A 72,089-nucleotide genomic window follows, 5' to 3' on the forward strand; every position below is an offset into this window, starting at 1 on the left:
GGTAATATAATATGCTGGGTGCAAGGACGGTGTTGTGGTTTTTCAAATTTTCGTTAATTTTTACACACTTTAAACCGGCCGCTCCGGTTTTCTTAGGTTTTAGGTCGTGATTCCGTGATGAACACATATGTGCCTTTTTGAAGCTGTAGATCTTTTACTGATATTTCCATTTAGTTCGTTCTTGTATTTTGCTTTTTGCTTCCTTACACAAATTTGATGTATTAGTTCAGACTGAAACGTAATAACGTATGACACCGTCAATGTGTCAAGCTACTTCACACTGTTTGTCAGTTACACTGTTTTTCATCTCGATGATTCTGGATGTTGATTCTGTATGAATGTTCCTCTAGCTTCTTGTCCTGTCTTGCAGTCAATTTCTAGCTTGGGTTCGGTTCAACCGTCCTTTAGGTATGTTCGTGGCCACCTGTTTTCTATACTGACGCTCAGATTGCGTGCATTGCGTGCATGGGCGCCTAAGCGGTCTAGCGTGGAGTCGTGAAGCTGGCACCCAACTATCGATAAATATACAATTTTTAGGGTTCCTGATAAATAGGCTATAGTTATAGAGTTCTCTGTACAAAATTTGAATAGTTCTGAAGAATTTTACGAAGACAGCAACAGTACTCGGAAAAATTTTAATCTTGTAAAGAATGATTTGCCAATTTGCGAAAAAAAATTAGAACAAAAGCTTGCCAAGAGTTCTTCAGGAAACCCTGTTGACATTTTTTTTTTACAGATAATATTTTATGAGGTAATTTCAACAGTGAGGGACCCACTTTCACCATTAGAGAAGTTTTAGACCAACTGTCCAGAATATACATTTTTTTCACAGTTCTTGGCAGATATGCTACAGTAATAGAGCTCTCTGCACAAAATTTGAATAGTTCTGTAGAATTTCCCGAAAAAAATTATGATCACAACTGTGAATATCTGAGTAGCTGTAAAGTCGGTATCCAAATTTGGAGAAAAATACCTTTTTTTCTGAAGAATTGATAGATACACAACAGCTCTGGAGTACTCCGTACAAAGCTGAGCAACTCTGCAGAACTTAACGAAAAAAGTCATCACAATTCTGAATTACCGAGTGGCTGTTAGGCAAATCGTTCATCTTTGGGAACACAGTTCCAGAAAATATCAAGTACGCATGAGTACTACTTCTGAGTGATAAATTCATTTATAACCTAAAATAGACAAGTTGTTTACTTCGATGTCCTTAGCTCAGAAATCATCGTATTAGTTGGGTGATGCGACAGACCAATGCTCACAAGTCAGGCAGAGAGAGGCCAGGACAACCTGAAAAGAAGTACGGGTTACGGAAACTGTTTACTACCCAGAGCGGACAACTCCAATCGTCGTTCACTTTCGAGGGAAGCTCGTGGTCCTAGAAAGGACGATGTCTTGGTTTCTAGTTCGTTTACAAAAAATTGTATCTATTTGTGTGGGCATCACTAGCATGAAATAACTTATAGCAAACCCTTATCTCTCGAACCAACGTCGGAAGTGAAAATTTATTTGGAAAATTATCCACACAGGAGTTAAGAAACTACATGTACGTGTGTATTGAACTGGTGACCTAGAAACGACGGAGAGGCTTCGTCCCGCCGTAGCCCTCAGTGGTTCACAACCCCACAACAGGCCACAGCAGTCCACCCACCTCACCACCACCCCATACCCAACCCAGGGTTATTGTGCAGTTCAGTTCGGCCCACAGTGGACCCCCCCCCCCCCCCACCACCACCACCAGACGAGTGTAGCACCAAATGTTTGTGTGGTAAAGAAATTATGGTGTAGGCGTACGTGGAGGCAGTGTTTGCGCAGCAGTCGCCGACATAGTGTAACTGAGGCGGAATAAGGGGAACCAACCCGCATTCGCCGAGGCAGATGGAAAACTGCCTTAAAAACCATCCACAGGCTGGCTGGCACACCCGACCCCGACACTAACCCGCCGGGCGGATTTGTTCCGTGGACCGGCACGCCTTCCCGCTCGGGAAGCAGAGCGTTACACCGCGCGGCTAGTCGGTCGTGCAAGAAACTGCGTCGTCTACTTAAGTTCGAAGATTTGTATCAGCAACGGCGGCAACCACATAAATAGACTGGGAGATCCACGAAACTCAGCAAGTGAAAAGAAAGAAGACCTTTTTTTCAAAACTTTGACTACATAGCACAAATCATTGCTTTGAAGGTCTTTACAATCGAAAAAGATAACCAGTTTGTGATCAGTCAGTAGATGAAAAGCGGCCCAAGGTAAATGCATGGAATCAACCATCAGTTACCTGAGAAAGAGAACTTCTCAGTCAGCCATTAACAACCCAAACCGAAACGAATATAAAAATCAATAAATCAGTAAATTATGTATTAATGTACTTAGAAGGTAAATTTTACACACAATTGTATTTGAAAATAGAAGAAAAGAAAGATCCACTACTGGTTCAATGCTGATAATTTTACGTATATTTCGGAAGTTTAAGTTACTACGGAAAGGGCATGAAAAAATTGTCCATGAACTCGAACTGAATGGCCTTTCTATCACAACCGCATAAAATACAGCCACATTTCTTGGTGGAGATGGATGTAATTTGATTGAAAACAATGTAGAAATTATCTTGCACACATAAGATACATGAGATGATAATGTTAGCAGTTTCTGATTTAACTGCGAACTCTCTTGAAGAACATTTCCTGGAGTGCTGCAAAGGAAGGTGGATGGCGAAATCCATTTATATATTGAAAAAGTTTATGTTCGTTGGTGAATTTGAATTGCGACCTCAAGAACAGACTGCAGTTTGTTCTGTTCGTATATTCCTTAGCGCTATGTATGCGCACGCATGATCCTGTACCGCTTGAGAAGTTATTTCAAAACTTCATATGTAAATATGATCGTCGATAGTGACATCTCGTGTGCGGCTTTCAAAATCTGAAATATCTTTTATGGTGCCTGTCTCTTGTTCTTTCGCTCTCATCTTCGGAATCAAATCTTAAAACAGTTACTACACTGAATCGACGAACCAACAGACGAACACACATAAGGATTCAAGTAGTAATCAATCAAATCCCAAAAATTACGACGAAAAAGATTGAACTGCTCGTTTCCAAACAAACAAAAAAGACTATATTTAAACAATTTGATCTGAGTGACAAATTACTTGTGACAGACTCTTCACATTAGTCAATAAATCGAGATGTCAACGCTCTATACCTAGTTGCTAAACTAAACGTTGTACATAAATTATATGATTGAGATAGGCATCAAATTTATGTAACACTGTAATGAACAAAAAACAAAACAAAAAAAACCAGGAACAGGAGCTGTATATACTTCATGTTATGTTTCGTCATATTTACCTTACAAGTATAGTAAATAGTAGGTTCATTCGTTGTACTATTAACGTTAATGTAGCAAAATAGCATTAATTATTGACTTGAAAGCAATAAAGTTTTCCTCTGAAAAGGTGCTTCTGATCGTTATATTTTGAGATAAAAAGTAAATTCTAAAATTTTTCAAATAAAGAGGCACCCTTTCAACCTTTCCTATTGGGTCGAAAACACGAACAACCCATTCTTTTGTGCAAGTAAACCAAACTAGGGGATAGCGCAAGAAAATAACCAAACTTGAAAAATGACTCCTTAAGTGCCATGTTTCAGTTTTGGAACAAATGCGAAAATCTCAAGATTTGTGTAAACTTTCTGACACTACAATAAAAAAGATTAAAAGTTAGCTTAAAAACAACTCGTTAAATCAAACAGAAGAAGCCTAAAAAATTTCTGCAGAAAAAAGAAAAAAATCTTGCCTTGCGCTGAGTATGTATTTTACAGCTGATCAAAACGAAGAAGAGATAAGTAGATGTTTTGGTCTGCTGCCTGAAACAAAATGTGTATTTTACATTTTACATGTAACTTAATTTTTGTGGAAGTGATATAATTATAAAAGAGTGGGAATGGAACGTGGAACGAGAGACAACCCCAAAAAGAACGAGACCGAAGCGAGAACGAGAACGCCCGCGACCAAAATGAATGGTGAACAGCCGTCGTTCCTCAGTGCTGTTCACTTCAATGAACCGTTCGTTTGGACCTTGTTCGTGAACAACCCACCTCTGAACGAACGTAACCATGCTGTTCAAACGAGCGTGGGCAGTATTGCTGCTATACTCCTTGCATCCTTATAACAACGCTGTTTGTCTTCACCGCAGTATTTTATTGAGTTCGACACCTTAGGCGTTTCGGGGTTTCGACTAATCAGTTGGGGGTTGAACCGTCCTGCTTCTGAGTTCCAATAAGGGTTTAACCGACCACCTTCTGTAGAACTCTTGAGATGCAGTCCACAACTGTGATCAAAACTGTTGTACGAATTTGTTTTCTTGTTGTGAAAATGTGTCCCGCGTTATTTCAATCATCTCATGAAGAATTATCTGCACAAAACATGTCATTAGAGTTTTATTTTTTTCCGAAATTCTGCAGAACTATTCAAATTTTGTACTCTATAACTACACAAAATCTATCAATAACTTTGAAAAGAATGTATATTTTTCCAAAGTCTGGTGTCGGCTTCACCAAACTCTACGTGGACATGACCTGTACACTCTGTACGTTTTGTGCTTATCTCCTGGCCGTTTCTCCTGTGGTTTGCTCACACCACTTACTGGTAAGCTGCATCTGCTGGGAGGTTTTGTCCATTTCTTTGGAATCGATTCTTGCCATCATTTTCTTTCCAGGATTTCATCTTGCCTCGTGTCCTCTGTCATTCTATGTAATACGGGTGCACGTTCGATATGCTGCTTTTAAATAGAAAGATAGGGAGCGTCTGTTATTTACCCGCATGGAAATCTAATCACAATTTAAGGTCTTAGTCCTATTCTGGTAACTGACTCTGCAGCACTTTGATATAATCAAGCTAAGGTTAGTTCTAAGTATAGCCTTTGTATATTCTTTAGGTTCACGAGTTTTTCACCTGAAGATGTGTCTTTATCATGGTGAAACTACTTGTGATTCAATGATTAACAAATCAATATCTGGCTGTTGTTACGTTTTTATCTGTTAAACCGTATTAATACAGTTGTGGTTGCCCCACATACCAAGTGATTAGAAACAGAGATGTGTTCCAATTTGCACCCTGTAGCACCCCGTCAGGTGTTGGGCCAGTATTGTGACGACGAATGAAATCTGCTGATAGATTCGTTTTCGCCTAGGCCTCCACACAAGGCTGTGTGCAGGACCGGAACTCGTCTGTTGTCGAAGAGGTGCCACACATGTGTGGCTGGAAGCACCAGGAAAGGCCCATCAATGGTCGCTGTGCTGACAATCCGTCGGTCTCCGGAGGTCGTCGCAGTGTCCACTTGGATACCTGAGTCTCTGGTTGTTGTCTGACCACGCTGGGTTTGTTATTGCCACGGAAGGTACGGGATCAAGTTAATTTTGGCCCGCTGCATACGATTCTGTTCATTGGGCATGAAAACGGTTGTGGATGGCAGGTTATGTTTGGGTCCTGAAAATGACACCATTTGGTGTTGATATTTGTAGCGTGTTTTAAAAGGAAGAAAATTCGTTTGATTCAAATGCAGTCACTGGTTTTGGTATCATTATTCAAGTACTTGGATACTTGTCTTCTTACAAACAAACCCATTTCCTGATTAAGGTAAGTGACGTCGATACAAAACTCTACACGGCCGAGCGAACAAGAGGTCTGCCTGTTTTGCCGCTGGTCTAGGGGAGGAGGGGGGGGGGGGGGACTACTGAGATCCTGCATGACGTTGAGTATGGCCCTTATATTCCGTGCTAGCTGACAATCCCGACGTTCATTTTGTCAGTTTTCTATTATAAACGGAAACTAAAAAAATGAACTGCTTTCGTAGTGTAATATCGAAAAAAAATCATCTCCATCCTTGACCCCTTGAAATTATCAAAAAACTGTACAAAGAAATCTGCATAATGTGGCAATGAATACGTACAGCATCCCGGAAAGTTTCTGTACACTGGCTGCAGCTGCTTCATACTTGTCTGTGGCAATGCCTCTTCATAGCCCTAAAGAAGAATATTGTTTTAGATTACAGCTGTTTGCGCTTCACAGATGAAAGTTATAAAAAGCGCTTCGAGTTGACTCGACAGGACTATCTCAGTAGTAAAGAATAAACACATTAAAACTTCATGCATAACGCGGTATTTTTTAACGTATCTCACTGTTTATGACGCCATATCTCTTGAATTATGTGATATGTTTCTGCAGTTATATTTAGCGGCATATGTGGCTACTGTGTGCGAAATATGTTGGAACTAGAATTGGATTCAAAGAAGTGATAAATTAGAACGTCATGCATGATTCGGCAATTTTTTCACGTATCTCTGCGTTTATGACGTTATATCTCTAGAATTATGTGTCGTACAATGATATACTTGTGTAGGTACATTCAGCAGCATATGTGAATACTGTCTGCAAAGTGTTTTGCGAATAGATTTAGTAGTAAAGAAGTAATAAATTTAAAAGACACACATGATGCGGTAGTTTTTCACCCATCTCATTGTTTATAACGCCATATCTCCTGAATTATGACGAGCAGGTGGCAATTACCCCCAGAGCGGTTGTCCAGTACAGTTGTTTAATATATACATCCATTTTTATAATATGCATGGATTCACACAATGGTCTTTGATCCCTACTAACGTGAGCAGCATTATCATCGGTAAACAACAGTCTTGGTAGACCACGGTTCTGCCACAGTCGCATGTCGATATGGGCCGGTGTACGTCTACATTAATTGTTTCAGAATAGGGTGTTTCCCTATCCTCAGGTAAAGTGGTATTGGTATTGTTCAGTTTTTCTGTCTTTCACTCCACGCAAGGATTTTTGCTCAAAAATGTATCTACCTTTGTTTGATTTCTCTGCTTCTTTCCTCTTTTATCGATACGATACAGATAAATCTGACAATAATCGCTCAATCATCTTAACGACTCATTCGTCCACTACTGACAAAAATATTTACAGAGCAGAATGGTTAAAAAAGGAGGGAGCTTTATATGACGATCACACTGACTTTAGGAAATGTAATGGCTCCAGGGAGGGAGTTCTGACATTGTAGTTCTTGATAATAGAGCAAAAGTTCAGAAAAATTATTTTCATAGAATTGGCCTATCTTAGAATCAGCGTTCGACATCGTGTACTGGATAACATTGTTTCTTTAATCAAAGTGAGGCAGAATTAAAGCATCTTTTGAATGGAATGAACAATCTGATGAGTACAGAAGATCCACCAACAGTAAAGCTAATAAAGACAAAGAAACTAGGAGCAGCAGACATGAGATTAGCGACGAACTTAACATCAAAATAAGGACCACTTGGTGGAAGAAATGGATTCCTGCTCTCTTAAAAGAACGCAATGCAGGACCCTCGAAGCAAGAAGGATAAAGAAGCAGAGTAACACACACCAGAAGTATATTCTTCCCTAAAAGAACTTTAATAGTAGCAAGGAGAGTCCTTAATTTGAGGAAGAAACAAGTGAGAATGTGCGTGTGGAACACATAATTATATTTTAGTGAATCATGGAGTCTCAAAACTCCGAAAAGCAATATCGAAACGTCTGAGATTTTTTGTAACAGAAGGATGCTTAGTATTAAGCTGACTGATGAGGTAAGAAACAAGAAATTCCTCGGAGAAAATGCGCACTTGGAAACAATAAACTTGAAGGGACAGGATGATAGGAGATTTCTTAAGACATTAGGCAGTAACTTCCACGATACTAGATTTTCACTTAGCATCTTTGGTTGACGAGTCGTGTACATTCAGAGATCTCGTGAAGTGTTTACTTCTGTAAGAGCAATCAATTAAGGCAATATTATATCATAAATAACTAAATTAATACCTACTGTAAGCTATCAATTGAAGGGTTCTCACTTATTTGCGCATTTTTCGGAAGAAGAAAACATTTCATAGGTGCGACTTTTGGACTAGGTTTTGCTTACGTTATCGTATATTGTAAGTTACATGATTGTTTTAATAAAGTACCGCTTATGTTTTTAGTGTATTCTTACACAGAATCCCTTTGATTCTCTGGTAAGTAGCCAAAGTGAAAAATTCGCAAATAAGTGAAAAATTCATTTAGTGCAGGCCTGTTCTTTGTTTACTTTTATTTCGTCACATAAACATTACAGATTTAATACTTTCTAGTTCTTCAGAAATTTGAAATTAGTATCCAAACTTTACGCCTAAACTTTCAAAGAAATTTAATATACTAATTGAGTAGTCTAGGAAGTTATTCTTGTTTAATTGAGAATAAAGCTAAAATTAGTTTGCCATGAGTGAGAAGTGTATGACTTGCGGTAGGATTGTTAGTTCCATGGAGCGGTATGAGGGTTATTGCTGTTTCTTTCATACGGGTGACTACAGCGGCGTCAGAATTGGGGAAATAAGACTCACTGGACGTATCGGATTTGCTGCAGAGATAAGAAGATAGTGGAACAGGAGGAGAAGACTGCTGCCCTTCAGGCGGAACTAGATAAGGCAAAACAAGATCTGGAAGGGTTAAAGGAAGATAAGGAAAAAGAGAGGTGGTAAGTGACAACAGGTTATAGAAGAAACAGGAATAGGATTTTCTCAGACAATTTTGCTGTCATGTGGAAAACATGTTCGATCAGTTGTCACAATTGGAAAATGATGAGCCACAAGTAGGTGTAGCAGTAGACAGGGAACAACAAACTTTCAAAAAGTGTTTGGGAAGTAAGAAGTCAGAAAAAGTTGTGAAGAAAAAGAAAATTTTGTTGTTAGGTAGTTCACGTGGTATCGGTCTTAGCCGACTGTTGCAGGATGGATTAGAGCCAGATTACTAGGTCACAAGGTTTTTTTTTTTTTTAACCTAGTTTAAATCTGGGTCAGGTGATAGAGGATTTCACTCTGCAAAGACTTCACAAAGGATGACACCGTGGTAATAGTGGGAGGGGGATGGGGCAATAGCATAGACAGGGACCCTAATTATTCAACTGAGGGTGACTTCGTAAAGATAGCTTCAGCGACGGGAGAGACTGGCGTTGAGCTTGTATCTGTTCAGAGGCACCATGACCAGCTTCACATAAACGTTTCTGTTAGAAGAGCTAATTTAGAGGTGGAAAGGCTGCTTGGATCATGTATGGGGTCTCATATCAGTGGGGTTGATATTGACTCTGCCAATAGGTGGCTATAATAGGCATGGCCTTCATGTGAACAGGAAAGGGAAGGGAAAACTGTCTGGGCTATTAGCAAATAACTTAAGGGGCGGGGGGGGGGGGGCACTATCACGAGTGGTATAGTATCAGTGGTTACAAGTGACAGAACAGCACTTTTTTATGGTAGGGAGGGCAGAAACATAAGACTTTCAGAAACAGGCTGAAAATGACATTCACACTGGTGAAAATGCACCCAGAAACCAAATTTTAATGTAAACAGTTCATGCAAACACCCCTGATTGAAACTGGAGATATTCAAAATTGAAGAAAAATTAGGTTCATCCCGTTGTAATTCAGACAGTGCACAAAATCAGTTATTCTTATTGCATCAGAATATCCGACTACTAAGGGCCAATCTTATTGAGTTGCTTGTTTATGTTGAAGAATTAGAGTTTAGCAAACTGGTTGATATAATATGTTTGTCTGAACATCATGTGACCACTGGTATAGAAGTGTTAAATGTTACAGGATTCAAATAAGCTTCTTACTTCTGTAGAGAAAATATGAGCAAAGGAGGACTTGCCAAATGTGTCAAAAACTGTTTTGATTTCCATCTTGCTTTTTACTTTTTCTTGTATGCATTAATGACCTCTCGTCTGTTACATTGCCAAATGCTAAGTTTGTTTTGTTTGCAGATGATACAAACATTGCAATAAGTAGCAAGTCAAGTACAGATTTAGAAAAAGATACTAATCAAATTTGCACTAACATTATCAAATGGTTTCAAGCTAATTCACTGTCATTAAACTTTGAAAAGATGCACTACATGTAATGCAGAATAGGTCAGAGATTTTCTTCTAGCATGTGTATAACATATGAAGACATGCAGATCAAAGACATTGACAGGATTAAATTTCTGGGATTACAACTTGATAGCAAATTCAGCTTTAGCTGAAGTGCCTAAACTGCTCTGTATTGGTAGTGAGAATTATGTCAGATGTAGGAGACATAAATATAAAAAAAACTGTATACTTCTCCCACTCTCATTCCATTATGTCATACAGGATCATATTTTGACGCATCTCATCAAACTGAGGAAAAGTTTTTAGTGTACAAAAGCAAGTAGTATAACTCATTTGTGGTTAAAATTCAAGTACATCATGTAGAAACTTGCTCAAGGAAAGTTGTATTCTAACCACTAATTCTCAGTTTATTTATTCCTTAATTAAATGTGTTGCAAGTAATGTATCACTGTTTCATATCAATAGCTCAATACTAGGAATAGGAACAAGCTACATAAAGGCTTCAAATCACTTATCTCGGTCCAAGAAAAGGGTCCAATATTCAGGAACGCTTGTTTTCAATAAATTGCTAAATTGTCAGCAACCATTAAAATTTATTTCAGATTATGTACAGTTTAAAGAGAGTTTGAAATACTTTTTGATAGGCAACTTCTTCTACTCTATAGATGAATATCTTAACAGGGCTGTCAGTCCAGCTTAAGTAAAAATATCTTTCAGATTTAAGTTTTGACGGCACTTAGTCCCAACAGTCAAGATTAGGTATTTTGTGTATGATAAATTTGCTAAAAGATCATAAGTGTATTTTATTATAACAGTGTATTAATTCTGTAAATATCAGCAGTTCCAGTTTCCTGTAATGTACGTACTTATCTTGACAATCTCCCGACAAATGGTCATGTTCTGAGTATAATATTCAAATGTTTTATGCTTTCTATGTTACGCTTCCTGACTTGTTCCACACCCACAAGAAACATCTCATTTTTGGATCTATGGAACGAAAACTGCGTCTAATCTAATTTGGTCAGATGACGCCGTGGCGGACAAAAACTGTAGTGGAACAGAGAGACTGGAATATATCGAACAAAGAATCGATAATGTTGAGTTAAATGTTACCCTGAGACAAAGAGGATGCAACAGGAGAGGCACTACTGGCGGGCCGTATGAAACTAGTCAGATGAATAATAACCATTAAGAATCTTCTAATACGAGTAATTTCAGTGACACTGCTACTTTCGCAGGTTTGACGAGAACCAGTTGGTTCCATTCTTTTGATGTATTCATAGAACTTCAGCTTGCAGTGGTTCATATCCGAATACAATTTGACACACTTTTAAATTTCAGTACCTATTCTTAGACTGCTTCATTGTGTTTTGAACTTCGAAGTTTCCTGACTATTTGCACTGTGTATTACTCATCCTCCGGCCCCGTAAAATCTGGCTTGATGACCGTATTGTAAAGGATCATTTTTGTGCATTTCGCTGTTTTTGGTTGAAACTGTCTCTTGTAAGTCTGAAGACCACACTCAATTTTGACCTCAATAGAGATAATACTTTTGTTAACTGCAATGAACACTCCCCCTCCTATGACCTCTAATCTGTCTTCCCGATATACGTTCCACGACTCGCTAAATATCTCAGAGCTTTCCATTTCGTGTTTCAGCCAGCTCTCCAGTCCTAAGAATAATTTTATGACCATTGTGTGCTGATCCATTTTTTGAACAATTTATACTGAATATATGAACAAATAAACTCACGCGATTTCTCCATATTTCATTTCCACACTTTTGGCTGCTGGAGTGTTGCTGGATGTGTGCTTTTTGAATTAAATGAGAACTCGAGGCCTACTCTTTCTGACGTTCCTTGTAAGTTTTTGTCTTTAGTTTATTTCAATATCTTGATACAGAAGCGCTGGTTCATCTACACTAGCTAAGCATTCTGTTCCAATATTATTTCTATGATTGATCGACTTTAGCTCCAATATTAGTTTTCACCACTCCCGAACTACTAAGACACACTACAAATGTGGTTTGTAGAACTCATCTCCATCACCTCCAATATTAAAATATATGTTTTCTCATAAAAACTATGTATCTCAATAAATAATAAACTATGTCGTTTTGATATAAAAGAATGTAGTATGGAAGACATTGCCATCGGCAAATGAGAAATAAGCAGTATAAAAAATACGTTTTATTTTACACATAACATACAAACATTAATGAATACATTAAATTAAATTAAATCAAAGAAATATGAATGAATGTTGGTGATGGTAATGCGATTAATGATGGATGGATATGTATATTTACACAAGCAGAGCCCTGCTTTGTCTTCGCAACATGGTTGCTACTAAGGGATAAAGGCCACTAATCGAAATTGTTTCAGTGGCGAATTCATTCCTTGCAAACGGGACACATCGTAGTGATGACCGCACGATCCTCTTCAGGTCATCTGAAACATCAGAAACATTGAGTTTATGATGATCGCTAATATTCTATGTATGAATAAAAAGTAGGGCTAGGAGTGAACATTCAACGTGTACAGACAAAAGGCAGCGTAAACGATCACAGGCTTGTATGATTTCGCGGAGAGCATGGCAGAAATCCTGGAGACCTTCAATTTGCTGGATGTCATTGAGGTGGATGTCATACCGCCATACTAACAATGTACAGTGTCAGATTTGCAACTGGTGGCCAAAATTGGAACTAACGGTTTTTTTTCTTTTTTTTTTCCAGCGTAAATCGGTTCCGCATTAACGCATTAGAATATCCACCACGTTTCCCTGTCATACGATAGTTACAGCCCACACTGCACCTCTGGGAGTAGCTACACTTAAATAGTAACTACCCGGTACTTGAAAATACTGCAGATGCATACTACCCCGCGAACACAACTTACTAAAGTTCAGTAATCAGTGTTAAGCGAAGAATCTACGAATAGGTTATAACGTGTCGTCCCCGTAAGGAACGTGAAGACAAGGTTAATTACAGCTCGCACAGAAGTATTTGGACAATAATGCTTCAAGCGCTTCGTACGTGAAAGGAAAGGTAAGAAAACTTAATGTGTGGTCAGTGTGAAATACTCTGCAAGGCAATTTACAGTTGTTTGCACAATATGAAAAGAGATGTAGATGTAGAATTCACACGTTCTACACTGCACTGGAGTATCAATTTATGTACTTTGCTTGAGTGAGTAGCTTCACACAGTACAACCGATTTTTGTCATTCTTTTTTTGAACTCATGTAACGTGAACCATTTTGCACTTGTACACTACTGGCCATTAAAATTGTTACACCACGAAGATGACGTGCTACAGACGCGAAATTTAACCGACAGGAAGAAGATGCTGTGATGTGCAAATGATTAGCTTTTCAGAGCATTCACACAAGGCTGGCGCCGGTGGCGACACCTACAACGTGCTGACATGAGGAAAGTTTCCAACCGATTTCTCATACACAAACAGCAGTTGACCGGCGTTGCCTCGTGAAACGTTGTTGTGATGCCTCGTGTAAGGAGAAGAAATGCGTACCATCACGTTTCCGACTTTGATAATGGTCCGACTGTACCCTATCGCGATTGCGGTTTATCGTATCGCGACATTGCTGCTCGCATTGGTCGAGATCCAATGACTGTTAGCAGAATATGGAATCGGTGGGTTGAGGAGGGTAATACGGAACGCCGTGATAGATCCCAACGGCCTCGTATCACTAGCAGTCGAGATGACAGGCATCTTATCCGCATGGCTGTAACGGATCGTGCAGCCACGACTCGATCCCTGAGTCAACAGACGGGGACGTTTCCAAGACAACAACCATCTGCACGTACAGTTCGACTACGTTTGCAGCAGCACGAACTATCAGCTCGGAGACCGTGGCTGCGGTTACCCATCGCTGCATCACAGACAGGAGCGCCTGCGATGGTGTACTCAACGACTAATGGTCACATCCGCGTTTGGCGACATCGCGGTGAACGCACATTGGAAGCGTGTATTCGTCATCGCCATACTGGCGTATCACCCGGCGTGATGGTATGGGGTACCATTGGTTACACGTCTCGGTCACCTCTTGTTTGCATTGACGGCACTTTGAACGGTGGACGTTACATTTCAGATGTGTTACGACTCGTGGCTCTACCCTTCATTCGATCCCTGCGAAACCCTACATTTCAGCACGATAATGCACGACCGCGTGTTGCAGGTCCTGTACCGGCCTTTATGGATACAGAAAATGTTCGACTGCTGCCCTGGCCAGCACATTCTCCAGATCTCTCACCAATTAAAAACGTCTGGTCAATGGTGGCCGAGCAACTGGCTCGTCACAGTACGCCAGTCACTACTCTTGATGAACTGAGGTGGTTGTTCTGGGTACCGATTTCTCAGGATCTATGCACCCAAATTGCGTGAAAATGTAATCACATGTCAGTTCTAGTATAATATATTTGTCCAATGAATACCCGTTTATCATCTGCATTTCTTCTTGGTGTAGCAATTTTAATGGCCAGTAGTGTATAATTCGTAAAATAAACTTTTCAAATTTGTATGAAATAGAATCTAACTCTGAGAAGTTTTGTAGTTATGTTCTCATTTCGCTACTCTCCTTTCTCGTAGTATTGCGAGAAGGCGTTTCACTGACACAAAAAATTATCAGAAACAATGATTGAGCTGTGGCTAGTAAGGTTTTCCGCAGACTCTAGCAAGAAATTTTCTGTGTTCATTAGTAACAGGTTTAAAAACAAGAGTTTGGGAACATTTTCTTTTCATAGAAAACAGACATGAGCAGAGGAATTTTAACCCATGCGCAACTGAAAATCTCATTTGTGACGCACGTTGCGCATTTTTGAAAGCACACAAAAGGAAGATTATGAAAGACATTTCAGTCACAAAAAACTTGTTTTCGTATGATGACAGTATGCCGTTAACTGCTTGGCCTACTGGAGGCAAGCAAAGAATATTCTCACCTGTACATCACGAACTGGCAGAATTCGCGTCTTCGTCGCTGGCGCCTCCAGCGCTCCTGTAGTGGCTGTAGCCCTGGTAGGCGAGATCGTGAGCGCTGCTGTAGTCGGAGCTCGGTTCGTGGAAGGAGACAGAAGAGCTGGTCTGCGGCTCAGAGTCCCGCGAATACGGCACGCCGTAGTAAGAGTCGCCCCTGCAACAGCCGGAAACCACGAGTACAAATTACTGCTGCTCAATGCATTTTTGTATAACCTGCAGATTGCGATGTTGCCAGTTTTATTTTAGCTTTTTTTTAGTCTGATTGGAATTATCCGGTGGATTACCCTAGGAACGTGCCTGTGGCACCTTCTCTATTCTTTTTTTTTCTTTTTCTTTGTGTGCTGATTAAAGGAGGTGATAATCTGAGGACAACATTTCTGATTAAATTTTTTTTTTATTCCAGTCTTTGATCACAATATCAATTCTTTTGACGATGACCAGTTTCAGTCTGTGATGACCATCCTTAGATCTACCATACACAAATATATACACCTAGTGAGCAGTGTGTCTTTCAACACAATACAGCAACAAGTATCACAATATACTATCATACAACCAGGGAAATGTACAGATAAAATACAGTAAAACGTACCTTTTCTACACCATGTCCTAAAGTGATAAGGCCATAATGGCATCGTCAAAACATATAAATATAGTCAGCACAGCATCGTCACATAGATCTAAAATAAGGTGTAGAATAGGCCACATCGTCCACACAGTCATTATTGCTACTGGCTACTGAAGTACAGTAGCTACCACAAATCTGTTTGCCTGCATCCTACCTAGATGTCGCTACTGTCGGCTTAGAAGTAGTCATCATCTACGCAAAAAACATGATCTGATAAAAACACATTAGGTAATATATATATAGCAGACTTTTAAATATTGATAAATATCATAAAAACCAATTGTGATACAGTAAAAGACGAATACAGGTACGCGTAAAAATTAATAAACGGAAATATATTAAGATAACAGGTTCGACCCTTTTATGGTGAATTTGCGGTCAAAACTAATATATGTAATACATTGCCTGTAGCAACCTATAAATTACCTATGAAAGATAAATGAGTATATGACAGCTGAAAAAAAGACAGATCAATGTTCAGCGCCCTCTGTTGAGTCGGCCGCTAGGAAGTTATGTAGGCATGCACCGATCGTAAGAACTTAGCCACTAGAGGGCTTTACATACATCGTGATATGGCTCTCACAAAAAACGTTTAAGCAACATAATAACAGTTAATGAATAAAATTATATAGTCTGGCCATACATTCCAGGAATAGATAGGACACAATCAGTTACAGGATTAGAGCGACTCATGTACGGAAGTAAGGCAAATACCTACTGTTCTCGACATACATCGTCAAGCAAGGCTAGGTACAAATACGTGTTGCTCGATTGTGTTGAAAAACACACCAATCACTAGTTGTATACAGGGTATTACAAAAAGGTACGACCAAACTTTCAGGAAACATGTTATGTGGACATGTATCCGGAATCGCTTACTTTCCATGTTAGAGCTCATTTTATTACTTCTTCAAATCACATTAATCATGGAATGGAAACACACAGCAACAGAACGTACCAGCGTGACTTCAAACACTTTGTTACAGGAAATGTTGAAAATGTCCTCCGTTAGCGAGGATACATGCATCCACCATCCGTCGCATGGAATCGCTGATGCGCTGATGCAGACCTGGAGAATGGCATATTGTATCTCAGCCGTCCACAATACGAGCACGAAGAGTCTCTACATTTGGTAACGGGATTGCGTAGACAAGAGCTTTCAAATGCCCCCATAAATGAAAGTCAAGAGGGTTGGGGTCAGGAGAGCGTGGAGGCCATGGAATTGGTCCGCCTCTACCAATCCATCTGTTGTTGAGAAGCGTACGAACTCTTCGACTGAAATGTGCAGGAGCTCCATCGCGCATGAACCACATGTTGTGTCGTACTTGTAAAGGCACATGTTCTAGCAGCACAGGTACAGTATCCCGTATGAAATCATGATAAAGTGCTCCATTGAGAGTAGGTGGAAGAAACTAAAATGAGCTCTAACATGGAAATTAAGCGTTTCCGGACACATGTCCACATAACATCTTTTCTTTATTTGTGTGTGAGGAATGTTTCCTGAAAGTTTGGCCGTACCTTTTGGTAACACCCTGTATATTTGTATATGGTAGATCTGAGGATGGTCATCACGGACTGAAACTGGTAATCGTGAAAAGAAGTGATATTGTGATCCAAGATTGGAATAAAAAACATTTGACAGTACTGGATCAATATTCGTGTATGCGACTATGTCGCAGCTGGTGAGACATTTCTGAAATTATTGATGCGTTACTTACTGACTGGTAAACATTTTATCGCTATCCTTTGAAAACTTGGATGCGGTGTAGTGTCTAACGGCAACGACAGTTGTAAAGCAGTGTTGCGACAGCAACAGGCTTACCAAATTTTTAAGGAGTACCTTTCTGTGTTTCTTTTTCCTGGATGCTTTGTCATTGCTCTCTACGTGAACGCGTTTACTTTGATTTGTACGTTGTTATCAATTTCCATATTAAGGTAATTAAAGTTGCAATAATGTTTTAAAGTTTTCAGGGATATAAACACGTGAGTTAGGATAACGAATGGCAAGTCTCTCACGCTGCTACGGACAAACATTAACACTGGAAACTGCTTTTGAAGCACTGGCTCCTAGGTCATGAACGTGCAGCGAAGCATTACACTCAACTTTGCGCGGATATCTTACCCGCTGTGATGCAGAGGCGGCGAGGGGTGCGGCACGTAGGGGTGCGGCCGCGTCTGGTAGTAGGGGCTCTGACCGTAGCCGCCCCCGAAGCCCTGAGTGAGGTTGGGCTTGCAGAACTTGAAGAACCCGATGAGGCCCGGGATGACGATGGCCAGGAAGCCGAGCAGCTTCTTGAAGGAGGCCAGGCCCAGGATGAGGGGCAGGAAGAGCAGCAGCTTCAGCTTGAACAGCTTCAGGATGATCAGCAGAGGGATGAACAGCTTCTTCAGACGCTTGCGGGCTGCAGACAGAGGGAGCGCCGTCAGTTAAGAATAAGAGCAGCAGCATCCAGTTGTGGTTTGGTTCTGCTGGTTACATCACTCTTACTTGCAAAATATTTCTATGATTTGACCACCTTACTGTGGTTATCCACTTTGTACCTCATAACCTGCTTTCAGCTGACCAGGTGCCATCTCTTTTTCAATGTCTTCAACGGTTATATTACATCACAATTCGATTCAGGTGTGATATGCATTGGGCGAGAAAAGTAATGAGATTGACAATACTGCGAGCGATCTGGCAACGCTGTGTTGTGCTACTTGTTGGGGGCTGAGGTTGTGTTGTTTGGGGGAAGAGACCAAACTGCAAGGTCATCGGTCTCATCGGATTAGAAAAGGACGGGAAGGAAGTCGGCCGTGCCCTTTCAAAGGAACCATCCCGGCATCTGCCTGGAGCGACTTAAGAAAATCACGGAAAACCTAAATCAGGATCCGAATGCGAGTCCAGTGTGCTAACCACAGCGCCACCTCGCTCAGTGTACTACTTGTGTATACACAAGTAGTACACCGGTGTGTTCACCCCTTACAGACGCTCAGGCCGAGTTTCAGCTCCGTGCACCCATCAAGCGATTTTATAGAGCGCCATCAATCAAGTTAGGTTTTTGTTGTGTATTACGAAAATGAAATTGCGGAATTTAGAGCAACGTTATACCATCAAGTTTTATGTTCAACTTGGTGAATCCGCGAGTGTAACCTTTGAGGAGTTGAAACAGGCCTATGGTGAACATTCTTCATCAAGACCACAAGTTTTCCGCTGGCACAAACCATTTTTGGGAGGCCAATAACACGTGGAGATGAACCTCTCCCAGGAATGTGTGCGTGCTCTTGTGAGATCGGACCGACGTTTAACTTGAACACTTTCACCCCACATCAAATTTTAACCGACGTTTTGCGCATGCAAAAGGTTTGTGTCAAAATGCTGCCGAAGAATCTCACAAATGAGCTAAAGGACAATCGTAGAATCTTCCGCGTTGATCCTTTCGAGAGGGCGGCCAATGACTACGAATGATTCAGTCGCGTGATCACAGGCGATGAGCCCTGGATTTTTGAGTACGATACAAACGGCAGAGTGAGGAGTGGCACGCTGTCCCCTCCTCAGCCGAGAAATGCTCGAATCAAAAAACCAAAGAGTTTTTTGACAGTAGAGGTTCGTGCATAAGGAATTTGTTCCTCCAGAACAAACTATCAATAAGTGTTGTACACAGATGTACTTGAAAGGCCCAAGAAAAAGATCAATCCAGTGAGACCGTACATAGCAGACAAATGGATGCTACTTCATGACGTTCCTTGTTACACGGCCACTTCCGGCATGTGATTTTTCACCTCAAAAAGGCATTAATGTCGTTACACGGCTCCCCTATTCACCTGATCTCAGCCCTTGTGACTTTTTTCTTTTTCAGAAATTGAAAAATGTCATAAAAGGACGTCATTTTGGGACTATGGAGAACATTGAGAAGAATGTGACCGACATTTTAAAGGCCCTAGCAGTTGAAGCCTTTCAGCGCTGCTCCCAAGACTGGGAACAACGACTCTACCGGTGCATTGCTGCCAAAGAGAACTGCTTTGAAGGGGACAATATTGTTGTTTAAAAAAATGATATTTAAAGAATCACCCTCATTACTTTTCTCATACACTTCGTTTATATCCTAACTGTGATCAGGTAATTCTCGTGAACACTATGAAAATTGATCCAAATTTTCTTTATGAAATGAAAATGATTGACAATTGAAAGTGACCTGATATCTTTGTTAGCGGAAATTCAGAAGTAGAGCCATAAATTTCAATGTTTTGGCTAAGAACTTTGGTACATTTTTTTTTTAAATTGCGATAAATCGAGCGAGGTGGCCAAGTGGCTAAAACATTGAATTTGCATTTGCAAGGTCCTGGGTTGAGTCGGCGATCTCTTAGCACATAATTAGATTTTCCTAAATTTAATCTGTACATCGAGCAAGCATTGACGGAGGAATTAAGCAGGGCATTAAGTTTCAAGGAGAAGAAATAAAAGCTTTTAGGTTTTCCAACGACGTAATTTTCTGCGAGATTGCACAAGACTAGGCTGAGCGGTTGAACGGAATGAATGAAGTCTTCAAATAAGTTTATAAGACGGACATCAACAAAAGTAAATCAAAGTTAATTGAATATAGTCGAAATAAATCAGGAAATGATGAGAGAGTTCGATTAGGAAATGAGACATTAAAAGTAATAGACGTGTTTTGCTATTTGTGCAGCAAAATAACTAACGATGGTCGAAGCAGAAATAAAATTTAGGATATAAAATGTATGCCGTCTATAGCAAGAAAATCATTTTTAAAAAGATGAATTTGTTAAAAGCAAATATAAATATAATGTTAGAACGTCTTTTATGGAGGTATTTATCTGGAGTGTAGCCTCTTACGGAATTGAAAAGTGGACGACAAGCAGTTCAGACAGTACGAGAAGCTTCTGAAATGTGGCCGTACAGAAGAACTCTGAATAACTAATCGGAAGGTGGGGGGGGGGGGGGGGCATAGAAGCGAATTGGAGATAAATGAAATTTGTGGCAAAATGAGGGAATCGGTTTTTAGGACAAATATCGAGGCATCAATGAATTTGATAATCGAAAAATTATTTATTTGTGGAGAGGTTCCGTCAGTAGAAAGCTAAATATCAAATATTGTGAGCTGTAATGCTACACCATGCATAACTGAGGATCAGCCAGAATTGTCAAAAGTTTACTTGTTCAATTTACTGATGGCTAATAAGATCGAATCGGTAACGTGGTATCTTCTGTCAAAATTTTAAGTTTTTAAATATTTTGGTATGTAATTATATAAACAGTTCATGTAAATATCAATATTTGAAGATATGCTTGTACCTGCGTCACATAAAAGATGTTTTTATGAAAGACACACAAGCTGTCATTGACAAAGATGGAGAAAAGTCACTCACTTTCAGTTTTCTTCATGGGTAGCATAGATAAATGTAAAAGACAACAGAATGCAGCAGTTCAATATGCGGTGTTTTCTTGTTTCTGAGATCTTAAGACTGACATTGGAAATAAAATGCTCCAAACCCACATAACTAGATTATGAATTGAAGGAAGGGACACTGCTCATGTAATTTAAGAATTCTCGAAATATCTCAAGATTTAACCATATATTTTTAAGGAAAACGAAAGAACCGTTAAATACTTATCTCTGACACTTTTTATGAAATATCATTATGAAGCAAATACCATATTTTGGTGTTTGTCCTAAATCTTGAATGTATTATTCGTGCCTTCCCTTGCGGATAAGTATGTACTATATATTCTTATAAATACACTCACAGAAAGGCGTGCGCTTCTTGTCCTCGATTATGTCGAGCTCTGAAGCAATCTCGTCGATAAAGCGAGGCGAATAGCGACCATTTTCAGTCACTTCGTTCGGAAACTGCACTTCGATGGCAGTCGATTTCAGAAATTTTTCCACCTGTGAAAAGAGAATTTACTTCATGTGGGCCGTCAGCACACAGTTACTTTCTGTCAGAATTGAAGAAAAAAATAATAATAAACCAAAATAATAACAAAAATCTACCGTGATTCTACTTAAAAACGATTGAATGTCTTCGTGATTACCATCATATCTACTGTAGTGATTGGCATAATGTTAGGAAGGTCCTAATGTCATCTATAAAGATATATAAATATTGTTTACTAAAACTGTCCTTAAATCTGATACTGACAATAAATCTAGAATCATCAGAATAGCTGTTCCTAACCAGGGAAACAACTCATTTCATTCTTACAAAGAAGAAGAGAGCGAGCAGATATTGTTACCACTTTCGAACCGGCAGATTCATCATCAGACGGTTGTCTCCGTTTATATTAATTTGCTGTTGTCTACATTAGTTGTTGGCTGTTACTACGAAAAAGTTATTTTTTCAAGCGAGATTTTACGTGCCCATACGATAGAGCAGTCCAAATTAGTCTAGTGCGGTGTTCGGAGGGGCTGTTATAATTGAAGTGCAGCTACTCAAGGGGTGCCAGTGTGGTCTGTTATCACTGTATGACAGCGAAACTTGGTAGCTATTCTAATGCGTTAATGTGGAACTAATGTACGATGAAACAAAATTAGTTCTATTTTGGCAACCAAGTGCACATCTGGCGCTTTGAATGCAAGAAAGAGGTATAAAAATGTTTCCATATGTAATGGATTAGCAACGGAATGTGGATAGAAAAGGTCAAACAAGTGAGAGATGCATAATGTTGATTTTATTTTCTCTACCGCGTACACAATTTGTTCAATATGAGCACCGGAGATGTCGATGAGATGCTGTACAGCGCCAAATTTGCACCTGGTGGTCAAAATTGGAACTAACTTTCTTCAGCAGAAATCAGTGTCACATTAATGCATTAGCCTGTCTATCAAGTTTCGCTCCCATACGATAATTACAGCCCTCACTGAACCTACGCGAGTAGCTGCACCACCCAGTATTTACAGGAACTTGGAAACACAACGAATAACCATTAGGCGAACAGTGACTGAACACCGTTGGTGCTTCGTGATAGCAGCCAGTACGGGGCAGGGCGGAACGTCAGTTGCTGCTGGGGTACTGGCTATTCATCATGTCCTAATGTTGCTGTTAATACATATCAGTAAAATGAATACTACACTAGACTAATTTGGGGTCCCTCTATCGAATGGGCACATAAAAGTTCGCTTTAAAGATCATTTTGTTTGTAACGGAAAACAACACGACGCTTTCCGTTGACAATGGGCGTCGTATGAAAGACGAATGAGCAGTACTTGTTTGGAATGACTCCGTCTACACATTGCAAAAACGAATTGCCACATACTGTATGAAAAACCAAAGAAAATGGGCCTGACGATCTTAGGAAAGATTTGGGAAGTTGAGGTTAAAATGCCTATTTTGTTGAATAGGTACTTGATGGCTGTGTGTTATTATCTTAGATAGTATTGTTCGTATACTCATGTAAATACGTTAGGGTTAAAGGGGATAACTCATCGAAATGCAGAACCGTTGAGTCATCATTAGACAAACACAAAAGAAGGAAAACTAGCTAGCTTTCAGAGTTATTCTTTGACGAGAAAGAGTACGCAAACAGAAACAAACATACGTACACACACACACACACACACACGCACACACTCACACATATACACAAGTCTATGCCCCTACTTGGTGCCGGCTAGCTTGTCGAAGGATAACTCCAAAAGCTAGCAAGTTATCCTTGTTTTGTGTGCGCCTGTCGACGACTCAACGCATCTGATTTCTGCAAATGGTCTCCTTTAATCCTAAGGTATTTGCATTCTTCAAAGACTTTACTACAACATTTATTTATATACTGACTCTTTCGCGTAATCAGTGCTCCATTACAATAGCACTTCGTAATGTCCTAGGTACTTGTGAGCTAAGAGTGTTCAATGAACTTAATGTGTAGTGGACATTACAGCATTTCTTAACATGACCTCAGCTGATGTTTTTCATATACCGAAGACTAGAGGAGAAGTTGACAAGCCAGGCAAATACTCCAATATGCGAAATAGATGATGGGGAATATTGTAACACTACCTAGGAAGAGATGAAACCAGTCGAAAGAACTATAATTTGTACGGAAAGAAGGGAGAGGTCTTGTGAGAGGTCGACAGGTTTTGTCGAGTTGCTGGCGTACCTTGCGCAGGGCGAACTTGACGAGCTGGTCCCACTCGGACTCGTCTGCCCTGGGGGCTGAAGAGAACTCGTAGGGCTCGTGCTGCAGGCTGCGCAGGTGCGTTTCAGCCATGCGCACGATGCGCGCGTTCTCGGTGAGCGGGTAGGCGGGCAGTTCGAGGAAGTCGAGCGAGTTGAGGGCGCGCGACTTGAAGCACTCGGCCAGGTCGCCGTTGAGGCAGGCGGCGTTGGCGCGCGCCAAGTAGGGGTCCGTGTCGGGGCCCGTGCCCAGTCCGATCCAGTCCAGCAGCACGTTCTTGCCCTCCGCCACGCCCAGGCTGCGCCCCTCGGTCTGCAACACGGGTGACGAGCTGTACAACGTACGTTAGATACACTGAAGCGCCACAGAGACTGGTATAGACATGCGTATTCAAATACAGAGGTATGTAAACAAGCAGAATACGGCGCTGCGGTCGGCACCACCTATATAAGACAAGTGCCTGGTGCAGGTGTTTGATCGGTTAGATCGGTTACTGCTACTACAATGGCAGGTTATCGAGGTTTAAATGAGTTTCAACGTGATGTTATAGCCGGCGCACGAGCGATTGAACAGCATCTCTGAGATAGCATTGAAATGGGAATTTTCCCGTACGATCATTTCACGAGTGTATCATGAATATCAGTAATCCGGTAAAATATCAAAACCCGGACATCGCTGCGGTCGGAAAAAGATCCTGCAAGAATGGGACCAACGACGACTGGAGACAATCGTTCAACATGACAGAAGTGCAACCCTTCCGAAAATTGCTGCAGATTTCACTGCTTGCCATCAACAGGTGTCAGCGTGGGAACCATTCAACGAAAGATCATCAGTATGGGCTATCGGAGCCGAAGGCTCACTCGTGTACCCTTGATGACTACACGACACAAAGCTTTAAGCCTCGTCTGGGCCCGTCGACACCGATATTAGCCTGTTTATGACTGGAATCATGTTGCCTGGTCGAACGAGACTCGTTTCAAATTGTATCGAGTGGATGGACGTGTACGGGTATGGAGACAACCTCATGAATCCATGGACCGTGCCTGCCAGCCAGAGACAGTTCAACCAGGTGGAGGCTCTGTAATGGTGTGGTGTGTGTGCAGTTCGACTGATATGGGATCCCTGATACGTCTAGATACAACTCTGTCAGGTGACATGTACGTAATCATCCTGTCTGATCACCTGCATCCATTCATGTTCATTGTGCGTTCCGACGGACTTTGGCAATTCCAGCAGGACAATGCAACACCCCGTACGTCCAGAATTGCTACAGTGTGGCTCCAGGAAAACTCCTCTGTGTTTAAACACTTCCGCTGGCCACCAAACTCACCAGACATCAACATTATAGAGCATATCTGAGATACCTTGCAACTTGCCGTTCAGAAGAGATCTCCACCCCCTCGTACTCATACGGATTTATGGACAACCCTGCAGCATTCATGGTATCAGTTCCCTCCAGCACTACTTCTGATCTTAGTCGACTCCATGCCACGTCGTACTGCGGCACTTCTGCGTGTTCGCGAAGGCCCTACACGATATTAAGTAGGTGTACCAGTTTGTTCGGCTCTTCAGTGTATAAAACGACCAGCACAAATTTTCTTCTAGATGCGGCCCACAGCCTCAATAAATTTGAAAAATGTCATGATTTCACCAGGCTGTGTTTTGAATTAGTTTATTTGTACTACTAGTTTCAAACACTGTCTTGTTTCAGGTGCAACTGTAGGACCGATATGGACAACGATTGTGAATTGGCAACAAAATCGTGAGCCAGGCTTATCTGTACATAGCACGGTCGTTGACAGTTCAAGATGAACGCTGAGAAACGCACTGGGCACAAATGTGCATGGCACACAATTTTTTAACGAACTGACAACATGTACCCGCATCGATTACACTTAAAAGGAAACAATGTCTGAAACCAGTAGTGCAAACGAAGTAATTTAAAACACAGCCTGATGGAATCGTGTCACTTTTCAAGTACCAGCTGAAAATTAACAGCGTCATGTGTGAGCAATAGCATAACTGTATTATTCCTATAATATTATTCTAGGTCTAGGAATCGAAACAGAACGTTTCCAGAGAAAAGCAAAGCGCAGCACACGTTTTCTTTCTCACAGTTTGTCTTAACAGATAATAGTTCATTATTGTGTAAAATCCCGACTGGTTTTAGATTTTAATGTGATGACAGTAGGGAGTGATTAATCACGTTTGCAACACGCAGCGTCTGGCTGTGTGCTTTGATTATGAACATTGCAGAATATAAGCTCACTGGGAACGGTGCATGTTTGAAGCGAAATTATAAGTTAGAAGGAATAAGCGGGATTCCGGATAAATATACTCGCACGCCTACGCAGCTCTGTACAACTACTCGCCAAAAATTCCGTTTTATGATGATACACCGGAGAGAAGTAACTTTAAGTGTGCGAGAATTTAGGGTTCTGAGGAATGAAAATATACATGACGTTCTCTATCAGGGTTACATGGCACTTTGCCTTCAGGAGGAATTCCCAAAGAGCGATTTAAATGCTGACGTTCTCGAGTTGCAGCTAGTCCCGCCTCACGGTCTTCATCGGCTTTTCGAGATTAATAGTCTTGAGCCAAACAATACAGGATGAAAATGTAATTGCTAAGCACCCAAATCACAAAGCAAACTTCATAGATTCGTTTTTCCTAGCTAGAGATAAAAAGAATCCGTATATCCTAGCCAACTTAACTGAATACGAATTTTGTTCGTAAAGATAAGATTTCAGTGTTTAATTCTGTCACTGACGTAACCTTCGAGAATTACATCTCTCATTGAGTTAAAAATACTAACAGCGCGATCTCTTGGTTCTTTGGTGTACTGGAAAAGTAACAGCGCCATCCGAACTGCTAAACTCAGCACACGATTTTAGATGAAAGTTTGAATCACGATATCTTTTTTATTTCTCGTGACCTGATATTGATGAAATGACGCCTGTACCTAGCCAAGCCCACGGAAATTCGTCAATATTTTTGGAGACTAGCGTGTTCAAACAGACAAAAAATGGCTCTGACCACTATGGGACTTAACTTCGGTGATCATCAGTCCCATAGAACTTAGAACTACTTTAACCTAACTAACCTAAGGACATCACACACACCCATGCCCGAGGCAGGATTCGAACCTGCGACAGTAGCGGTCGCGCGGTTCCGGATTGAAGCGCCTAGAACCGCTCGGCCACTTCGTCCGGCTCAAACAGACACACAGACATGATGTTTTCAGACAAAAGTTTAAATCGCGATGTCTTTTTTTTCCTAGATCTGGTTTGGATGAAAGAAAGCATATACTGTGACCCCTAACTTCCTTTAAGTTGCCTCTGAAACCTCATGTAAATTCGTCCATTATTTTAAGAGATTAGCGTGTTCAGACGGACACGACTGTTTTACAGTTTTAGTGCTACTACAGATGTAGAAGATTTATTATACTATCGAGTTCCATTCCTTGAAAAAAGTGAGCAAAGTCGCACAGCAATGAGTCCAAATTTCCGTACTGAGACAGTTCTCAGGGATAATGCGTTATTAGAACGTGTATCCAGTTCCAGTATATACATAGCAACTGCGAATCATTGCCGAGTTCGCTAGTGTCCTACCTTCTGTTTGCGAGTAACGACGGTACTCGACGGCGTTTACACCGCAATACCCGATTCTGGTCGCCTTATCTTCCAACAGTAGCACATTTCGCGCATACTTGAGTGAAAAGTTTCAACAGCAATACTAACGAGCTTTATATTACTTCTCAAGAGCTCTTGTATGCAGTTAAAAATATGTCATTCCGTTGAAATAGCTTACTTGCTTCAATTTCCAGATAAATAATAGAGTTAAGAATTACGTGCCCTTTTGTCTCCTATCATTTGCCCAAAAATTCGTTTCGCTATCTTGGACCATTCACGAAAACGAAAATGGTGGAAGTTCTAGGTGACAGTCCATGTACGCAATGGTGTACGTGTTTGCGTGTGTGAGTGTGTGTGTGTGTGTGTGTGTGTGTGTGTGTGTGTTTGTGTAAGTACTTCTGTTCCACTGCCATCAGCCAACGTACCCGACTTCAGAAGAAAGATTGAAATGGCTGTCGCATCAATTATTCCAGAAATTAAGCTGTAATCTATTATGGATGTGGAACACAGCGACTGTGATGATGAATAAAGGTTATTAGAAATGAGCGCAGCCACACACTGGTATTATAACACAAATTTGACGGAGGCTACATTTACTGTGAACGACGTGCGAGCTAGAGCGGAGTGGCGTGTGATTACCTGGACGGCGGCCTCCTCGGGCGCAGCGCCGGGGAAAACGACGCTCGAGTTGGAGGCTCCTCCGAGCACTTCCGACGGCGGCGCAGCCGCGCACAGCAGCACCAGCAGTGCCGCGATCCTTAGGGCCGACATCGCTATAGCTGGAAAAGCGAAGTGAGCGTTAGAGCCAGTCAACTTACTTTCAGAAAGTGGAAAAGTGAAGCTGCGTTGACTAGAGCTGATACAAGTTCAAATGGTTCAAATGGCTCTGAGCACTATGGGACTTAACATCTGTGGTCATCAGTCCCCTAGAACTCAGAACTACTTAAACCTAACTAACCTAAGGACATCACACACATCCATGTCCGAGGCAGGATTCGAACCTGCGACCGTAGCAGTCCCGCGGTTCCGGATTGAGCGCCTAGAACCGCTAGACCACCGCGGCCGGCAGCTGATACAAATAACTACAAATGTTTTACTCGACTATTATAGCTATGGCATATTGTGATGCGAGTCCAAATTGCAGCGAGGTGCTGTACTTGCCGAAACATAAAATCAGACACATTTTCATCAAGTTTTACAGCTCGCTAACACTCACCCAGAACTGATTGGTTCCATTCGACACATTATTAATTGGCAACGTGCAAAGAATTTTCTGCATTCCAAATAACATAAATTGGCACGATGTTTTGTTGGATAATATTCATATAAGCTTACTACAGGAGAACTATGGCCTTCACCACTACAACTTCTCGAATTAAGAAATAGTTTCGGGAACATCACACGCATAAGTGACATTAAGGGGCAGAAAAATCGTTACCAGAACGAGGATCTGTACATCGAATCTTCAGAGTTGCGATTTGACATATGCATGAGAAACCAACATCCACACGTACGGATACTCCTATATATGTAGTGTGTTGCATCAATGACGATATATGTCACCACGATACGCCTGTCGTTACCCAGCATAAGGCTGGAAATGGAGGAATAAGACACGTATGGTGTTATGAGTCAGTATGGAGAATTTGAGGCCCACAACCGGCGCTATAACAGAAACCTTTTCTTTCGTCCCTTAGAATAATAGACATCAGCCAATGTGCTGTTACACATCTTGTGTAGCTTTATACTTGATCCAACGATGGGGCATTCACAATGTTCAAAATGTTCGACAAAAGTCTCTCCTCCGCCTGCTAAATCTATGCTAATCTCAACATTAATTTTGGCTGGATAACCAGATACATACAACAAAGTGTTTCACCGCTACTGATTTCGTCATTTTCATTCAACAGATTTCTTTACTTTACATTTCTGCTTTCGAGAGTCAAGTAATTACTGTGTTTTCCTTCGTGGATGAATGGATAAGAATGAATTTATCTTGGTATGTTCACTTTAATCTTTGCACTACCTTTACTCTTAGATATACTAATCTCTACTCATTAATATAGACAGGTAGTAAAAAAGAGAAAACAAATATTAACCTTAGCCCTTAGGAATTTCTACTTAAATTGTATGACTGACAATGTGCCGCTAAAAGTCCACGGAGAGACTTCGCCAAATGTTTGTGACGAAAGTAAACGTCGTTTTTTGGAGCCTCACAGCATGACCTAGACCTTGCATTCATCACAAAGTAGGTATTCATCTTATTATCAGGGTACTGCCATACCACAACTACAATACTAGGGGTGAAGATGATCGACAAGTCGAACTAAAAAATTTATCACTCGTACAGAAGGGAGTAAAGTATGCTGCTATAAAGACTTTTAATTCATTGTCTAATTATATTAAATGTACAAGAGAAATGAAACGCTGTTCAAAGGTACATTAAAAATACCTGCTTGACTATCCACTGTACTCCTTACATGAGTTCTTTTCCAGAAATAATGCACTTCCTTAATAATAGATGTATTTAGTCTCTTAGTTATTAGATGGATGATATAATATTATGTTAATGTTATAGTGTTAATGTTATAGTTATAATGTTATAGTGTGGATTGCTATAGTAGTTAAATGATAGCTTGTAAATGAGAAAAAGTGATACTTATTAATATCTATATCATTGTATTATATTACTATTCTGTAGCATTAATTGTATTTTTACAGTTGTATTGACACGTTCCACATCCAGGCGAATCACTCGCATGCACGGATCCATGGAATACGCATACCAAATAAATAAAAAAAAAACATGAACTGTTGTTCCGTTGATTTTAATATCCTCACAACAATAATTCTAACTCAACTGTTTCATATTTTCACGAACACATACTCTTGTACGACAGCGAGTACTGAATGACATTTGATAACGCATCTCTGAACTGAGCGCGACGAGCACGTTTTCAACAAAAGTGACCACAGCTCGGTAGTAGTAAAAGATATACGTGTCAACAACTTACGTTCCATTATGGAGGAGATGCAAGAAGTAATTTCTGCGCTGATACCGTAAGTATGCCGGTAGGAAGGACTGGGACCATGGCGCCGTGTCAGACTCGGTCCACGTGGTGTACGCACGCACCAGGCGTCACTAAGCTTGTCAGAATGACTGCGGGCGCCGCCGCAGCACGGCGCTGGCTTCGCCCAGAACCGTTAGCTCTGCAGTGCAACGGTCCCGCGCAATGCTGCTTCGGTGCGTGAAACGTGCCTTTGCTTCTGTGGGCTGCGCTACACGCATGAGTTTGCTTTAAATACCGAGTAAGGGGGCCATTTCCGTTCATTTTCTACCTTCGTAGAACCATTAGTGTATTCATCGTATTTAGTGTTACAACCTCGTTATCGCAACACATAGCTGTAACGGTAGCTGCATCGTAACGCCTACCCGCGTATTTACCGTCCTGCTCAACTTAAATTAGCGTCCTCAGGCGTAGTCCGTGCATCCACTTAACACTAATGCCGAATGGGTTGCATAACTCATTAGGCTACCAGACACAGTTGGGAGAAACTTAGACGCCAGCGTTCTCAAACTTCGACACCCCTTAGATATGTTTGTTGAGGAGTTCCCTCTTAAAAAGACAAGATCGCCGTCCCGAGCAGCGTACTAGGTGATATTGAAGCTTTGATGATCCACCCCGTACGGAATTACCGAAGTTTTGTCCATTTTTGCAGCGATCCTTTTCACAGTGACGAAATTGCTGGGCTATGGTAATGGTCTTCCCTGTATACCATAGTAGTTTTAGTGTTACAAATGAAATTTTATACAGATTGATAGTGGCCTTGAAAAATTAACGCTCTTAACGCCTGAGGTTGGTTAGAAATTGATAGAGCTTTACTGGGCATGATTCTGTTGCAGATGATACAGGGTGACAATTATACGGAAAAAAACGTTAATTAGTTACAAACTACGGCGTGCACACTACGGATAATCGGATTTAGGTTATGACATGTTCGATATGCCAGTCGTCATTGGCGATGATGAGCGCAGACGAATAGCAAAATTCTGCATGACCTGCTGATGTATGGGAACATCGATGCTGTCGATGATCTCCTGAACGGTTGTTTTCAGCTCAGCAGTGGTTTTGGGGTTACTGCTGTACACCTTGTCTTTGATATAGCTCCACAAAAAGGAGTCGCATGCATTCAGATCCCGAAAAAGTGGCGGCCAACTGAGGCCCATGCCAGTGGCCTCCGGGTACCCCAGAGCCAGAATGCAGTCCCCAAATTGCTCCTCCAGGACGTCAAACGCTCTCCTGCTTCTATGAGGTCGGACTCCGTCTTGAATGAACCACATCTTGTCGAAATCAGGGTCACTTTGGATATGGGAATGAAATCATCTCCCAAAACCTTCACGTACCATGCCATCAACGAATATCGCACCGATTATTCCGTGACTGGACATTGCACAACAAACAGTCACCCGTTGAGGGTGAAGAGACGTCTCGATCCCGACATGCGGATTCTCTGTCCCCCAAATGTTTTGCTTATTGCGCGTGCCATGCGCATAGTATCTCCCATCACCCCCACCCCCCCGCGGCCGCCCTTTTGGTTTGAACGTCTTAAAGCAAACCGTTCAGAAGTTATGGCGATTTTATTTAATATAGTTCAATAATTGTCACCACGTATGTCCCTGTGCCACTCAGGCGTTTGATAATTGAACACGGGATCCGAACCACAATGCAACTTTATATTGTCCTAGTCTCAGAAAACTTTTTCAAAGCTGAAAGTCAGATTAATTACCAGAAAATCCAATGACCACTGTCCACTGAATAACATAACACTGTTTCTTAAATTTGCTTTTTTTAATAAAAACAAGAGCCGAGTGAGAGATAGCGTATTTGGCCAAGCTAAGCGGCGATGGACTAAAGTAGATTCTTTTAGCGCCCTCTGTGGTAACAGACACAATTGACTGGAGTCGTTCTCAGGCGTCGGCAAGGAGCTATGGCTCTGAGCACTATGGGACTCAACTGCTGAGGTCATAAGTCCCCTAGAACTTAGAACTACTTAAACCTAACTAACCTAAGGACAACACACACATCCATGCCCGAGGCAGGATTCGAACCTGCGACCGTAGCCGTCGCGCGGTTCCAGACTGTAGCGCCAGAACCGCTCGGCCACCAGCGGCCGGCGGCAAGGAGCTATAACGCTAATGTTTACCCGTTTCACTTTGTGTGGTGGGGTAGTGGGAGTCAGACGTTTTCACGAGTACGTCTTTAATCGATGATTCACATTGAGAAATAAGAACAGCGACTATTATGAACGAAGTCATTTCTTTCAAACATTACAAATCTCCAACACCCCTCAACGCATTCAATTTACATTTTGTCGGGTTGGCATCATTGCTGGAGAAGCACACTGACGAGCCGAAGACCACGCTAAATACAGGGCTATAATTATACAAAGACATTTTCACAGATTTTAAGTTAGAGGCGCCACGTCACGGATTGCGCGTCCCCTCCCGCCGGAGGTTCGAGTCCTCCCTCGGGCATAGGTGTGTGTGTTGTTCTTAGCATACGTTAGTTTAAGTAGTGTGTAAGTCTAGAGCCCGATGACCTCAGCAGTTTGGAATTCACACACACACACACACACACACACACACACGTTTTAACCCTGCTCGCTGCATCTTTCGTTGTAGCGTCCACATGTTGACTGTCAGGAGTACGTCTGATTGCTGCATGGTAAACATTTGTGCGCATGCACCATACTTCTTAGCACTCTTCATGAAATTGTGAGGATCACATCTTGGAGAGCGTCTCTATGGACTGCGTAGTTACCCAACAACATAAAAGTCTAGTTCATTGGTTATAAGCATTTGTTTGTGTATACCTCTAGCCCGGACAGCCTGTATATCTCTGTCTGCGGCCATTACTTGTCACTGCCTTTCCAGTTGGTCTAACTCCCAAAGGAGCATTTATATGGCATGTCTAATGGTTGAACAACGCTCACAAATTTGTGTTCGGTCTTGTTGAGGAAATAGTGACATGCGCAGTGCTGAACATTTTGATAATATGAACCTTTTGTTCATATAATCACCGGCCGGGCTGGCAAAGCGGTTCTAGGCGCTACAGTCTGGAACCGCGCGACCGCTACGGTCGCAGGTTCGAATCCTGCCTCGGTCATGGGTGTGTGCGATGACCTTAGGTTAGTTAGGTTTAAATAGTTCTAAGTTCTAGGGGACTGATTACCTCAGAAGTTAAGTCCCATAGTGCTCAGAGCCGTTTATATAATCTTGCTATACACCACATGCGATAATTAAGTTACCGGACAACACAGTGCTGTGAAACAGGGCACGCTGGATGTCACCAAATCACTCAGAAACAGATCATGTATTTTATCACGCAGGAAGCGAATAATCAGAGCGTTAAAATGGTTCCACACGCAAGAGGCGCCCTGCCCTACTTGGCTGCCGCTCGTAACATGTGGGAAGGAACCCGGAATGACAAACGCTTCAGCTTTGGCAGGGCTGTAACTAGACATGCGCTACTAGTGCGCTGCGATATCTTCCGTTATTTTCGGAAGCATTTAAATCGGTTGTCGTTTATAGACAAGTATTTTGAGTCTTCCCGAGCTGTTTTTTTTTTCTTTTAGTCCCCTTTCCACTCTCTTTTGTACTTCATAATTCTAACGTTTCCAAAGTGTTGTGCTATCTACGCCTTCTGCTGCCACGCGTAATGCGATGCAATTGCGACATTTATTGTTTGCAGTCCCTCTCAGACTTACTAAATATCTTGTTAAGTTCGCTTCTTCCTTCCCTTTTTTTGGACATCTTTTTTCGTAAAATTTACGAAATAGCACCCCGATTATTCTGATGAGGTCCGTAGCGTACATCTACATCCACACGGCGTAAACCACTGTGAAGTGCTTGGTGGAGCGTACTTCCCATTGTACCACGTATTAGGTTTATTGCTTTTTCATTCGCGTATGGAGCGCGGGAAGAATGATTACCTAGATGTTCCCGCGCGGTTATTGGTGTTGTCTGCACCTCCCCTGATGCAGCGATATGTAGTAGCCAGTAGCAAAACAATGGTTCAAATGGCTCTAAGCACTATGGGCCTTAAAATCTGAGGTCATTAGTCCCCTAGAACTTAGAACTACTTAAACCTAACTAACCTAAGGCAGGATTCGAACCTGCGACCGTAGCAGTCTCGCGGTTCCGGACTGAAGCGCCTAGAACCGCATGGCCACCGCGGCCGGCAGCCAGTAGCATATCCCTTGATTCCTCAGTCTATACGTAGGCTTTCGAGAGATAGCTGGTGTCTATCTTCAAGCGACTGCCAGTTCAGAATTTTCGGGATTTCCACGACGCCTTTCCGTGGGTCATTCACACCTGTGACCATTTGTGCTGGCCTTGTTTGTACATGTCCAGCACCTCCTGTCAGACCAATCTGGTATGGGTCCCACGCACTTGAACAATATTCTAGTGCTATGTAAGCAGTCTGATTCGTAGACTGACTGCATCTTCCCAGTGTCCTATCAATGAACCGACGTTTACCAACTGCTTTACCTATGACTGAGCCTACATTATCCCATTTCATATCCCCACAAATTATTACTTACAGGTATTTTCATGAGTTTACGGACTCCAACTGTGACTCACTGATGATTCAGGCACAAGTTACAACAATTCTGTTTGGTGAATTGCGCAATTATACGTTTCTGATTTAAGGTGGATTGTGAATCTTTGCACCACTTTTAAGTATTATTAGCGTCTGCCTGAATTATTGTACCTCTTTTTTTTCAGACAATTCTTAATTAATGCACCACCTGCAACAGGTATGGGGTTGCCTGCAAGGTCATTAGCATACAACTTGAACAGGGAGGATCGCAATACGCGTGCAAGTGGCATGACCGAAGTTACCTTTCCAGCTGTAGATGACTCTTCATCCAAGACAACATTCTGTGTTCTCCTTACCAAGATGTCCTCAATCCAGTCGCAAGTTTCGTCTGACCGTACTTTCGTTAATGAGCTATGGTACGGCACTGAGTCAAATAATTTTCAGAAACCAAGTAATACTATCTGATTACCATGATCCATGGCCTTCCAAATGTTTAACCCAAAGCAAATAACATTTATGAAATCGTAAATAGTGAACATTCGCCAGTAAGAATCGTGGAAGAATGACCTAAGAAAATGACGCAAGGCACATCATAGATGAGAGAGCTGATAAAATACCGAAGGGCATCTGTCTGCAGATAAAAACTTGGCTATTTGGAATGAGTAACTCACAGCGGCGAAGAGGCTGTACGACGGGTCGCTTTCGAACTGTACTAGTATCACAAAAGTTTGTATCCAAAGAATGTCATGCTACCTGTGTTACTCGTCTCCTTCGTCTGGGTTCAAGTAATTTTCGTATGTTTCTAGTAAATCGGATAGCTGACGCATAATCGTAATCCAGTTTGCGAGTACATTTCATAAAATGTCACCTTGATGCATTTGCTGGTTGTATCACAGTTCGAAAGACATACAATCTAACACACGACTGACCATAGTGGATTATGTGTAACTGCAGAATAGTTTGTACGCGAATAATTTAACTGTCACGTTGATGCTTTTGTTGATTGTAACGTAGTTCATAAAACACGTAATCTAACACACGACTGTCTTGGAAATTGTGAATGAACGAGGTACGCAGTAGGAAGCACGTTCAGGTACTTTCCGCGGTATTTGGGCACTGGAAATGATAATACCCGGCCTGTCAGCTACTTCCACTTCCGGATAAATCTGCTGCGTTTGGTGTTCAAAATATCCTGGAGAACTGTAGTAATAAAACACAAACTGGTATTTGTTGACACAATGGCACGGTATAGGCTGAAACAGCCCATAGTAGATACATCGGGTAGGCAGATGCCACCGCAGTACTCACCGCCTCTCGGTCGGCGGCTTCTCGTGGTGTACGGGTCGCAGCGGCTGTGCTCCCTCAAGCTGTCTGTGGTGCCCAGCAACGCCCCCAAGTGTATTTATACGCCGTGTGGGCTCGGCGGGTGAGGTCACCGCGGCTTGGGGGGTTACCAACCATTGAAGGTGAAAGGACTTTCCCTATTCGGATGTTCAACGGCCGAGAAAGCAAGAGTCCGCAGAGCAAGAGGCGCCTTCCACTCCCACTCCGGCCGGATGTCAGGCGTCGGGTGGGGCGTGCACACGGACGCGGGCAGCTCCTTCTTCGAAGGAAGTAGAAAGTGACGCCGAGCACCGAGCACCGAGCACCGGGGCGCTTTGTGCTTCCGTCCCACGCCAGCCCAGGATACTCCAACAGTGGCCGTGATTGTGCCGTCTTTAAAAACAAAAAAATAATTTATTAACAGTAATTGTTATATATATATATATATATATATATATATATATATATATATATATATATATATAGAGAGAGAGAGAGAGAGAGAGAGAGAGAGAGAGAGAGAGAGAGAGAGTAGCGCCCGAAATGTGTTACCATTTTGTTTTTAAATATAAACTTTATTGTCAATACAATCTGAAAGGAACATATACTACAATGAAGAGCCGCCCATGGAGATTTGTTCTAACTCAGCACATGCTCAATATGTCCACCATTTCGTTTCCTAACTTCCTTACTCTACGGCACATGTCTTCCGTAATTTCACTGCAAGCTTGAAGAATAAGTCTTCTGAGCTCCATTAAATCACGTGAACGTTTAGGGGAAAATTTTTTCCTTTAGGTATCCCCAAAGAAAAAAGTCACATGGATTGAAGTCTGGACTATTGGGGGGGGCCATTTTGTCCGTCATTGAAGCGACCTGGAAACCTGAATGAAATGATCCGCATGTCGAAATGCTCGTGTAAATACTCCAACACAGTGTTTGCAGTATGTGGCCTTGCTCCATCGTGCATGAACCACTGCGTGTTGAAGGGCAAGGCAGTAGCAAGAAGCTGTGGAATGAAGCTATTGCGAAGCATGCTCAAATAACGCTCGCTGTTCACAGTTTCTTCAAAGAAAAAGGGTCCAATAAGTCCGTGACAGGAAATTGCTGCCCACGCTGTAATCGTCGGAGAATAATGTTGTCGTTCATGAAGCACTTGTGGGTTTTCAGTGCCTGTTAACCACACCGTCTAAATGAAAACGCGCCTCGTCTGAAAACCAAACGTTGTTGAGTGTTTCTTCCCTATCCTCCGTCCACTGAGCAAACAGTAGTCTCTGCTGCTTGTGTTCTTCAGTGAGCTTCTGTGCACAGGACATCTTGTATGGGTACATATGGAGATCACTTTTAAGAATGCGTTGAACGGAGCGTCTGGATATTCCCAGTTCCACTGCTGCCTTTCTACACGATTTCCCGGGACTTTTCTGTACAGCAACTCGTACCGCTTCAATATTCTCCGACGAACAAACTGGCTTAGGCCGAGGTCGCTTCGCTTCGAATACTGTTCCTTCCTGTACAAATTTATCGTACAACCTGTGGATGGTCTTCTCGGAAGGGACCCATCGTGTGTTAAACTGTTGTCGAAAACGCCTCTGAGTCACAACAAGGCTTTTCGTTTCATGAAAAAGTAACACAATTGCCGATCGTTGCTGTGTCGTCAGTCTTCCATTGTCATCCATTGCTGCTTACTAGTCTCCTAGCGGCAGGATCCTGAATTACACGTCATTTAGTAACTAATTTGTTTTTCCAAGCTCTGCTGGTACTGCTGTAGAGATCCCAGAGGGATATCTAAGGTGCGTCGTAAATTGTGAAAGAAGCAACTGGTAACACATTTCGTGCGCCACCCTGTATATGATGTGAAAATGTCAGTGTTATGTAATAATTTCTTCTACTCGCGGCATTACAACCCTGTGTGGCTTTTAGCCTCATCACCAAGTTTCCTCCAATTTGCCCTCTCCATCGCGCTTCTCAGTCATCCTTGGACACTGAGAGATTTTATATCTTCTTCTACATCATCTATCCACCGTTTTCGTGGCCTTCCTCTCTGTCTTCTTCCGGTTGGCTTCCATTCAAAAATATTTTTAGTTTTTCTTCCAGTATCCATCCTAAAGACAAGTCCAAGCCAGGCTCTTCTTCTACTTTTTATAATTCTTACGATGTTAGCCCTTTGTACGAGCCGGTCCAGCTCAGTATTCGTCCTAGATCTCCTCCTGAACTGCCCCACAGATCTGGCGCAGCACTCTATGTTCAAATATACTGAGCTGCTGCTCGTCAACACTCGTTAGCGTCCACGTTTCGCATCCGTAGGCTACAACTGGCCTGATCATGACTTTAAATAGCTGCAGCTTCAGGTGCGTGTTTAATAAACTATAGGCCAACAATTTCTTAAATAGGTCGAAGCATCTATTACCACTTAGGATGCGCAGTTTTATTTCACTTGACACGAAATTTGTGCTGTTAATATGAGAGTCCAAATAGTCAAAGTTCTGCACATGTTCAAAACTGAAACCGTCTGCTGACAGTCTATCCAAGTTTTTATTTTCCTTCCTAATTTTCTGTGGCTTCTTTCAGGTAGCATATTGTCCTCTCTAGTGATACCCTTCTTCTATTAATAATTGCTACATCATCAGCATATCCGTATATCTGAGTCGACTTCGTGACTATGTAACCAGATATCTGAAGCTTCCGAGTGCCTGTTTCAAGAGACAGATTGAAAAGCATTACATAGAGTGCGTCCCCTTGTATGAGTCCTAAACTAATGCTAAACCAATTGCTCAATTCTCCATCCACTCGCACTGCAGCCTTGGAACCAGCCAATGTTGCTTGAGCAAGTGAGACATACTTCAATGGCATACCAAGCAGCAGCAAATCGTTTAGCATTTGTGCTCTATCGAGACAATCAAAGGCCTGCTCGAAGTCTACGTAGAGATTAAGAAGCTCAATGTTATACTCATATGCCTTTTCATGTATTTGCCTCAACATAAATATCTCGTCTGTTTTATTATATATAAAGTCTTCAGGGGTTGGCAGCCGAGTAGCGTCGTCGTCTCGTAGCAACGTTTCGATGGAATGCGTCTCCATCATCTTCATTCTTCCCCTGAAGATGATGGAGACGCATTCCATCGAAAAGTTGCTACGAGACAACGACGCTACTCGGCTGACAACCCGTGAAGCCTTCATATATGAAATTAGCCGAGAAAGCCTGCACTCACGTATATGGTCTGTTGTTCACCTGTTAGGCCGAAATCCACATTGATACTCCCCCAGAATCTCTTCTGCATATGGTGCTAACCTGTTGTAGATAATACTAGAGAAGATGTTATAGGTTACATTCAGCAGCGTAATTCCTCGGTAGTTTTAACAGCACGTCTTGTCTCCTTTCTTATGTATTGTCTGAATTACAACTAAGGTCCTTTCTCCTAGGATCCTTTCCTGATTCCATATCAACTTAGCAAGTTTGTGGATACGCTTATGAAGATCAGTTGCCTCACCTTTTAGCAGTTCTGCAGTTATAACATCAGTTCATGTTGCTTTGTAATTTTTTAGACAATACACTACCTTCCGTACTTCCTGTAATGTTCATTTCTCTACTTCTGGGTCTGCAATATAATGGAGTGGCTGCTCATTCCTGGTAGGATTGCCCTCCTAAATTTCCTTGAAGTATTTTCTCCATCTATCCAGAACATCTGGTTTATCTGTCAGAAAATTTCCCTCATTGTCCTTACAAGCTGTTATTTTCGGCCTATATTCTTGAGTTCCTTGTTTAATTTTCTTTTAGAATTTTCTGCTTTCGTTCCGTTGATAGTGCTCTTCCATCTCCTCTGTCTTTCTCTCCATGGCTTCTCCTTTTTTCCTTCTAAGTACCCTTGGTGCCTCTATTCTCCTCTCATTATATAGTGCCTGATTTGGTCTAGTATACCGCTGCAAGCTTTTCAGCCTTGCTTTCTTTTTCTGTTCCACTGCCTGTCTACATTCATCATCATACCAGTATTCATTCCGAAGTCTCCTTCTTCCCCCAGTATTTCATGTGTTGTTGTCCTAATGGTATCGTGAACAGAGTTCCATACTTTGTCTGTATCATATCCACCATATTTTGTTTGTAACTCCTGTCTCAATCTGTGCTGGCACTCCCGTGCAGTAGACCTATCTTTCGTTTGTTCTATATTCCATTTATTTACTCTGGTTCTACTTCCTGTGGCAGCCATGGCAAGTTTCTGTCTCATTTTGGCTCCTACTAGGTAATGATCAGAATCAGAATGAGCTCCTCTGAAAGTGCGCACATTTTCCATGTCGGATGCTCACCTCTTTTATATCAATGTATGGTCTATTTGGTTTGCTTTATTTGCTCTTTGTATTTTCCATGTCCCTTTACAGACATTTTTCGTTGGAAAACAGGTAGTTCTGTCTTCAACTTGTTTGCAGCAGCAAACTGAACAACCCTCATACCTTTATTATTAGTTTCATCATGCAGACTTTCCTTACCAGACACACTTCTGAACGCTTCTTCCTTTCCCAGTTTTGCATTATAGTCACCAAGAACTATTTTAGAATCATATCTGGGTATGCTGTCACAAATTTCATGTAGTTGATCGTAGAAGATGTCCACAGTATCTTCATCTGATTCTTCCGTTGGTGCACATACATTTACAAAGACCTCATTGTGAAATTTGTCTTTCATACGCAGAGTACATATTTCGTTGGTGCACATAGATTCGCAAAGGTCACATTGTGAAACTTGCCTTTCATACACAGCGTACATATTTCATTCTGTAGGGTGAAAGCAATAACGGATCTAGCATATTCTTGGAGACTATAAACCCAGCTCCATACCCCCCTTGTCTTTCGTCTTTTCCTGAATAGTACAGTGAGAATTTCCACTTATAAATCTCTCCTCTTTCCTTCCACCTGATTTCCTGCTGTGCAGCAACTCCCATTCCATACCTTAGCACATCTTCTGCAACACTATTCATCGCTCCTGTTTGCAACAGCCTACGCACATTCCATGTTCCAAATTTAACCACCGATAAATCCATATTCCTGTTTCCTAGCACAGCTTGTCTTCCTATGGCCAGTCCGGCATTCCTTGTAGAGTTATTCGTAATAATAGACTGTTTACAAGGGAAGGGTATCAAACCTGCTCTCAGCCCCCAACCTGGAGGACCGGGCTGTTATTTCGGGGTTAGCATCCCTGGAGAGAGGTTGACGACCTAGCCTATAGAGTCCGCCATACCCTTGGTGTGGGACACACTTCTGGCTTCTCAGTCGAGACCCCTCCGGCTACGCTACCGCCGGCACAGCTCTCTACCTCATCAAAGCACTCAAATCCTCCTGCTTGTCATTGATGGTGCCTACGATAAGGTGATGTCGCCTGGGAGGGATATATATATTTGCAGGCCAATCCAATTCGTCGACTGTTCACATTCAAATGGTTCAAATGTCTCTGAGCACTATGGGACTTAACATCTCAGGTCATCAGTGCCATACAACTTAGAACTACTTAAACCTAACTAACCTAAGGACATCACACACATCCATGCCCGAGGCAGGATTCGAACCGGCGACCGTAGCGGTCGCGTGGTTCCAGACTGAAGCGCCTAGAAACGCTCGGCCACCAGGGCTGTTCACATTAATTGAACACAATTGTAATTTACATAAATGTACAATTATGGAAAATTCTAAAGTCAAACCAACACAAAATTCATACAGATTCAAAGTAAACATTCCCTATAGAGATGTCGTTCCATAGTACCGTCTCTCGCCATATAACAAGAGAATAGCTGTGCGAATAGTGCACAATAGTTACAAATTAAATGCATAAGACGTTTGTAATATATTTTCACGCTGTGTGCAGGTTGACATCTGACAAGCAGTGGGACTGTTGTGAGGTAATCAACTGAATTCATCGTGTTTTGGTTAGACACCAGATGGCAGCAGTCTTTTGCAACATAAGATTAGTTCCTGAATTATAATTCCCTGTCCTTCATGTCTTTCTGAGTTGTGCTAATTCTTTCTACTCTACAAGCATACTGAACCCAATATCCTCAGTAATCCGTTTTGTATATTCTAATGTTCCGCTTCCTTAGAATTAGTCCGTTCCAGTGCTGCTTGCCGTGCACCTGTAGGCCGAGCCTATGAGGCCTGCTCGCAGTACTGAGCTACATTACATCTGTATACTTTTTATGCCCTTGGTGCGTGAGGTATGATCCCAGAAACGTAACAGTTTGAGAGAATAATAATAAACAGTTAATATTATATAGTTATTACAAAGTGATAAACATATACCAGAGGACATATACTACTTAATTATACGACAATAGGTTACATATTACGTCGTAAGTCTAGCACTGTTGTCATATACTAACAGTTTATCGTAAAACGCGTAGTTGTAGTGTACATAGTTCAAAAAAATGGCTCTGAGCACTATGGGACTTAACTTCTGAGGTCATCAGTCCCCTAGAACTTAGAACTACTTAAACTTAACTAACCTAAGGACATCAGACACATCCATGCCTGAGGCAGGATTCGAACCTGCGACCGTAGCGGTCACGCGGTTCCAAACTGAAGCGCTTAGAACCGCACGGCCACATCGGCCGGCGGTACATAGTTAATGTGTGTTAATATACCATAGCTAGACAGTATCCTCACTTCGTTGAGGATACGAGGAGTTGTCATATAGTTTTAGTCATCATCACGGAAGAATAAATTTAAGTAATTTTTCCTCGTCCGCAGATGCGCGTCAATACTCCTTCTACACATTGAACTCACCACGTCATAGTACCATATCACGCTGCAAGAGGAGCCAACGATTGATAGAGCTGAGATGGGATACGCCATTTTGTTTTGCTTACTCCAGTTGTGTGCGACGGTAGTGTGACTCAGAGATTTCGTTGTGTACAGACACTGAACATACGTACCTAAAAACAAACAAACAATTAATTACGAAATTTTAATTTTTCGAGGAGATAATTGAAACTATTTGCCTACCCATAGTACATGTACAGTCAGTTAAAAACTGTAATGAATTAACACGACCTGCTATAATACCTAAGTAACAAGTCGAAAGTCACTACCAGCAAGTAGAAATTAAAGTAAATATGAGGAACAACATGTCGTATTGGTTCGCTAATTGACCATCTGTTTTCTCTGAACAACGACCCAGTTCTTCGTTCAGACTTGTTTTCCCACATTAGAATGCATCTGCGCCATCTAAGCACTCTCTCGCACGTATGACAGTGGATTGTTGCCGTACAGTTTCACCAACTCATCATGAACTGTAGAGGTTGAAAATACCTCTTTAGTTGTAAGGTATTTTTATTTTTCCGTACTTAAAGCACTATCGGTTTCGGGCTATTACATACCCAACATCAGGTGTGATAATTCTGTGCTATGACCCCGGGCGCTACGATGGAGAGTATGAGACGCAGTGTACCACCATTGAGCACAGATTCCGTGCTCTGCGCTCGCTATATACTCCCCATCGGGGCGCTGGGGGTCACAGCACTAAATTATCACACCTGATGACGGTACTGCTTTAAGTACTGAAAAATAAAAATGCCTTACAACTGAAGCGGTATTTTCAGCCTCTACTACACTGCTCAGTTGCGGATGTTCCTTCGGCAGGATCGTTTGTCATCATGAACTGTTGCAGCGTTGTTCCAATTCAAATACAGAAAAAGAATTCCTGCACGATTCCGCTTTATAAGTGGGTTGTATCATTTTGAAGTGTGACTAGGGCCTCCCGTCGGGTAGACCGTTCGCCAGGTGCAAGTCTTTCGATTTGACGCCACTTCGGCGACTTGCGCGTCGATGGGGATGAAATGATGATGGTTGGGGCAACACAACATACAGTTGCAGCAGAGTATTCATGAAAAAAAGTCTTTTACACTGCAGCACAAGGCTGCCAACAACGAACCACCAAATTTAGGTACATTTACCTTGAAATTCGGGTACGTTCGGGCTTGGAAGTGTCTCATTTCTGATACTTTCTGGAACACATTCACCAAATCAAAAATTGCCTCTATTCTTTTTTAATTAAGAATAAACTAATTATTAATTAATAATTGTCAACCATTTGAAAAAATACTCCATAGTTGTATCAAAGATTTTTAAAGTATTTTGAAGGCCAATTGATGACATAGTGGAGTCAACAAAATTTTTTTCTACATTAAGAAAGGCAAAAAACACGAGTTCGTTCTTTCACATAGAGGTGAAAAAAAATTTCTGTAAAAAAAATTTCAGTGCTTGTGTTATCAGCTACTTAATTTTAAATTGTGTTTCCATGTTGTTCAGAACAGTTTATAAAAACAGATAAACATTGAAAAATTAAAAATCTGAAACATTTAATAACATGGGAAGCGAAAATATTTTGTAACATGTGCTATCAATTTTTTAAACTAAATTTGTACTCACGTGACTGCATAGCGCACCTTTCATTTCTCTTCCTTTCCACATAAAAGAGTGCCTTCAATATTTCTAAATATACAGATTCACATCAAGACACTTTTAAGTGGCACATGCACCATTATTACATGAAAAATGTTACGGTTTTCTTCATCCGCAAATTGCAATGCTTTTACCATTGAGTAATTCGGGCATGACTCAAAATTCATTTCCAAGATTACACGGGCTCCAGGTCGGATACAGAGATGTCATCTTTTAGTAAGTTACCACACTACTGGAGGACTACTGACAACGCCCGCAAGCATCTTCTCCATTTATTGCAGACCAAAGTAAGAGATCGTATGACATGATGGAAATATCTAAAAAGCATGGGCGCATGAGAATGTACACAATTACCCTCGCTGCGCACAGCAAAGCGGGCTGATATTTTCACAAGAGGATCATCAGATGATAAGCAGCGTACTTTGATAAACGTTACTGTGCACCTTACAACTCTTCCTACAGTCCGGTAGTGGGTGTGTTTTTCCATTTAGTCCAAGCTAGTGTCCGCCCCGTCGCGGTCCACAAGTGATCATTGCGGGATGAGATCTGAGGATGTTAGTGGCCATGGTAGCTGGCGATCCCTCAAGAGCAAGTATATGGAAGAGCTAAAACATCACATCACCGGCCTATCGTTATCATTGTGTTAACGTCCAGACTAGTCTCTTCCAAAGCCAGTCACGATCTTTTCAACTGTTAGTCCCTAACCACGCACGTAGAATTTCAGAACTGCTCGTACGACTATAAGATGGTCCCGTGATCTACGGGAAAGCATCTTTGACTTCTGATGATATTTGGACCAGCGTTCGATTCCAGGCATTGTGATATTTTTTTCAAAAAAAAATTTCAGCAATGGCAACCGAAGACTTCCAGTATAAGGAATCACTCATATTCTGCCAACAGCCTTGTTAGAGTGGTTGGAGAGACAGATGGAGGTACAGGGCACTATCTTCAGCTGATATGGGAAGCTGCCGTCAGATGCACATAAATCATCAATTATTAACGGCATGTCGGTGCAAGAGCAACGAAAACAATAGTCTTAATTGTGTATGATGTATGTCATTTTGAAAAGTGCTGATAAATTCATCAGTGGTAAACAGATTCCGGATTAATCTCCCATTTGAATCTCCATCGAGAGAATTTCAAGAGGAAAAAGACTGAAATATCAACGATAGAGTCACATCCTAAGACTCGAGACGTAAAATTTCAGAAGCCTGACTGTGTAGGAAAAATTCTGAAAGTAAAATGCTAATGCGGAATCTAGTTGTAACAGGGATCACTAGAGTGATGTGGAAGGAATATAATGATTTCTGGTCAGGCAACTGTAGAATTAATAACATCAGAAAATGGTATACCGGGGTAGTATTACTTACGAATTGGAAAGTAAGATAAAGAGTGAGTTACTGTGAACAATTCAAAAATAACAATTTTCAGTAAATAAGTACTGCAAGATAAGTTATTTAGACATGAAATCAACAACAAGTGCAAATAATCTAAATCAAAATGGCCAAAAGCAAATGTTAATAAACTGAAAACGATTAGGGTCTCTGGGAGAAGAGACTCTGATTATAGAGGATGATATACGCTCCTGGAAATTGAAATAAGAACACCGTGAATTCATTGTCCCAGGAAGGGGAAACTTTATTGACACATTCCTGGGGTCAGATACATCACATGATCACACTGACAGAACCACAGGCACATAGACACAGGCAACAGAGCATGCACAATGTCGGCACTAGTACAGTGTATATCCACCTTTCGCAGCAATGCAGGCTGCTATTCTCCCATGGAGACGATCGTAGAGATGCTGGATGTAGTCCTGTGGAACGGCTTGCCATGCCATTTCCACCTGGCGCCTCAGTTGGACCAGCGTTCGTGCTGGACGTGCAGACCGCGTGAGACGACGCTTCATCCAGTCCCAAACATGCTCAATGGGGGACAGATCCGGAGATCTTGCTGGCCAGGGTAGTTGACTTACACCTTCTAGAGCACGTTGGGTGGCACGGGATACATGCGGACGCGCATTGTCCTGTTGGAACAGCAAGTTCCCTTGCCGGTCTAGGAATGGTAGAACGATGGGTTCGATGACGGTTTGGATGTACCGTGCACTATTCAGTGTCCCCTCGACGATCACCAGTGGTGTACGGCCAGTGTAGGAGATCGCTCCCCACACCATGATGCCGGGTGTTGGCCCTGTGTGCCTCGGTCGTATGCAGTCCTGATTGTGGCGCTCACCTGCACGGCGCCAAACACGTATACGACCATCATTGGCACCAAGGCAGAAGCGACTCTCATCGCTGAATACGACACGTCTCCATTCGTCCCTCCATTCACGCCTGTCGCGACACCACTGGAGGCGGGCTGCACGATGTTGGGGCGTGAGCGGAAGACGGCCTAACGGTGTGCGGGACCGTAGCCCAGCTTCATGGAGACGGTTGCGAATGGTCCTCGCCGATACCCCAGGAGCAACAGTGTCCCTAATTTGCTGGGAAGTGGCGGTGCGGTCCCCTACGGCACTGCGTAGGATCCTACGGTCTTGGCGTGCATCCGTGCGTCGCTGCGGTCCGGTCCCAGGTCGACGGGCACGTGCACCTTCCGCCGACCACTGGCGACAACATCGCTGTACTGTGGAGACCTCACGCCCCACGTGTTGAGCAATTCGGCGGTACGTCCACTCGGCCTCCCGCATGCCCACTATACGCCCTCGCTCAAAGTCCGTCAACTGCACATACGGTTCACGTCCACGCTGTCGCGGCATGCTACCAGTGTTAAAGACTGCGATGGAGCTCCGTATGCCACGGCAAACTGGCTGACACTGACGGCGGCGGTGCACAAATGCTGCGCAGCTAGCGCCATTCGACGGCCAACACCGCGGTTCCTGGTGTGTCCGCTGTGCCGTGCGTGTGATCATTGCTTGTACAGCCCTCTCGCAGTGTCCGGAGCAAGTATGGTGGGTCTGACACACCGGTGTCAATGTGTTCTTTTTTCCATTTCCAGGAGTGTAGTTGCAAACAAAAGGAGGCGAGCAGAGGATAGTGTAATAAACTAATAGTCGTATTACACATAGGTCCGAAAACCAATGGTTTCCCCGATAAAACATACGCACAGGTGCAGTTATGTCCATGTCACGACACTGTTAATTACTAAGGCCACGTTTCATTCGAAACACAGCAAGCAAGGAGTAAATTACAAAATGGTAAACTCCCCTCGCTTGATTTTACCGTCATTCAGGATGCGTAATTATTGACAAAAATCGTCTCAACCACTAGCGTATCGGCAGTGGCTCGTCAATATCATGTCCTCTCAATTCTCGCGACTTGAATCCGTTGGTTTTTTTGGTGGGGGTATTTAAAGGCACTGGTGTGTTCCAACCCTGTTGATAGTGTCGATGAATACCGGGAACGTAACATGAATGTAGTCTGGTTACGCCTGAGCCATCGACATACCCCTGTGGATGTTGGAGAGATCTGTACCGGGTGACCTTACCAATAAACACATCGCTTCCCATAGAACCATTTTAACTAAATTACAGGTGTCGCGCAGCTCAAGGAACTGAATTTACTAAACAGGGATGGCTCTAGCTTACGATAAACATGGTTGGTATGACTTACAAGATGATAAAAATAGGGGTTCATCAAACTGCTGAATGAAACAATGACCACTCTCTATTTCAGCTCTCTGTAGACTTCAAAATCAACTCAAGTGCACAAAGACATTAAACCGTTATGTTCATTAAAACCGGTTACAATGGGCTTAAATTATTTGCAGCTTGGCACATGTTGCGTAATGAATCTGAGATGAATAAAATATTGTTGCCTCCTTCCTACCAGTGTGGATTTTTAAATGTTCTAAAATAAGAATGTAAGGGAAGGTACCATAACATTAATGACAACAAGAGAATAATGGAAATACACGATTTAGAAGCAATGAGTGGGAAAGAATAACAAATCTCCGGTGTCGTACATCACCATAAATTAATAAATGCCTGTTCTCCATACAAAACTAAAGCCTCAGTTTCAGAAGTCATTGTTGGAAAGTGGGGAGCTTCAAGACAGAAAGCCATATTTTGTGTTAGGTTTCGATGCAAAGAAATTATTTGCATGATAATAGCAATGATGAGTGGAGCATTAAAATTATAAACTGCAGAATCGAATGATTTATATACATGGTAATTTGGAAATGACAGAGCACTTATGGCGAATAACCGTAGCGTCACCGAACCGACCACTTCTAATTAATTTAACAACCTGAAACATAAAGAAAATACATTAACCGTTAGAGAATCACAGGGTTAGATATAGTATTTCCAAATGAAACATAATTAAGTTATAATTACTTATTATTTCAAGGCAGTTCTCAATAACACACTAATTACTTCAGTAATGGGCACAGTTATTTCTGATGCAGTTTCAATTTATTCAAGATGGTGGTCCCTTCCCCCACCCCTCCCCATCCCCCTCTGGGACATTTCCAGTCCATTGGGGGTCCCTATCCCCCACCTCTGGGGAATCCCCAGCTCTCTGGGAAATCCCCAGAATTGCCCCCTCTACCACCTCCCTGATTTTGGTACTTTTTTGATATCAAATAAATTGAATTATTAATTAAATTGATCAATTAATTACCCTTTCCCTCTGCGAAATTCCCAGCCCTCTCCTCCTCACCCCTTATTGGACGGAAATTCAAAAATCGGTGGTAAATTCGAATGTTGGCAGGAAATTCAGTTGCTAATTATGTTGCATTTCAGGGTCGTAATAATGATAATAATTAATAATAACATATTTTTTATTTATAAAAATTCAATTTGCATATAGCTGGTGTGGAAGGATGTAGTGCACTCTCTTTATCGCAACATCTTTGGAATACTGGCAGTGTCTGTGACGTCACAATCTAAGATGGCTGATCTAGAATACAAGCGCAGTCTAACTCCGCTCCTCCTATTGACGAAAAGTTCAAAAACTGATGAGACGTTCAAGAGTCGGCCGGAAAATTCAAATATTTTCCTCTGGCTGTGAAGCATTGGAGTTGGGGACAGGCAGTTGCAATTGACCAAGCACTAGGGAGTTGCTCCAGCCAGTCTAGCCAACAGGCCTGTGTAGGGTGGATAACTAATAATAATAGGAGAGTAAATTACCATTGAAGTGCAGGAGAGTAGCCTCCTGCGAATCTACAAGTGAATAGCTGGTGGGAGTGTAATATCCCCACGGAAAATTACCCTCTACCACGCACTAATTAATAGTGATAAATCAAATCATCCACATTTATTTACGTTTGAAAAGTATCGGATTAGATTTTTCTAGTAAGATATGCGCCGACAGCTCGTCGACGCCAAGGTATTTTTCTAGTACGTTTATTCTCTGGAACAACAGAGGTACAGATATGTATACTCCATGGTTATTATAGTATAGAGAGAGCGAGAGAAGGGAACAGTTTCGGAAATATCGGTGGGAGGATTTTTGGATTGCTAAAGAAGTTTTAGGTACTCTTCTTCGCACTAAAGCGAACAAGGGAAATTTGTGCCGCTAGCGGGATAGATAAAGAAATGATAAACCTGTGAAAAAAGTAAATTTCCTGAGACTTAAAATACACGGAAACGGAACCTGTAATTAAAAAGGATTCAATATACATCTTTCATCAGAAATAAGGTTTGTGATCATTTTATTACAGAGTGAATGAAGAATGAGTTCTCTGTATGAATCATTGATGATTGTCTAGGCCTGTAATTAATTGGGAAGTTTCAGCTGTGACGAAGAGAACCTGCAATCTATGAGTTTTATAAATCGTCCAAAAAGGCTTCGTCCACATCTGAAATATTAGATCTGTCGTAAACTGAACGAATTGTTCAAACGATCGATTTTCCCAACTGAATGCAGCGCTTAATAATAATAACAAATGTAAAGATTTTTTCTAGCAAGACCGCCGCTGAGTATTAAGACGAAGGGCTCTACCGGAGATTCGACCAGGCTGATCTCAAGTAATTTATATTTGAATTGTACACAGATAAATTAGAGAGAGAGAGAGAGAGAGAGAGTGAATGTAATTCTAGAAATTACTTAGAATCCTCCAGTAGTATAATTGTTTGTCTGTCCTTTTACGGATCAGCCAATCATAATACAAGAAGCCCTGACTTTACTGTACTGATTCAGGTGTGAGAGTGAAGGAGCGATAAAGACGACAGACACACTTCTGTACAGACAAACATTACACCAAGTTAGCGGCAAGCTGCATTCACACACAAAGACTTTCATCAGAAACAAAACCACAAAACAAAGTAGTAATCAGAATTCATTAGAATGGCCAATCCGTGACAGGACACGTTTTTGGACGTTGTTAAAATAATTTTGTTCTTTGTTTCATGTGAACGACGACGAGACAACCTAACTTGGAAAAAAGAGAAGAAATACTCGCAGTCGAATTACTTGGATCCGCAGATAACTAGCACGCAGGGCGCAGACAAAGGGCCAGATCTATAATTTTTTATTTAAAGCTTGCTAGTATACTGGAAGTAGACGTAGATTTGAATATTTACTAATTGTGTTCATACAAGACGTAGTTTGATTGAACTGCCCTAGTTGCATTTAACTGTATAAGTACTATACGAAAGTATTCTTGTGTGAAGGGAGATATATATAAATCTTGACTGTAGAACATTTATATGGTTTTAACTAGGGCAATGTTTAAGATGAGTCAAGCAGAGCAGAGCAACACGCAACAGCCTTCAGCTGTGAGCACCGATGATAATGAGGTAGTAAGAAGTGTTGTAGAACCGATAGCTACAGATAGCGCAATAGAACGCCCGGTAGACACGGCTGGAGATGTAACAGCAGGGATGCAACATGGATTAGATCCATTAGAAATTATAATGAGACAGATGCAAATGATAAACGAGAAATTAGCCACAGTTACTGAAGGGCAAAACCATTTGAATACAAAATTAGCCTCAGTTACTGAAGGGCAGGAAAATTTGAAAACCGACATTAACAGGAAATTAGCTTCAGTTACTGAAGGGCAGGAAAATTTGAAAACCGACATTAACACGAAATTAGCCGCAGTTACTGAAGGGCAAGACCATTTGAATACAAAATTAGCCTCAGTTACTGAAGGGCAGGAAAATTTGAAAGCTGAGATTAAGCAGCAGTTACATGATAGTTTTTCCGAATTAGAGCAGCGGATAGAGGAAAAGACAAAGGAACTAAAAGATCAGGCCGAAGAGACGGAACGAAAATTAACTGCACAAATCGAATTGGTTAAAGCTCAATGTGAGGAATCTACTCAACGTGTTCGTGTAGAAATGAAGGAGTATGTGGCTATTAAGATAGATACAGTACGCGAACAGGTGGAAATGGTTCCGCAGTTAGTACTAAAGCAAGATGCCATGTCATGTGCAATTGCGCAACTCCCTGAATTGGCACGTACGCAGACGAACCTAAAGGAAAGTGTGGAACATCTGACAGAACGTCAAGACGTTATTGACCACCAGATTAATGTATTAACGGGTAAATTATCCGAAATCACATTAGAAAACAAAAGGCTAATGTGTGAAAACGTTGAGCAAAATGTTAAAGCAGCATTCCAGAGTCTATGCGGCAAACAGGAAGAGAATTTGTTTGCGAAAGGACTTGAGGAAGTGCGACAGCAGTTAGGTGCTGATATCGAGCATTGGAAACAAACGATCGAAGAGTCGATACGCGTTTCACAACAAGGCTCAGAACAAATGAATACAGGCCGACAGCAGAAGTTGTCAGCGACTATAGACCCAGTTACTGCACATTCGCACACAATACCGACATGTGTAAGTAACTCGAATATCAAATTGCCACGAGCTAGTTGTTCGCGTGACGTTTTAGCGGATGGAGATTATGAAAGCCTTTGTCATGCAGAAGAAAAAATGATAAAGCATCGGCAATTTCAGATTTTTAACACTGACAAAAGGGGGGTCCATCCGATTGTTTTTATTCGAAGTTTTAGAGGAGTGTTACCCAGAAATTGGTCGGAGTGGCAGAAGATCAGTTTCGTTACTGGGTATATACAAGGTTCGGGGGCGATCTGGGCCTCGGACATGACTTCTGTTTGCTCGACCTATGAAGATTTTGAAAAAGCGTTTTTAGCAAAATTCTGGTCAGAAGGGGTACAGGAACGCCTAAGGCAGGAGGTGCTCTACCCAGAGCCTTTCTCTTTTTCGAAAGGAAGCCTTAGGAAGTATTTTGAAAAATATATAGATAAAACAAGATATTGGGACAGACCTATGCCTTTGCCAGACATAATAAACATACTTAAGGCAAGATTACCAACTAGCATCCGGAATCAATTAATTTACGGCAACGATAAAGACCTGGAGTCGTTCCTAACGACGTTAGATCATATAGACATTATAGAAGAGAACAGCCAGAAAGCACGTAATAACAGATTCCAGTATAGGGAGATAGAACTTCCGGCAAATGGTAGGCAAGGGAACGCACAGAGATCGATAAATAGTGGAGAAACCCCTCAAAATCTCAACAATAATACCGGCAATAGTCTTGCGAGGGGCTATCCAAGGAATAACAGGAATGGGAAAAGATACAATCCCGTATGGGGAAACGAAAGGAATTTTAGACCGCAAGCTTGGAACAATAACGGTAATAGAAAGAGGAATCAACCGGGGGGAATAAACTCCAACAACCAACATCAGTGGGGACGGACATCTACGAATCAACCGGTAATTACCGAAGTAACGGACGATGTCAACAACCAGGCGAATCAAAATCCAACAAACTTGTAAGGACCCACTCGTGCCCCGGAGGAGCGGTCAACAATAGGTTGAGGGGCAACAGGATATGTGTACCAATGCTAACGTATAATGATGGACGATTACTGGCAGATGAATTGACCGAAGACTTAGAACCCAAAGATGAGGATAAGGAACAGGTGGCAGTAGCCGAAGTGCAAGTAATTTTGGAGACTGTACCTATAGTGGCGGTTTTAGACACAGCTGCAACCACAAATGTTATTTCGGAGGCTCTATTCAACAAGATCAGAAATATAAGAAGAGTACCAATTTTTCCAGTTCAAAATTGCAGAATAATAGGCGCCGTTGGGGCTCGATCGGCGAATGTAAAAGTGCAGTCACTGCTTAGTGTAGAAGTAGGAAATGTAGCAATATTAAGCACATTCCTTGTTGTAAAAAATTTGGTGGTAGACTGCATTATCGGAGTCGACAGCCTACGTCAATACGGATGCAGAATAGATTTTAAAACAGGAAAAATTTGGTTCAATATAAATAAACAAGAAATTGAGTTGGACTTGTTGAAAAAAGAAAGCCTTACCAGAAAATATAATAGTGGGATCAGTGTGCAAGTAATCAGGACTGCACAGAATTCTAAACAGCACGCAAATAATGAGTTCCAAGTCAAAGGAGATTTCGGTCAATTAGTGTATGAGAAGTTAAATGAATCCGACTGCATCACTGAAGATCAGAAGAAGCAGCTCAAAGAATTATTATTAGTTTATGAAAACGTGTTTGATGAAAGGCCAGGAGTGATTAAAGGATACATATGCCATCTCTACGTTAAGCCGCACGAAACATATTGTCGAACTTTCTATCCTGTTCCCTGGAGGTTAAAGGCTCAAGTTCAAAAGGAAATAGATCGTATGTTGAAATGGGGTTTGATCGAACCCTCCACAACCCCTACTGCTCACTATTGTTGGTCGTGCCAAAAGCATACACGGGATCGAACAAAATAAAAGGGTTATTTCCTCATAATGACTTAAAAAGATATAATGAAGAATAGGAGATAGGGAGGAATGGTGTTCCGAGTGACAGAGATGAACGCTCGTAAAAAATATAACAATGAACTGTGTGTGTGTAGTGTTAAAAACCTTTAAAGTGAAGTAGTTAATCAATGACATAGAATATAGAAATAGTGACTAATTATTACTATTGAGTGTTGTAAAAAGGATAGTGGAGATAGGCTTCACCTGTGGTTTGAGTGAACATAGAACTTTAGCTTTGCTAATGTGATCAAGATGTATAAAGTATCTGACTGACCTGCGAGAAGAATGAAATGTTTCCTGCAAATGACGCTGAGTAATCAAAAAAAGGTTTAAAGTGAATATTCATATATAATCACATGTGAACGCTTAGATGGGTAAACGTGTGAAGGGATGTGTTGTGGTAGTGAATCGTGAGTGACGGTTAACGCCGCAAAAACAATTTCCCGCGCAAAACAGTTGACGTCGGCGCGAGAATTAAAATCGATAGAGACGACACAGATATGCTTTATAAGAGACTCGCACCAAACGCGAGGATAAACTGATTCATGTTGAACTTTAAAAGGAATAGGTGTTATAATTAGAAGTTAAGAGTTTTTAATTTATTAATGAATAATAAAAAAAAGTAATATTCATAGAATTAATAGTTGTTTAATGATTTGTGTTCGTTTGGGAATTCTGTTTGAAAAATCCATTTCCATAGATGAGCATGGATGAACGCAGTATGAATCAGAGAGTAAATGAAAGAAGCGAATCCGCATTCCTCAATGCTAATAATTTTTACATTTCAGCACTAAAGCGAAGAAATATATGTGTTTAAAATAAAAAATTTTTGAGGATAGCTAAATTATATGACTTATTAAGGAAATATGGATGATGTCTGGGTATAAAATGAACTACACTTTCCATTATTCGATGATTTGAATCCAAAATCTATAGTAAGTTACATGAATCCTTTAAATTACGAAGAACAAATCAGTCATAGAAAATTTGTTAAAGCGTTTGGGTTTCTAAGTACAAGTGGGGAGGCAAAGTAAAAAGGAGTATTCAGACGAGAGTAAATCGGATGATGCTTTTGGGCAACATCATTAATTAAGAGTTGAATTCATTGAAATACGTCGTAACAAAAAGGATCCATGAAGCCATAAGGATTTTGCTTTCAAAAAGGAGAATCTTGGATGGTGCAACCTAATCAGTTCTCTTACAGGAAGAGTCTTCCTTTTGGTCACTACTAATTCTTTTGGAATGAATGTTACATGTGAATTCGAGTATCCCTGTTCCTTCTACTCTTCTCATTGTGGGCCGCGTAGAAGATCAACTACAAAGGGGGCCGCGTAGAAGACCGACTACAAATGTGGACGTCGGGGACATGCAAGACCCGGGGGAGTTTAGCACCGCAAGATATTGTACTAGGAGCAAGATTGTAAAACGCAAATTCACGTTATTTATTGTAAAAAGTTTTTTTTTGCTAGAGGCACAAACTACCCTTTTCCAAATCGTGATACAAATTGATCCCTATCTTTTCTTTAGAGATAAATTTCAAAATTATTTTTGTTCTTCTATAGGCTTTCCTATCTTCTATGTACCGTAGGCTGGGGGTCTAAGCTTAAGAGGTTTTCCAAGGTTTCCCTGCTTAAGAAAGTTCCCGAATGGGTAGACCCTGACAACAGTTCATGAAAGATCATCTTCCTTGGTTGTGCACAGCAAACATAACACCGAGATGCACGTAAAAGCAATACAGTCGCGGTACCTGTCTCTTCATTTCTTCTGTTTTCCACATTTCTTTTCTTCGTCTGTCTCAAACAGAATATTCTTTTTCAGTCGGAGGACTGACAATCATCACTTCCGGGTTATCCACGCTAATAGATAGCTCGCGAAGTGTGTTCGGTGAATCAAAATTGAGCTCACAAACTTCGCTCGCTGCGAGGGGCATTGTAATATCCCCACGGAAAATTACCCTCTACCACGCACTAATTAATAGTGATAAATCAAATCATCCACATTTATTTACGTTTGAAAAGTATCGGATTAGATTTTTCTAGTAAGATATGCGCCGACAGCTCGTCGACGCCAAGGTATTTTTCTAGTACGTTTATTCTCTGGAACAACAGAGGTACAGATATGTATACTCCATGGTTATTATAGTATAGAGAGAGCGAGAGAAGGGAACAGTTTCGGAAATATCGGTGGGAGGATTTTTGGATTGCTAAAGAAGTTTTAGGTACTCTTCTTCGCACTAAAGCGAACAAGGGAAATTTGTGCCGCTAGCGGGATAGATAAAGAAATGATAAACCTGTGAAAAAAGTAAATTTCCTGAGACTTAAAATACACGGAAACGGAACCTGTAAGAGAGAGCGAGAGAAGGGAACAGTTTCGGAAATATCGGTGGGAGGATTTTTGGATTGCTAAAGAAGTTTTAGGTACTCTTCTTCGCACTAAAGCGAACAAGGGAAATTTGTGCCGCTAGCGGGATAGATAAAGAAATGATAAACCTGTGAAAAAAGTAAATTTCCTGAGACTTAAAATACACGGAAACGGAACCTGTAATTAAAAAGGATTCAATATACATCTTTCATCAGAAATAAGGTTTGTGATCATTTTATTACAGAGTGAATGAAGAATGAGTTCTCTGTATGAATCATTGATGATTGTCTAGGCCTGTAATTAATTGGGAAGTTTCAGCTGTGACGAAGAGAACCTGCAATCTATGAGTTTTATAAATCGTCCAAAAAGGCTTCGTCCACATCTGAAATATTAGATCTGTCGTAAACTGAACGAATTGTTCAAACGATCGATTTTCCCAACTGAATGCAGCGCTTAATAATAATAACAAATGTAAAGATTTTTTCTAGCAAGACCGCCGCTGAGTATTAAGACGAAGGGCTCTACCGGAGATTCGACCAGGCTGATCTCAAGTAATTTATATTTGAATTGTACACAGATAAATTAGAGAGAGAGAGAGAGAGAGAGTGAATGTAATTCTAGAAATTACTTAGAATCCTCCAGTAGTATAATTGTTTGTCTGTCCTTTTACGGATCAGCCAATCATAATACAAGAAGCCCTGACTTTACTGTACTGATTCAGGTGTGAGAGTGAAGGAGCGATAAAGACGACAGACACACTTCTGTACAGACAAACATTACACCAAGTTAGCGGCAAGCTGCATTCACACACAAAGACTTTCATCAGAAAAAAAACCACAAAACAAAGTAGTAATCAGAATTCATTAGAGGAGGAAAATAAGGATGGGTAATAATATTAGGACAACGACCCACTGTCTCAGTGCTGTTACAAATGCATGCCTCCTGATACCTGAGTCCTGTAGCAGCAGCGTAGGGGAATGAAACATACTTACATCTATTTCTAAGTCACAAGTCGCATGCTAGCCAAAAGAAACATGTGAAATACATAGTATCATATTTTTGACGAGTGTAGTGCTCATTATCTTACTTGAACATCGCATCTCCGGACTCGAAAACTGGCCAGTCACGTTCAGTCTAATCCAATGCCATCTACCGAGTGTATTGGTATGTGAAGACCCGTCAGGTCGGAGCCTTTCTTAGTACTTGCCAGTTGCAAGAGGCTAAGCCACAGTTTCATGACAGCCAAAGCTTCGAGGCCACACCTGCCACTGGCCATGGATGAACGTCGCTGACCCCTGGCACTCTACGAGACAAGCAGCCATGGCTTAGTCGTTAAGTTCTAACGGCAATTCCACCCCAACATACACTCCCCAGTTTAAAAAACTCACCCAATCCGAAACAGAGATGTTGTTGTTCATACACGTCGAATTTCTCACATAGGATGTAGATACCTCCCTTTTATGTGCATTGTTTTTGTAGACTGAAGACATTGCAGCATACACACGTTTTCACATCGCTATAGCATAATTACTTTTAGTAAGAATCCTGTACAACAGTATGGGTTGCGCAATATTTCCTCTAAGTATTCCTTCATTTAGTAAAAAATCTGTTATTATCAGATTAATATCTGCATCACAGGACTAGAATATTGAACTCAATTTTGGCTCATGACAGAATGCTAAGAGCATACTGTACTTCCGTCACAGAACATCCTCCTCACTTCCTAACTCTCTTAAGGCAGTCAAATACCTCGTCACCACCAAGTCCCTTAAGATATCCAAATAGCAGTACAGAGGAGTTGTAAATATTACGTTAATACTGCGTGTTACTTTATAAATACAGCAATATAGCTCTCCCTGTGTAGCTAAGAAATTTAAATTTCGTTAAATGTCTCACTGCCGGGAAAAAGCGCCTGATTATCGCTCCAACTCTCGAATCTCATCCGTGGCACTCTCGCCCTCGCTTCCAAGCACCCAAACTGATTGAATAATTAATGAAATCATCATGAAAGTGCCTTTGCATTACAAGTACTTTTTTCTGCAGTCGGATTACTCTCATCAGGTAACCATCACAGACGCTTCTGTGACATCTGTGTGTGTGTGTGTGTGTGTGTGTGTGTGTGTGGTTTGAGGTTTTCGGGCGCTAAACAGCATGGTCATCAGCGCCCAAACGCATAGAAACAGGAACACATGCGGTGAAGGGACGAAGACGGACAGCTGGGGGCTTCCCACAGGCAAAGTAGTCACTTCCTCCGATACCAAAACGGGTGGTCACACCAGTCAGCTAGCTGAAGTTATCCAACCCTAATGATGTCATGCTAGTGGAAGCAAGTCCTTTAGAACTATTCCGAACTAATCCTGCTGATACCTGTGCGTCTATGGGGGCAGTAGGATTCTTCTCCCTCCTCTCCGTCCTCGTGACGCCTCCACTCCAGGGGAAATTGTAATGTAAGTACATATGTAATGTAGCAAATATTTCGTGTTACGTGCTCGATTTTAGTAGTTAGAAAGCGAATTTCGTAGAATGTGCCTTATTAGTATGCTTCCATTAGAAAAAAATTGTTACAATTTGTCGTTTTTGTTACTTCATTTATTCCAGAAATGCTCGACGACTTAGATTGACAGCTGGAGGCTGAAAGGAGGCAGGCCAATGAGTCTGAGATCGTGGAGCAGCCTCCAGCGGCAATTCGGTCGGACAAAGCAGCCATATTCCAGTTAAAAAAATAATTTATTGTCCTAATTCCGTAGTATTAAATGCAGCGACAAATGCTTGTAGTATATAACAATTCTTCCTAGTGCTGTTAAAATAAATTTACTTGTCATTCTCGATAGGTTACTGGAGACTGTAAGCAGGCTAGTTAACGACTCTGAGATCGTGCAGCAGCTGTCATGCAAGTACATATTCCCCTTAAATGTTTTCTTCTTAATGTTGTAATTTGTTTATGTGCGTCTCTGTTGTATATTTTTTTAAATCAACATGTTCTTGTTGTAGGTGATTTCGAGGAGCAGGAGGTTGATGACTCTAAGGATGGTGTCACACCATCCCCAGTGAACCCATTGCTACTGCCATGTAAGTACATATTGTACTCGTTGACTTATTTTCTCGTAGGTGTGTATATGTTTTCAAATCAAAATGTTGTCGTAGGTGACTGTGAGGAACTAGAGCGGTGGCTCCGAGTTCGACTCGGAGATGGCGCAGTGGGTGGAGAATGTGGAGCAGGGGCTGCGGCTTCGTGAATCCGAGTCAGAGTTCCCGCAGTGGGTGGGGCGATCCTTCACGATCTCCAAGATATGGTTTCAGTTTAGGCGGAGGGTGATGTCGTTACTTTCTATACACACCCTGCCTTTTCTTTATTTTTGTAGTAATACGTATAACTAGTATTTCTTCTTTGCAACAGGCGAGTTTAATCAATGTCTGCAACATTGTACTTCTTTTCGTTATTGTTTCTCTCTCTCTACAGCTGGTGAACCAACAGTGACCGGAGCATTTATATTACGGGTCTATGAGCTGCTGCATTGTCTTATTAATAAAAAAAAAGCATTATTTAGCAGCGCAAACACTCTATACTTCTACTTGATGCAGTAATATCAACAAACGTTGGAGGTTAAGATTCTGTCACGAATCTGCCTCTCACATGTCGTTAGAGCTCCGACAACACAATGTTGTCGATGACAAATAACAAATTAGGTAATATCGGAGCCTAGTACTTCTGAGAGCAAGGGCTGCAAAGTCTATCTGACCTGTGATATTTTATAAAATCGATTGTACTGTGAGAAAAACGCTCTGAGGCACATTTGCAGTAAAAAAAGTGTTCTGATAAAGTATGTAATACATTACGATCAATGTATCACAAGACAGACTCGTACACTGTTTAATACAAAGAAGAAAAATTAGCTATGATCAACCAATGTGTTTTATAAACTAGCTGACGAAATTTGCAGCAGTGACTCGTTTGTCGCTGCAACACGTTTCTTACTAAGCAGAAGACTTCTCTTATGTCTAATATTTCTTCAGAATTGTACATATGTATGCACCAGACTTTCAATAAAAAATAAACTTGTATGGAAGTAGCTCTTGCAGTAATTGTAGCCTACAGCCAAGAAATCAACCTGGTAAGAGTCTCAGACTGTTCATGGAATTTTATATTTTGTCGTAACACACCACAGTAATCCTAAAAATGTTATGTATCTGATAAAAAATTATTGATTCAAAGGCCAATCATAGCTACCACCATACGGGGGTTAGAACTGCGTAGTAGAACCGAGACACATCAGAAGTACGATGTTTCTATCAACAGAAGATGCGAGAGCGTAAGAAAACTGGTCTCCCAGTCTCGATTCTTTTGGAAGTAACGTGGGTAGATGAGATTATTTCAATCATTTGGCTGAGTAGCTCCGAATTCCACCATTAGTTCGGCTACCAGTATACATGTTTTGTGTAAAACTATAGGTATACAACACATATTTTTATAAACCATTATAGGTCCTGATTATCTTTTTTTAAGTAGAGTACCAAGGTGTAGCATCCTACAATTACCAGATAATCCGTTAAAACGATAGTCTTCCACGATATATGCACATCCAGCAAAAAGTATAATATGCTTTCAACTTTTAGGAGCGATAATCAGAAAAGACGTCACGATCTGTTCCATCGGAGCTAGTATTATTCTCCTCCAATAGACAAAGTGCAGAATGAGTTTAGATATCCACGTCCGGTAATTTTAATAGGTCTGCTCGACAAACAATGTCTACAAAACGTGTCAGGAAGGCGAAATTTATTCTATATCGCAACCAACCAGACTCCCCACAACAGATATGCAGTTGTCCTTTGCATTTTCAGATTTACTCCCACCAGAATTTTTAATATCGATTTGCTCACAGCGAATAGACGGCCATCTGGATGTACAGCATGGGATACCAAACATACAGCACATTGTTACATAAACCATTATAGATCCTCATTATCTTTTTTTAAGTAGAATATCGAGACATTACATCCCACCATCACCGAATAATCCATTAAAATTACAGCCTTCCACACCATGTACACATCCAGCTAAAAATAACAGTTATGTATTCTAATTTAACGAGTCATAACCAGAAAATGCATCATGATCAATAACATATGATCTAGCATTACTTGCTTCCCAAAAGACAAGTTCCAGAATGATTTTAGGGATACATGTTGTAAGTAGGCTGTTTATGTTTTCTTATTGGTAACGCCACGTAGCACTCTGTATGGAAATCACTGGCTGTGCTGTGTGCAGTCTGTGGCTGCTTTGCATTGTTGTAATACTCGCCATTGTAGCGTTGGGCAGTTGGCTATTAACAGCGCGTAGCGTTGCGCAGATGGAGGTGAGCCGCCAGCAGTGGTGGATGTGGGGAGAGAAATGGCGGAGTTTGGAAATTTGTAAGACTGGATATCATGAACTGTACAATTTTTCTAAGGGGACGTTTCATATGTCGACCCTTAGCCGACGATACCTCACTGGAATCTTCTGATTTTTGCTTGTAGGTTGTGTAATTAGTGTAGCTTTTGTTTATTGCTAGCGCGTAATTGAAGAGAAAATCTCCTCTGTAGTTGCAGTCTTTCATTGTTGTACAGTAAAACAGTTGTGGCATGCAGGTAGATTCGCACCAAGTATTTCGCAGGTGCAATTAACTAGATATTATTTTCAGTGCTATGTTAATGTGTTCTCTTATTTTTGCTCTTCAAATTGTGCACCTGTGTTATCGTGTGAAATATTGTGACAATAATGGCGTGTGAAAAACGTAACACTAGGCTCCAAAGTAAACTGAGAAATAATAGTGACGACGAGCGTAGCTCATCAGCACCACTGTGTAATGAAGTAACAGACATTCAAAGTAGTAATTTGGTAACAGTGCATAGGGAAATGGAGCGGGCGTCAAACAATGGTGTAGACAGTGAAACAGGTAGTGAACAGGGAAGCATTATCGATCGATCGGTCGGCAACAGCTCGCCTCAGGAATCGGGAATGACAGAACACAATATTGCAAACACTGTAGACTCAGGTTTTGGGTTCTCACCGTTTTCTCAAATGAGTCAAGACACATTTTCCGCTTGTCAAAATGTGAATGTTGCCGGTGCAAATTCACTGCCGAAAAGCACTGAGGAACATGTTTCAGACACCAGTGCATTGTTATTACAATTAATGCAACAAATGGGACAAAAGCTTCAAAAGTTAGACAAAATGGAACAAAATCAGAGACAAACACAGCAACAGTTAGACACAATGGAACAAAATCAGAGACAAACACAGCAACAGTTAGACACAATGGAACAAAATCAGAGAAAAACACAGCAAAAGCTTCAAAAGTTAGACACCACACTTTTACAAACACGTGAAGATTTAACTACTGAGTTACATAACATTGAATCGAAATGTCAAAAAGTCTGTAATGACGTAAAAACACAGATTTGTGAGCATTTTCAACCTATTTTTTCGCGGCATGAAAATGCATTACAGTATCAGGAAGCAGCCATAAAAGAACTGCGAACTATTGTTCATGAAAATCATGAGACCTTGCAAGTTAAAATTGACTCAGTTGCATCTACCGATTCGGTTACGCAACTTGCAAAAAATCAAGAAAACTTAAAGGACACAGAGTAATAGTTACAGACAAAGTTCGAATTTCCGTAGTAATGAATATGACAGAGACAATCATAGAAACAGACAATATGGTAACCAGAACTATTATTATCAAGGGAGACAGAATAACTTTAGACGCAACGGACCAGCACGCAGTAACGATTCAGGGAGAAATTCTCCATCACGTGACCGACAAGAAAGAAACTGTGGAATCTACCGACATGACGACAGACGATATAATCATAACGACAGGCCTGAATTTTATCAGAACTGGCGGGATTCAAACAGAGCAGGGCCCTCTTGACAAGGTGAATTTGTAGAAGTTAGGTCTCCTAATCCTAATAACGACGCGCGCCAACAAAGAGACAGACAATGACTCGCACAGCAGGCAGCCGCGTGCGCCAGCTGGCTCAGAGAAAGATGACATAGATGCTAACCTTGAGGAAAATTCCAGTATTCTTTACAGACATATACCACACGATGATTCCATTGAAGCTGGAGCTCTGCATAGTAGTAAGAGTAAAGGCTTGCACCACATTTCACATGTAAAACCGTTTATTGAAAGTTAATCTGCTTTTTAACTTAGTCTTTGCCATAAAACTTTTCACCTCACGCTACTAGTACAATTTGTCACACTGAGAAACTGTTAACATGCAACAATGTTTTGAAGTTAACTATCCACCCTAGAACCTAGGGAACATTTTTAAACAGAAATTACGAATGCATTGTTATTGTGAACAGACGACACAGTGTTATTGTGTGTGTACATTCTTGCTTGTTAGTTGCACGATTACTTAACGACTATAAGGCTCACATACTTAGAACATTTACCAGTACTGCTAATGAGATTTTAATGCAACATTTTGGTTTACTTGAAAATACATTCTGGATTTAAAGTACTTTCTGTGAGATACCAGATGACACAGTGGTTAGTTTATGTGACAGCTACACGATTTTATCACGACGCTACTAATGAGTGACAATTTACAATGTTGCTTTTGCGGTGTATCTGTTTTATATCTGCACAGTTTTTTTTGTATTATTCTGGAAAGTAAAACATGTATTAGTAGTAACTTTTGTGGTATAGCTACAATGAGACAGCCTTTTCCGTAGCACAACAATACATTACATTATAGTACTTTCTTGATCACGGTAAGGTACGTAATAACTCTACGATATCTATACGCAAAGCATTTCACTTTCGTTTATGATAAGGTAAGTACATTGACTTCTGCAGAACTTAGCTTTCGGAGGACGATAACTACGACACTTCCACAGAGATTATCTTACAACAAGACGCACAGTTTAGCGATACAGTACACGTATTTGAGTGATTAGTTTTGTACTTAAAACATTTATTTTTAAAAATATTTGAAGTATAATGATACAAAGGTTTTCTGTGATACATTTCATTCCATTGCTGTAATCTGTAACACCTGAGGGAATAATTACATTAATCCTTAGGGGGGTACACGCTTACTTTTTGTATCATGTGTTTGGCAAGTACAAAGAGCCCTAGCTAATATGGTATTTGCTTATACAACTTTACACTTCGGTACCATATTTCTCTAACACATAAATTACACAGCTATCTGATCATTTAACCGAGAGATAAACATTTTTTTTACTACATCAGTGACACATAATTACGAAATTACACAGTTGGATAATTTCATACTTATGAAATTGTATTTTGTCTGTACTTTGTGAACTGTTCAAATTTTTTTGGAACCATTGTGATGCTATGAGAGCTTTGAATGATGTATTTGGTATGGGATCATGATTTCTGAAGTACGCTTGAGGTAGATGACACTATTGAAATGAGCAGAGAATTTTTTTTAAGTTTTGAAATTATTGGAGGAAGCTACAACGATTTTGAGATTTGACTGAGGTGTTATGATGTTATTACTACGATGACGATGTGTATTATGCTGCTGAGGTATGTTTATGATCAATAAGCTGATGCTATATGAGGAATTTGAATATGCTACGTATTTATTATGATGAAATATTGAAGAAGTGTCGACGAATTTGTATATGTGTAATAAGGTAAGGAATAATGAGTAGTGGTTATGGACTCTGACTTGTGAAAAAGGAGGTTGGAAACCAAAAATCGTACTTTAAGAGTTATGAAATGTATGTAAATCCGTGAATGCATTACAATGCTGAAGAAAATTTTTTGGACACTGTTATATTAATAGGATTTTGTTTCTACACATCTGTAACGCAAATTCTTGACCTGTGAAACTTTTTATATGAGACTGTCACTGTAGTGCAAACTGGTGTCGTAAATATTTCGGTAAGAAAGTTAAGTGACCACCTTCACGTAATGCGTCGTGGGCACCCAGCTGCGTGACAATCGCCTGGAAAAAAGCCATTAGTGTGTGCCTTTCAGAGGCACAGGTAGAAAAACAAAGAGGCCATTATCCTCGCTATTGACATTTCTTTGTTGAAAACATCGCAAATACGAGACGCTCAAACTTGAAAACATATGATTATACTGTGGAGCTTTTAATTTATGATATTTACTAAAATGCCTAATGAAATGATGAGAAACATTTTACTTCTATTGTCTTTCTAGTTGAGAGTTTCTTCATTTTGTTTAATATCAAGTTTCCAGCTGCAGCAGCATTGGTTAAAATAAAATTTAATAGATGTACTAATATCACTATTTTCTGTCTACAGACCCAGTAAAGAATAATTTTTTTATGTACTTTCGTAGAAAAGAGAGCACAAATAGACATTTCCCTTCACAGGAGTTGCCAAAATAATTTTTTTAACAGGTTGGTAACTTATCTGCTAGAGTAAGTCAAGGTGATGCATCACTCTAGTGTAAAGATGTGACATAGGTATTACACATGGCCATTTTTACTGTAATATTTTTTCTGCTTGAGCTATGTCATGTTTAGATATAAGTTATTGCATTTGCTGCTGCTGTTTGCCAGGCATAGTGCTACTAAATTTCACTTTATATTACTCTGTTAAGCTAGTTTTACTACTGATTTATTTTTCTTGTTGCTGCACATTGGCTCATATTAGTTGTAATGTTGCATTTGCTTGGTAATTTAGATTTACTGTAGCTTGCTTTGCCAATTTCCAATTTTTTTGTCATTGCTGTTTGTGTTAATTGTTTTGTGCTGCTGCATTGCCTCATCCCTTAGTTTAGCATCTGAGCTCAGTAGATTTAAGTTAGCTTAAATGGGGTAGGCTATATAAGAGAACGACTTGTGATGAATTGGAAGAAATGCATTGAGAAACTATAAGAAAATGGTTTGGCCAAAAACGTATTTTAAAAGAGGATATGAACAAAAAAGTAGGGTTTAGGGACAACAGGTTTAGGTAGGATTTTCTTGGAAATAAATGATGAGGTCGGATAATGGAAAATAAATAATGAAGTAAGAAATATGTGAACATATAAATACAGAAAGCATGCTTGGATAGGATTTTTTTGGTGGAAACAAATGTTGAAATAAGACGAAAGATTTATGGAATAAAGTTTTGGGTTGGACTGCAGTACCAAATGTTACAATGAAAACAAACCCTGTCCTTTCCTTTTGTGTTATCTCACTATGTGTTTGTACCCTTGTGTATTTGTTTTCTTCCTGTCTCTCTGTGCTGTTTCATAGAATTTTTTTCTTCTAGTACTAAGCTACATTCACTATGATGAGGAATACTGTTATCCTCAAATATAATTTGCATTTATAATATGTTATTTACTTTGTAAAGATGTTTAGACATTATTTATCTGTTCTGTTTTGTTGCTCATGTGTGAAGTTGATGTTTCAAAAGTTATTCTGATCTTTCATGTATGTACTTATGTCATAATTCCTGTGACACTGATGTATATGTTACTTCTATTCTTTTGTAAAGCCCATATTACTACAAATGTCATCTGTATTGTTATGTTCTTTAATGATGTATTTTGTACATTTATAATTGTATTCTTATGTTGTAAAATTGTAATTGACAGCAGTTCATCATATTATTAACTTGGAAGTTCCATTTCACTGCACACGTTTCTGTTGGTCATAGTATATGGACAATATGTGAGAAGTTGGGACTGTTAGTGTTTGCACGTGTGTTAATAATTCAGCAAGGGATTGGTTAACAGCATTGCTGTTTCTAAGGACAATTCCAAAAACTTTGTGAGTGCACAAGTGGTGGTTTATGGACTTGCTATATTCTCCGCAAGACTCTTCGATGGTGATTGTGCACCTGCACAGTCGCAACAGATGGCTGCTGGCCATCTCTACAAGGACTACAGTGGGTCTTCATCTTTGATGACCCACCAGTACAATTATTTCTACGACTACAGTGGGTCTGCATCTTTGATGGCTCACCGTTACCATCATTTCTACAAGGACTGCAGTGGGTCTGCACCCCTGGTGGCCGACCAATACCGTAATCTCTACCAGGACTACAGTGGGTCTACTCTGTGATGACCTACCTACCAATATTCTTCAAAACTTCGACTGACTCTGCGGTGGGTTTGCTCTGTTGTGGCCCATTACCTGTCTGCATGTCAAGAGTCAGCACTGTCTTTCCGTTGGAAGGACAATGCTACTTCTTCAAGACTGCATGGAAATCCACTACTTCCGTGTGGCTTCTCTTTTACTGCTCAGACTTTGAGAAAAAAAAAACACTTCAATTTTACTGTGATTAATGATCAGGACTGTCTTTATGGACTGAGAAAATTTTAGCTTTTGACCAACATTGTATCAATAAGTGTGTGCATTTGATATCTTTGTTATTGTAATTATGAAAAATTTTTTTCAAATCTGTATTGGCCACTGCCCAAAACAATTGGTAAAATTTTTTGTGAGGAGCATGGGGGCTATGTAAGTAGGCTGTTTATGTTTTCTTATTGGTAACGCCACGTAGCACTCTGTATGGAAATCACTGGCTGTGCTGTGTGCAGTCTGTGGCTGCTTTGCATTGTTGTAATACTCGCCATTGTAGCGTTGGGCAGTTGGCTATTAACAGCGCGTAGCGTTGCGCAGTTGGAGGTGAGCCGACAGCAGTGGTGGATGTGGGGAGAGAAATTTACAGCTAACTATTGTTGGGCAGCGGCAGCAGGAAGTTAACAGAGCGTAGCGTTGCGCAGTTGGAGGTGAGCCGCCAGCAGTGGTGGATGTGGGGAGAGAAATGGCGGAGTTTGGTTTATAAGACTGGATGTCTTGAACTGCTATGTATATTATGATTTTTCAACACTATTAAGATAAATACATTGTTTGTTCTCTATTAAAATCTTTCATTTGCTAACTATGCCTATCAGTAGTTAGTGCCTTCCGTAGTTTTATTTAGCTGGCAGTAGTGGCGCTCGCTGTATTGCAGTAGTTCGAGTAACGAAGATTTTTGTGAGGTAAGTGATTTGTGAAAGGTATAGGCTAATGTTAGTCAGGGCCATTCTTTTGTAGGGATTTTTGAAAGTCAGATTTCGTTGCGCTAAAAAATATTGTGTGTCAGTTTAAGCACAGTCTTGTATAATTGTTCGAAGGGGACGTTTCAATGTAAGAAAATCTTTAATAGGTAATCGTCTAGGTCTGCTCGAAAAATAATGATAAACTGTAAGGTTACAGTACTATAACTGATTATCCGACCTAATTGTCAGGAATATGTCTGACTCTTTACACGTGACCCATATACAATATCTAGCTAGAATGTTGTGTTTTAGACCTCACATCGAACTGTCTTAGTATTTACCACCTCTATCACAGATGTCTCATTTTTGTATGCATATGGTAAACATAGGATGACGGTTATTCATAACGATGACAGATAACAACACCTAGGTAAAAATGGAAGCACTTTCGGTCATATAGAGTCGCTACCCTTGCAACAACTTCAAATATGTCTGCTCGTCACATTACATCCTTTAGAGATATACTCAGCCACTAGTTAGACCTCTTTGTTTATCTGAGGTTGGCTGAAATTCTTCTGCTCACTGGAAATCTGCCTTGGCTGACGTTTGAGCGTTGTTTGCTTACAGATCTCACGTGACTTCGTCGCTTTTTACCTCCAATTTGCAATCAGGGAGCGGGAAATCTGCGTTTTCCCGATGCTGGTGACCTCTTAATGGGTCATAATGAATTGACGAAAGTGGCTTCCACTGTATGTCTTTAAATGAGTTACAAGCCTTACCGCAAGTATCACGTCATATCCGTGCATATAGACTGGTCCCGATTTCGAAATGCAATTTGCTTAGGAAGAGAAGAAAACCGCAGTAATCCAGCGCTGTAATGCAATGAGACCGGTGTAACTTAATCTGCAAACGTCTGTCACAGCTATTTGAGTACAGTGATGTTGTGTAGACTACTCCCTTCCATCACTAACAAATGTTCTATTCAAACTACAGTCTTCTGCACCATATAAATCTCATACTGATTTTAGAAATCGCTGACATTTAGAGAGGATCGAACTATAACAGCTCGTTTTCATAGTTACAAATCAGAGCTTAAAAACCAGGTCCTTATTAGCGGAGGAAGACGTAAACGTTTCTCCCAAACGTTATTTAGTAGCACATATCGCTTATGATTTTTTAAAAAATCCTGCTTTTTATCCGAATCCATAAGCTAGTACTCATCTGAAGAAGGCCACTACAATAGTACAGGCTGATGGTTCATTCCAGAGCCAACCAGTTCTGCTTTAAATGGGTTTTTTATATTCGCGATGCATCTATACTAATTTCTCCTAACATGCACCATGCTCCTGACTATGGAATACGATACAATGTCTCTAAAGTGCATAGACTTCTCCCAATTAAAGTACTGACACATGACATCATCCCTCCATCCAGTAGATAGTCCAGCTCTGATTACATCTGCAGTGCGATACTTTATACTAAAGTAATATGTCGCATTGCCATAGGCAACACTAAGATTTTCTTTTATCCCTGCAATACGTTCCAACACAGAATGTAGTTGCTACTAACTTAGTGGAGTGGAACTCTGTGGGACAGATCGTAACAACAGTACTCTGCAGAGGGATGAAATGACGTTTTTTAACCCCATGGCAGATAGTATACACTCACAGACCAACGGTACTGCACGTCAGTTCCAGGCTTCAGCACTAAAAAACTACGATTCTCCAGCGCAGGTCAGGAGGTGTTAAGATCGCAGTGTAATCATACCTGTCATATTAAGAGCAGGCCTAAGTGTGATTGATCCAGGAGAACAGAACGCATTTGAACGATGATGCCTTACTTATTCTTCACGACGCGTAGTAACAAAAAATAAAAAGTACATCGTATGAAAAATGGTTCAAATGGCTCTGAGCACTATGGGACTTAACATCTATGGTCATCAGACCCCTAGAACTTAGAACTACTTAAACCTAACTAACCTAAGGACATCACACACATCCATGCCCGAGGCAGGATTCGAACCTGCGACCGCAGCGGTCGCGCGGTTTCAGCCTGTATCGCCTATAACAGCTCGTCCACTCCGGCCGGCTATGAAAAATAATAGTATCTCTTACAACATCGCTGTCTTCGTCAAAAGTTCTCTTTCTGTAGCCAAAACAGGTCTTTGTCACACAACACATGAGGAAATGGTAGATCCACATTTGATGCAGGCAGCAATATGTCTGCAGGGAAGGAGTAGCACTCTCACTTCTTCCTGGAAGCGGGTTTTACACAGGTTAGCGTTGTCAGGAGCTCTCACAGTCACATGGTATTCGGATGCTGGTTTCAAATGATTTGATGGTGGTTTAATACCAGGTGCAAACTTTGCAGAGATTTTTGGATCTCTCTTCTGACAAACACTATCCACAAAATCCATGCCCCTCGCAAGGACCAGAAACAAGCACTTGGAAAACCACAGAGCAAGTTCAAACCATAGGTTATTCGTCCCATCCCAATATTGCAAGCCTCCACCACGATGGAAACACATGATTTCATCACCGTCACTGATATTAAGGAATCCAGCTTCACTTGGTTTGTCAGGATGTTGCTTAACGTTGGAATATCTCCATTCTGGACAGGCTACAATTATCATACAAAACAAACAGTGAGACATGGCCATCATAATAAAATCAGCTATGTTACCGAATTTATAAAATAACACACAGTATTATACTGATATTTACAACTCGTCTGTGCTGCTATTTGACTACTTTAAGAGTCTTGGTAGGTGACAAGGTAAAGCGAATATAAAAGTGAGGGGGTATCCTATGACGGAGGTTTAGCATGCTCTCAGCACTCTGTCATAAGCCAAAAATGAGTTTAATATTCTAGTCCTGTGATGCAGATATTAAGCTGATGTGAACAGATCTTTTTAATGAATGAGAGAATATTTAGAAGAAATGTAGCCTATCCCATACTGCCGTATAGGATTTTCACAAGTAACTCTACTAAAGCTATGTTAAAATGCGTATATGCTACAATTTCTTCAGTCTACGAAAATAATGTGTATAAAAGGGAGGTATCACTGTGAGAAATTCGAGTTATATGAACAACAACAGCCCTGTTTCGGATTTGGTTCAAAAATGGTTCAAATGGCTCTGAGCACTATGGGATTCAACTGCTGTGGTCATCAGTCCCCTAGAACTTAGAACTACTTAAACCTAACTAACCTAAGGACATCACACACATCCATGCCCGAGGCAGGATTCGAACCTGCGACCGTAGCAGTCGCACGGTTCCGGACTGCGTGCCTAGAACCGCGAGACCACCGTGGCCGGCTTCGGATTTGGTAAAATGGACTTTTTAAACTGGGGAGT

At 41.0% G+C, this 72,089-nt stretch overlaps 1 protein-coding gene across 2 annotated transcripts; it reads right to left on the reverse strand.

Annotated features, from left to right (window-relative positions):
- Nucleotides 1-12,097: 12,097 nt before the first annotated feature.
- Nucleotides 12,098-36,310, reverse strand: LOC126251932 (uncharacterized). 2 transcript variants are annotated; one of them, XM_049952685.1, is made up of 7 exons: nt 36,200-36,310; nt 27,927-28,066; nt 23,638-23,967; nt 21,292-21,433; nt 17,668-17,947; nt 14,881-15,071; nt 12,098-12,375 (listed from the first exon to the last, which is right to left on the reverse strand). In XM_049952685.1, the coding sequence occupies exons 2-6, from the start codon at nt 28,056-28,058 to the stop codon at nt 14,888-14,890; spliced, it is 1,068 nt and encodes a 355-aa protein (XP_049808642.1). In that variant the 5' UTR covers nt 28,059-28,066; nt 36,200-36,310; the 3' UTR covers nt 12,098-12,375; nt 14,881-14,887. The 2 variants fall into 2 exon arrangements, with proteins under 2 accessions (XP_049808642.1, XP_049808641.1); XM_049952684.1 differs by lacking the exon at nt 36,200-36,310 and adding an exon at nt 30,302-30,434.
- Nucleotides 36,311-72,089: the final 35,779 nt, after the last annotated feature.

This window comes from Schistocerca nitens, chromosome 4 (genome assembly GCF_023898315.1).
Source record: "Schistocerca nitens isolate TAMUIC-IGC-003100 chromosome 4, iqSchNite1.1, whole genome shotgun sequence".
Taxonomy (NCBI): Eukaryota; Metazoa; Arthropoda; class Insecta; order Orthoptera; family Acrididae; genus Schistocerca; species Schistocerca nitens.

Excerpts from the sequence above, each read along its gene's own strand:
- LOC126251932 (XM_049952684.1), bottom strand. Across the intron at positions 23,968-27,926 it reads CCGAGGAGGCCGCCGTCCAG|ACCGAGGGGCGCAGCCTGGG; the intron begins GTAATCACACGC and ends CCCGTGTTGCAG. Across the intron at positions 15,072-17,667 it reads CCGCCTCTGCATCACAGCGG|GGGCGACTCTTACTACGGCG; the intron begins GTAAGATATCCG and ends CGGCTGTTGCAG.